We start from the raw sequence: 72,089 nt of genomic DNA, 5'->3' as shown, positions 1-72,089 counted from the left end.
AGACTCATATAAATAGATACAATTAATTCACATAGTAGTTAAATATTGTTAATATGCTAATTATCCCCTAATATATACATGTAATAAAACCTCCATCAAAATACTAACAGGCATATTTGTAGAAATTCATAAGCTGATTATCAATGTAAATCAAAATGCAAAATATCTAGTGAATAGCTGGACAATTTGAAAAATTAGAGATTTAGGGGCTTTCACTTTATTTTAAACCTTATTATAAAGTGGAGTAATGAAGAGAGCAGCTTACTTGCATGAAACCATTCAGATAGGTCAAATAATGTAAATAATTTAGAAATGAATTCTTACTTGCTTGTGCAGCCAATTTATCTTGAAAAGTAGACAAGATGTTTGAGTGAAAAAAAAATGTTGTTTCAAAAAATGGTGCTGGAAAAATTGGATATCCATATAAAAATAATTTATCCCTTACTTAGTTTATTGTTTACAAAAATAAACTCAGCATAGATTATAGATCTAAAAACATATAAAGGAAAACATAGGAGAAACTTTTAGTGACGTTCAGGTAGGTACAGTTTTCTTTAATATGGTGTGGAAAGCACAATCAATAAATTTAAAAAAGTATTGACTTTCATTAAATTCAAAATATTTGCTCTTAAACGCACTGCAAAGAAAATGGTAAAAATATATTCAAAGTATATATCTGATAAACACTTTCATCCGTAATATAGAAAACACTTTGTTACTTAATAAGAAATTGATAAACATCCCTATTAGAATAAAATTAGCAAAATATTTGAACAGGTGCTCCACTAAAGGAGATACACAAATGTCTCAGCCTCATTAGTCATCATAGAAAAGCATATTAATGCTATCAAGAGGTATCATTGTTGTTGGTGTATAGGAATGCTAGTGATATTTGTACATTCATTGTGTGTGCTGAGACTTCACTGAAGTTTATCAGCTGAAGGAACTTTTTGGGCCAAGACTACGGGGCTATGGAATCATGTTGTTTGCAAACAGGGATAGTTTTGACTTCCTCTTTTTCTATTGGGATGGCCTTTATTTCTTTCCATTGCTTGATTGCTGTGGCCAGGACTTCTAATACTATGTTGAATAGGAATGGTGAGGGAGGGCATCCTTGTCTTGTGCTGGTTTTCAAGGGAAGTGTGTCCAGCTTTTGCTTATTCAGTATGATGTTGACTGTTGGTGTGTCACAGATGGCTCTTATTATTTTGAGTTATGTTCCTTCAATATCCAGTTTATTGAAAGTTTTTTTTTAACATGAATGGATATTGAATTTCATCAAAAGTATTGTCTGTATCTATTAATATAATCATGTATCTTTTGTCTTTAGTTCTATTTATGTAATAAATCATGTTTATTGATTTGGGTATGTTGAACCAACCTTGCATCCAAGGGAAAAAGCCTATCTGACCCTCTTGGATAAGTTTTTGATGGGCTGCTGGGTTTGGTTTGCCACTATTTTGTGAAGGATTTTTGCATTTATCAATCCAAGAGCCAAATCAGCAACACAATCCCATTCACAATTGCTACAAAAAGAATAAAATGCCTAGGAATACACCTAGCCAGGGAGGTGAAAGAAGTCTACAATGAGAACTACAAAACACTGCTCAAAGAAATCAGGGATGACACAAGCAATTGGAAAAACATTCCATGCTCATGGGTTGAAAGAATTAATACAATTAAATGGTCATATTGCCAAGAGCAATTTATGGATTCAAGCTATTCCTATCACACTACCAATGACATTCTTTACAGAGCTAGAAAAAAACTATTTAGAAATTCATATGGAAACAAAACAAGAGCCCAAATCGCCAAGATAATCCTAAGTAAAAAGCACAAAGTAGAAGGTATCACATTATCTAACTTCAAACCGTACTACAGGGCTGCAGCAACCAAAACAGCATGGTAGTGGTGCCAAAACAGACATATAAACCAATGGAGCAGAATAGAGAGCCCAGAAATAAGGCCACACACCTGCAACCCCCTGATCTGTGACAAGGCTGACACAAACAAGCAACTGGGAAAGGACTTCCTATTAAATAAATGAATTAATAAGGATAGATCTTGTACAAAACATGTTAAAATGAAAGAAGGTAATCAGAAAAAAAAAACAAACAAAAAAACCCTATATATATAACATGGTATGTTATGTGAAATTTCTAAAAAAGGCGTAGTTATAGAGACAGAAATTAGATAAATGATCACTTGGAGTCAGGTATGAATGAGGAATTTAACCACAAAAAAGCATATGGAAATCTTTAGTGTAATGGAAAATTCTAAGATTAGATTGTGTTGATGCTTGCACAACTGCATAAAATTACTAATAATTTTCATATTGTGCACCTAAAATTTGTGAATGTATAATATGCATATATTGATATCTACTTATGTTGGATAACAACAGGGGAGCTTGAAAATCTATATACCTAGCCTTAAATATCAAACTAAAGAATTAACAATGTATTCTATTGATTATGCATAACAATTGAAAAATTTTTGTGTTAAAACATTTTTTTGTGAAGAAATAAGATATGAGAATTTACCATTCCAGTGCAGTAGGGGTTGACGCTGACACACAAATTAGGTTAATTATTTAGGAAGACATTACAAAATAATTTTATTGAAAGCAAAAATTCTATTTGAATTTTCAAATTTTTGTACAGTTGTTTTAGCTCAATAAAACTAATTGTTACTAAACCTAATTTATAGACATATTTGTTTAGCTATATTTTTAACTCTTTACTGAAACTGTCTTCTTTCTGTTATATAAAATTGGAATGTAAATTTACCAAAATTAATATATAAATCATATAAAAAGGAACTCATTTTTAGCTACTTTAAATACATCTAAATTTTTGTGAGGTATCAAATTATATGGCAAAATATTACATAAGCCTATTTCATTAGTCTATATACTTTCTGTGTGCATTTTCAAAAAACCTACTAGGATGGCCTCTATCTGCTTTATAAATAAAAGAAAACAAGGAGAATAATAAAAATTTAATGTCCTTCTTAGGAAAATATCAAGGAAATCCATGAGATACAATCAAAAACAGATAGAAGGCAGTAAACAATTGAAACTACAGGTACATTGTGCAGTGTGCATAGACCTGCCAAGTAAACTCATTCAGGTGTGAGTATGGGTGATAAGTCAAAAAAGCTATGTTGCTTCATGGTTAAAAGCAAATAAATGAATAACTCTGTAAAATAACTGAATCAAAGGGTCAAAAACAAAGTTAACTATTTTTAAACTATGATGATTGAATAGTAATCACCAGTATTTTTATCAGTATTTTCAGTATATGTAAAACCATGATCAGTCTCCTAACTTCAGTATTCACATTACTGGGAGTATATGGCAAAAAACAAAGACAACTTCTAAAGAAAAAATTGTGAGCAAAATTAGAAATATGCACTGGTTTGACTCTGGAAAAAAGACAAAATGTCATTCTAGAACTCCTAAGATACTATAATAGGTGTCTAAAAGGCTAGTGTTAATTATAATTAGGACATAATAACTTTCTGATTCAAGGTTCATTTGGTTTTCATGTGGTTTTGACTTCAATCATCTCCCATACTAAACATTAACCAACTGATACCTGAAATCATGGCTTATTTGTCACCTCTCCTGGAAGAGCTTCTTGTCTATCTGAAACTAAAATTAAACATATGTAGAAAATAAAGGGATAATTGTTTTCTTACTTGAGCACGTTCTCCCAAAGTGGAGCCTCCCAAAAACTATTTTAAGGCAGTTAGTTTGTTTAAGATCAGTTTGGAAAAATGTTAGGGGAAACAATGTGGAAAAAGAGCTGTGAGATCCATACAACAGGTAGTCAGAAAGAGGTTTCACTTTATGTGATGGTTCTCTATTTGTCCCTTGTCCATCCTTCCCTCAGTCTTATTCTTCTGACCATGCCTTTACAATAGTAAATTTTCTATGGATTTTATACATGAGCTTGGAATAATTTTTTCTTTACGATTTTCCATAGGACTCAAAATATAATCATAAAATGTGGTCAACCCAATTACAATATATATGTAATTCATAGTATGATAATTTAGACATTTAAAAAAAAAATTCCAAGCAAAAAACTGACTATCTCCTACCCTCACAAGCATAGCTCCTCTAGTTTTCCTTTATTATCCACAGATTCCCAAGTCATACTTAAAGACAATTTGATCTTACCACAATAAGAAGACTGTAAAAGCATTTGATATGGTTTGGATCTGTGATCCCACCCAAATATCATGTTTAATTATAATCCCCAGTGTTGGAAGTGGGACCTTGTGTGAGGTGATTTGGTCATAGGTGCAGAGTTCTCAAGAATGGTTTTGTATCATCCTCCCCTTGGTGAGTTCTCATAAGATATGGTTATTTAAAAGTGAGCAGCACCTCCCCCTTTACTCTCTCTCTTCCTCCTATTCTGGCCATGTGAAGTGCATCACTCAGTTTTTGCATTCTGCCATGATTAGAAGTTTCCTAAGGCCTTCTGAGAGGCAGAACAACAATGTTTACTGTAGAGCCTGCAGAACCATGAGCCAATTAAGCCTTTCTTCTTTATAAATTACCCAGTGTCAAGCAGTTTTTTATTGCAGTGAGAGAATGAACTAATACATAATATTGGTACCAGGAGTGGGGTATTGCTAAAAATATACCTGATAATGTGGTAGCCACTTTGGAACTGGGTAATAGGCTGAGGTTGGAAGAGTGTGGAGGGCTCAGAAGAAGACAGGAATATAAGGGAATGTTTGGAAATTTCTAGAGACTTGTTAAATTGTTGTGACTAAAACGCTGATAGTGATATGGAAAATGAAATCCAGGCTGAAGAGTTCTCAGATAGAAATGAGGAAGTCACTGGGAACTGGAATAAAAGTCACTTTTGCTATACTTCAGCAAAGATTGCCCCTACTCTAGGGACCTGTGGAACTTTGAACTAGAGAGTCATGATTTAAGGTATCTGGTGGAAGAAACTTCTAAGCAGTGAAATATTTAAAAAGTGACCTGGGTGCTTCCAATTATCTATGCCTATATGCACGAGTAAAAAAATTATCTGAAACTGGAACTTAATTTAAAAGGGAAGCAGAGCATAAAAGTTTGGAAAATTTGCCACCTGGCCATATGGTAGAAAAGAAAAACACATTTTCTAGGAAGGAATTCAAACAGGCGGCAGAAGTTTGCATAAACAAAGGGAAGCCAAATGTTAATAGCCAAGACAATGGGGACACCTTGAAGGCATTTCAGAGACTTCTGTAGCTGCCCCTCCCATCACAGGTTCAGAGGCCTAAGAGGGAAGAATGGTTTCCTGAGCCACGTATGGGGCCCCACTGCCCTGCACAGCCTTGGGACACTTCTCCCCACATACTAGTTGCTCCAACTCCAGCCATCCTCAGGTCAGGATACTGCTTCATGGCGGGCAAACCATCAGGCTTGTTGGCTTCCACATGTTGTTAGAGTTGAGGCTTGGGAGCCTCTGCCTAGATTTAAGAGGATGTATGGAAAAGCCTGGATGTCCAGGTAAAAACCTGCTGCTGCGGTGGAGTCCTCATGGAGAACCTGTACTAGGTCAGTGGAGAGGGGAAATGTGGAGTTGGAGCCCCCACATAGAGTCCCCACAGGGGTACTGCCTAGTGGAGCTGTGAGAAGAGGGCCACTGTTTTTCAGACCCTCAAATAGTAGATCCACTGACAGCTTGTACCATGCACCTGGAAAAGCTGCAGGCACTTAATACCAGCCCTTGAGAGTAACTGTGGGAGTTGAACCCTGGAAAGGCACTGGGATAGAGCATTCCAAGGCCTTGGGAGCCCACCTCTTGCGCTATTAATCCCTCGATATGAGAGATGGGGTTAAAGGAGTTTATTTTGTAGCTTTGAGATTTAATTGCTGCCCTTCTGGGTTTTGAACTTGTGTAAGGCCTGTAACCTCTTTCTTTTGGCTGATTTCTCCCTTTTGGAACAGGAGTATTTACCCAATGCCTGTACCTCCATTGTATCTTGGAAGTAACTAACTTGTTTTTGAATTTACAGGCCCACAGGCAGAAGATCTTGCCTCGTCACAGATGAGATTTTGGCCTTCGGACTTTTAAGTTAATGCTAGAATGAGTTAAGACTTTGGGGGACTGTTGGGAAGGCATGATTGTATTTTGTAATATTAGAAGGAATTAGATTTTGAAGGGGGTAGGATAATACAGTTTGCATCTGTGTCACCACCAAAATCTCATGTCAAGTTTTAATCCCCATGCATTAGAGGTGGGACCTGGTAGGAGGTGATTGGATCACGGGGGCAGAGTTCTCATGAATGGTTCAGTACCATCCCCTCTTGGAACATTATAGTGAGTGAGCTCTCATGAGATCTGATTGTTTAAAAGTGTGCAGCACCTCCCCTTTCACTCTCTTTCTTCCTCCTGCTCTGACGATATGAAGTGCCTCACGTCCCCTTTGTCTTCCACTATGATTGGAAATTTCCTGAGGCCTCCCTGGAGGAAGAAGCTGCTATGCTTTCTGCACAGCCTGCAGAACCATGAGTCAATTGATCCTCTTTTCTTTATAAATTACCTACTTTCAGGTATTTTTATAGCAGTGTGAGAACAGACTAATCCATATCTAATTCTAGGAGGCTGTACGCTGTAGGAAATATTGCCTGGCTCACAACTATGAAGGTGGAGTTGGAGAAATAGCATGCTGGAAATGGTCAATGGCTTCAGCTGATGGAGATAGAATGCATTAGAAAGATTTCATGTGAAACATGTTTAGTCTTTCTAGTACTTCCAGCTGTGTCACTGAGTTTAGAGGTTTTTGTTTGGTTTTTTGCATGAGGAATTGAACTTAGAAAAAACAAGTTAATGTGAGCTCAGGAAATAACTACATATAAATTTTAGCTTCTTGGGATATTTGTATTTCTTTCATAAAATATTTTAGGTCAGTAGTTCTCAAAGTGTGGTTCCTGGACTGGCAGCATCAACATTACCAGATAATATTTTAGAAATGCAAATGATTAGGATCCATCCAAAATCAACTTCGTCAGAAATTCTGGAGTTGGGAGTCTAGCAATTTTGTGCTCTAATAAGATACACCGTCTTTATCACTCTCTGATAAAGTTTGAGAACCACTGACATACATGGTGGTGGAAGAAGTTCAATACAATCTAGACCGGGGATCAGCAATTTTTTGGTCTGTAAAATACCAGATAGAATGGATGATAAGTATTTTAGACACTGTGTTCCATACAGTCTCTCATAACTATCAATTTATGACATTGTAGCACAAAAGAGCCATGGATAATAAACAGATTAATACGAACACTTGTGTTTTAATAGAACTGTAATTACCAAACAATTGGTGAGCTGAATTTGACTAAAGGTCTTAGTTTGCCAACTAGTGTTCAATCTGGATACCTAGTATTTATCAAGCAAAAGAACATGTAATCATCTTTAGCTTATAGACAAATTGTTATTAATATCATTTTATAGAAGAGGAACTGACACAAAGATGGGCTAATTATGTCCCTAAGGTCTTCCAAATTAGTCATAGGATGTATTTAAAATTAACTTATAAGGTTCCCATTGTACATTAAATGTGCTTTTCCAATGGATACATGAAATAGAATTTAGAAGAGTTCAATACTTTTCAAAGAGATAAAAATCAGTTTCCTGAAAAAATTAATATTTCATAGTTTGTTCAACATTAAAAACAAATAGTTTAGAAATCATCATCTTTATCCTCAGGACAAGAAAAAGGCCAAACTGAAAATCAACAATTCTCCTTTAATCTATCCGAAAATTGAGGTCGCAGGGCAAACTGTACCCTGAAAACTGGAGAAATCGGCAAACACAGAGAATAACTACTTATTCTAGGAGCAGAAGCCCATATCTGGAGCCAGTATAAGTAAAAACAATGAACAGGTGAGTGACCAGTTGCTGGAGATTGAGCATGAGCTAGCTTGGGAGATAAATACTCTTGCATGTCCAGTCTTAGTTGGGCTGCCACACTCTCGTGAGTTTTACTTCTAAGAGTCTCCCCAGGTTTTCATTAAGAAAACTGGAGAAAAATATCCTTATGGCAGGAGGATCAGACATGTACTCATTTTTGCAATGCACCCAGAGATTCTGTTCTCAGTAAAAGTCCATCCTTCAAAAAAAACTATTTTACCAGAGCCTAAGTAATTTGGATTTTACCAGAACACAACTGACCTGTCAGGAAGGGAAATACCAAACACCAGCCCCCTCTAGACTTGATGTTTTGTCTAAGTGAGAAGAAGAAGTGAAAAGCATTTGTAAAGGTCACAGCCCAGGGGTACAGGTGCACTAAAATAATTAGACCTTATTGTAGGATTTTAGAAGGATTCCCTACTTCCTAAATCTTACTGTCACATTAATTGGGATTCTGTATAAGAACAAAGAATTACAGCTGAAAGAACTGCAAGGTTCAGTCCTATTTAATAAGAAGTCTATAGAAAAGCCTAAAAACAACAGCATAGAAAAAATAACATTAGAGGAAATTTAGCTTCTCACTCCTATAGCTAAGGCGAATAGTAAATACAGCCTAACTCCTAGTTAGATTAACAAAACCTTACACTAAAGAATTATTTACCTAACTTCCTTTTTTCTGCTATATCATGTCTAGCTTTCAACAAAAAATTACACAGCATGCTAAAAGACAAAAAACACAGGCTGAAAACAAAGCAAGCATCAGAACTAGACTCACATGTAACAGAGATTTTGGAGTATCCAAATAGGAATTTAAAATAACTATGGCTAATGTGGCAAGTGCTCTAAAGGAGAAAGAGTATCACATGCACATGAATAATGTAAGCAGGGAGATGGAAACTCTGAGAAAGAATCAAAAGAAAGTGCTAGGCACCAAAACAGAAACAAATATAAAATGGTCAATAAATACATAAGATAATTCACTATAACTTGTAATGAAAGAAGTGCAAGCCAAAAGAATATTTTTTTTTCACTTCTCAGAATGGTTAATCACTTGCAAACACCAAACCTTTGTGACAGTGTTGAGAAATAAATGTACATTTTTTATGTATTGTTAGTAGAAGTACAAAATCTTAAAATATAGGGCAATTATCTATCAAAATCAAAATATTTATTGCAGGTATCTTTCTAGCAAGTAATCTCTCTTACCAGAATTTAGTTTTGGATGTACTACAAATGCCATTGATAAAATCAAAGCATATTCACAGTATCCTAGGCTTTTAGGGAAGACAGGGTTACAGGATGATAAAAGGCACTAGCATTGCCATTCTTGACTTGACTCTCAAATCAAAAATATTTGTAAATGTAGACCCCGACCTCACAATTGAACCCTCATAATCATAATAGCTCTCTATAAAGGAAAAGGCTCTGATCTGTATTGATTACCAATATGCCTTATGTAAGTACTTCCATCAGAGGCAATTCCAAGTTACCAAAGTGAAGTCTTTGCACAAAAAGTTTGAAAAAAATGGATGAAGAGTATTCTGTTGTGTGTATATGATATATTTACTTAATCCATTTATCTCTTAATAGACACTTAGGTCGATTTTATACCTTTGCTATTGTGAATAGTGCTGCCATACAGATGGGGGTGCAAATATTCCTTTTATATAATTTCTCTTCCTTTGAATAAATATGCAGTAGTCAGGTTGCTGGATCGCACACATAGTAGTTCTATTTTTAGTTTTTGAGAAATCGCCCTACTGTTTTCCATAGTGCCTATACCAATTTCCATTTCTACCAACTATTTGACCATGAAAAAGGAATGAAAGTTATGTTATTTACAGCAACTTGGATGGAACTGGAGGTCATTATGTTAAGTGAAATAAGCCAGGCACAAAAAGACAAATATTGCATGTGGTGACTCACATGTGGGAGCTAACTCCACATCTCGTGGAGGTAAAGAGTAGAATGAGAGATACCAGAGGCTGGGAAGGGTGTGTCATGGAGGTGGGAGGGACAAAGAGAGATTGGTTAATGGGTGTAAACATACAGTTAGATAGAAGAAATAAGTTTAATAGCAGAGTAGGGTAACTGTAGTCAACAACAATGTATTGTATATTTTAATTTAGCTAGAAGAGAGGACTTGAAATGTTCTAAACATAGAGAAGTGATAAATACTAGAGGTATACCCTGACTTAATCATTCGCCATTCTATGCATGCAACAAGATATCACATATACCCATTAAATATGTATAAATATTATGAGTCAATAAAAATATTAAACAAAATATACACATTTGGCTTTTACAAGTCTAGGTTAGCTGACTCCAGCACATCACTGCCTTTAACAACCTCTTAGTCAAGTAAGACATAAGATCTTGGCTGAGGCCACGCTCCCAAAAACTGGCATTAAAAAAAGGTCAGGTGTGGCTTGAAGTCACGCAAACACACACATGCACACACGCACACACACACGCACACCCGTAACTAAACCTTTACAGTTTTACTATACTGTAAAGTAAATACTGAGCACCAAGAAAAGAGAACACAAATTTAAATACCAAGAGACTGGAGAGAGAGATAGAGAGAGAGAGGAAAAACTTTCCTACACAATGGTTTCCAGATTTTGCTCAGCAAAATAGAATTAAAGTATTGAGGAAAGATATCCAAAATTTCAGTGTCCAATAAAGATAAAAGATATGGTACCTGGAACTTTACCTAATGGCAAGATGGTAGCAACTAAGGGGCTGAACTTGTTTTAGTAGCAATTTACTTCAGCCTTGTTAGCACAGAGGAAATGTCCTGTGTTGAAAGAGCAAAAGTGAAAGTGTATAAACAAGGTCACCCTTCGTACGTCATAATGCATGATAGTGAGCACTATGAATCACTTGGCAGGAATTAGGTAACAGCTATTGGGAGAAAATGCCAACCTACTTGCTAAAGTCAGAAATATTTACTTCCTTTTCATATAACTTAATTATTTCTGAAATAAAGTATGAATATATAAATGACAGGCAAGGCTGGAGAGAAAGGGAAATGCTTATACATGCTTATATACCGTTTGTGGAAATGTAAATTAATTCAGTCACTATGAAAAGCAATATGGAGATTTCCAAAGAACGTAAAACAGAACTCCTATTCAACTCATCAGTCCAATTACTGGGTATACACCCAAAGGAAAATAAATATTCTACCAAAAAGATGGATGCACTTGTATGTTCATTGCACCACCATTCACAATAGTAAAGACATGGAATCAGCCTAGGTGCTCATCGATGGTGGATTGAATAAAGAAAATGTACATATAGACCATGGAATACTATGTAGGTCTTAAAAAAGAACAAAATCATGTCATTTGCAGCAATAGGGATGAAGCTGGAGGCCATTTTCCTAAGCCCATTAACACAGGAACAGAAAACCAAGTATCATATTTTCCCACCTGGAAGAGGGCGCTATATATTGGGTACACATTGGATATAAAGAGGGGAACAATAGACACTGAGGATTACTAGAGTGGGGAGGGAGGTAGGGGGCCAAGGGTTGAATAGTACCTATTGGGTACTGTGCTCAGTACCTGGGTTATGGTATCCATAGAAGCCCAAACCTCAGCATCAGGCAATATACCGGTATAATAAAGCTACCATGGACCCCCGGAATCTAAAAGAACAGTTGAAATTTTTTAAAAAAGAGAAAACTGGATCATGCTGGCATCCTGACCTTGAACTTCCAGTGTAAGTTTTAAAACGTAAATTTTTGCTTTTTAAGCCACCCAGTCTATGGTTATTCTGTTGTATCAGCCAGAACCAACTAATACAGATTATTTTCTAATCTGACAGAAGTAATTTACTCAAAAATACATTACGTACCTGCAATGTTACATACATACTAGACAAAGACTCAGGAAAACATCGTTGCATAGAAGGAATTAATGATTCAGGCACACTATGAATTATAAAAATTATTAAGTTTTCTTAGGTATTGAATGTCATGAGGACTGTAATCATGCCTTTTGGGACAGTACACGAGAGAAGGAAGTTTTTGATTCTTATATCCATGATGTTGTATTTTTAGACTACAATAAGGCACCTAGTTTCAGAGATTTTAGCTAGTTTCTTTCAGACTTGATGATCTTTGTGACAGACTGCTATAGTGGAAATAGCACTAAACTATTCCCTTGAGCTGAATTTATAGATAAAGTACATCTACTTTTTCCTGGAGAATTGGTAGAGAATGTATTATTTCACCTTCCTTTACTCTTGATAGCTATTTTAAAGAAAGATTGCCCCATTTTCATGTTCAACAGTCTGAAGAGATTTCACGGTCAGAGAATCATAATTTTCTCAATAAAATGTAGCATCTCAAAATCTTTTGGCCTTATGCCAACATGTACATCATTCAGATACACTTTATTAGAAATTATTTTAATATATCTTCACAAGCTAGTAAAAGAAAAAAGAATTCCGCTCATGAATAAAAGAGAAAAGCTTAGCACATTTTATAGTTTTTGTAAGACTATTTCTGCCTATCTAATTTACCTAAGAACTTTATAAAGAGTAACTGGAATTATCATCTGATTTATATCAATGAAAATGGAGGGAATTGAAGCAATTTTCAAACAGTGGCATCTGATAATAGAGCTGTAACTACAAATGGTTTCCATGTCCCTTAGACATTCAGTCCAGCCAATAGAGTGAACATAAAGAGGAGGCTCTATGAGGTAGAGCACAATGTGCGGGATGGGTAGCCTGCTTCACCCATTGAAAATAAATGAAATATTTGGACTAAAATTTTTTTAATAACTATATTTCCCTAAGAGTTTTGAATTAGGTAAACATGGCTTTTGAAAAATATAATTTCTTTAGGGTGGTACATTATGATTTGGAGCAGAAACTGCCAAATGGCATCTTACTTAGTTGCATGACTCAGAAATAATATTTTCCCTCAAAAATCAATAAATCAGTAATAAGATAAACCAGAGCAGTCTCGGGCAGAGAAGACACACTCACAGACTTGGCGTTCAGCTGGCACATGTTAGAATGCCTTCTTGGTGTTTATGACCTTTTCTGATCAGCCTGGTGTCTATTCTGATGGGTCAATACTTTTGCTGTATCAACTAATGAATATTTTGAACGCCATACACAGTAAAATGTAAGTGAATTAAATAAATAACAGAGTCAAGTGAATTTGGAGAAAGATAAAGAAAAGCAAACAAAATTTTAAATTCAGTAAACTTAGATGAATTAGCAGCATTCAGCAGAATATGTGGTGTAGCTTTGAACTTAAAACTTTCAAACAAAGGAAAATAGCATCAAGTTAGAGGTAATGGAGTAATAAACTAACAGATGCTTTGGTATTAAAATACTTCATATTCCTTTAGCCTGGTGGTTCTTATATTTTCTGCATTTAAGAATAATTCAGGAAATTAAAAATATATATATCCACACTCAAGTCCCACTGAAGACCACTTGAACAACGATTTCTGAGAGTGGGGCACAATGATATGTAATTTCAAAGGTCCCTCATCTAATTCTAATAATGACTAGTTTTTTGAAACAAGTCTAACTCCTGATTTACTTACATATTTATGTACCTTTTATTGAGACAGAGTCTCACTCTGTCTCCCAGGCTGGAGTGCAGAGGCGTATCTTGGTTCACTGCAACCTACACCTCTCAGATTCAAGCGATTCTCCTGCCTCAGCCTCCTGAGTAGCTGGGATTACAGGTGTGCACCACCACACTCAGCTGATTTTTGTGTTTTTAGTAGAGACGTGGTTTCACCATGTTAGACGGGCTAGTCTCAAACTCCTGACCTCAAGTGATCCACCCGCCTCAGCCTCCCCAAATGCTGGGATTACAGGAGTGAGGCAATGGCTAACTCCTGATTTAAAATGCTCTCTAAAATAGAAGTACTGTCATTAACTACTGTTATGAACAGAATTGCATACCCACAAAATTCTTATTAAGTTCCAACCCACAGTACCTCAAAATTTGACCTAATTTGGAAGTAGAATCATTGCAGATCTAGTTAAGATGCAGTCATACTGAAGTAGGGTGTGCCCCTAATATGATTGATGTCCTTCCAAAAACAAAGAAAAAAAAAGGCAACTTAGACACCGAGACACAGACATGCATAAAGGGAGAACGTCATATTAAGATGAAAGCAAAGATTGGGGTGGTACACCAGAAGCCAAGGAACTTCAGAAATTTCCAGCCAACCAACAGGAGGTAAGAGAGAGGCATGGGACAAATTTCCTTCGAATGTACATCAGAAGGAATCGACCGTGCTGGCAGGTTGATCTGGACGTTGTGTCTTCCAGAACCATGAGACAATAAATTTCTGTTGTTTAAGCCATTCAGTGTGTGGTACTTGGTTATGTCAGCCCTAGAAACTAACACAACTAGGAATGAAATTTCTCCATTATTTTTAACTCTAAGTCTTGTTTTTCTTTTCCCAATGCACAGTGGACGTGTTGGCTCTATGGATTATCGAGATATTCTCCAGCTCTTTCACTGTATAATTCAGATGACCCTCTGATTTCTGTTTTTCCACAGGTAGATGAAATTGCTTGTCATTTTGTTAGCATTCTCTTCAGTTAGGCAACAAATTATTTAGATTCTTCACTAGAATATCATTTGTTTATGCTTAGGCAGCCCAAGAAAACCATGGTTATTAGGATTGATGTTCTTTACACAAGTCTCCTTCTGTTTAATTAACTTTGGCAGAATAAATTTCTTTTTCTTTCTTTTTTTTTTTTTTTTTTGAGATGGAGTCTCACTCTGTTGCCCAATCTGGAGTGCAATGGCGTGATCTTGGCTCACTGCAAGCTCTGCCTCCTGGGTTCATGCCACTCTCCTGCCTCAGCCTCCCGAGTAGCTGGGACTACAAGTGCCTGCACCACGTCCGGCTAATTTTTTTCTTTTCTTTTTCTTTTTCTTTTTTTTTTTTTTTTAAGTAGAGACGGGGTTTCACCATGTTAGCCAGATGGTCTCGATCTCCTGACCTCGTGATCTACCCACCTCGGCCTCCCAAAGTGCTGGGATTATAGGCATGAGCCAACGCGACTGGCCAAGAATAAATTTCTAAACACATTGAATATTTAGTTAGGTGTTACATATGCCTTAGACTTTCTATCAAGACTCATTCAAGACACTTCCAGCTGATGTCCAGGTGTATTTCATGAAGGCAACATTTTCCTTAGTGCACTAACAACCATAAACAATAAAACAGTAAAAGATATTTTCCTTATCCCAACAGCCCAGTAATCTATTTTTTCTTTTTCTTGTCACTTGGCTTCATATGCTATGGGAAGGAACTTCTTCCCATAGCATATAGGAAGGGCTGATATATATGGTGTCAAGATGATTGTTTTATTGTCTGGGAAATAATTCTCATGGTGGCACTTTTAGGAAATTTGCCCTTTCATCGAGAGCAAGTACACAATTATATGTCTTAATGCAAACATCAGAAGCCAAGGCATAGATAAGAACATGAAAATAAAGAAATAGAATAATGGCAGTCACCATCAATAGCAACATGCAGTAGATGGAATATGCAAGATCTTGGTGGGAGGCAAATATTAATAGAATATTTCACAAGAGAATCAGGAGAGAAAGAGAAATATTGCTTATAAGGTCACATGGACATAATAGTGAAATAAAACCTGAAGTAAACAAGTATGGTAAAATGAAAAGTCTGAAAGAAAAGAAGAGAATCCATAAGATGCTTCTGAAAATGACACCAGGGTTTCATTAGGAATGGTATGAAATAGGAATGAAAACAGGTCACTGCTGAGAAATTTGTGACATCCCTGAATAAGAAACAACAAAGAGAGAACACAAAATAAAATGAAATGCTGATTTAGTTATTCATCACTAAGTAAAATTTGGTTTGAATTATGATGTCATATATATTCTTAAGTAAACATCATTTATGAAGCCAAATTTCAGTAACCTGAAAATATATCAGTAACATTGCAAATGTTCAAATCCACACAGCATAAGTGGAATCCTTTGAGCACTGTTCTTTAGGTGTTATTAATTGTCCTATGGAAGAGAAAGAAAAGGATTTCTTAAATGACATTTGAAATTTTATCATTTTCATCTGCTTTCCATGCTCTTCACTAAAATTTCTTTCTTACTAAAATGCAGATGGTTTATTTTTAACTTTTATTTTAAGTTCAGTGGTACCTGTTCAACTTCTTTTTATAGGTAAAGTTATATCAGGAGTTTATTGTACAGTTTGTTTCATCATTCAGATATTGAGCCTAGTATCCATTCATTATTTTTCCTGATTCTCCCTCTCCTCCCACTCTCCACCCTTTGATAGTCCCCAGTGTGCTCTATATGTCCATGAGTTCTCATCATTTAACTCTCACTTACAAGTGAGACCACACAGTATTTGAATTTCTGTTCCCATGTTAGTTTCCTAAAAATAATGGCCTCCAGCTTCATCCATGTTCTTGCAAGGAACATAATCTTCTTCTTTTTTATCACTGCATAGCATTCTATGGTGTATATGTACCACATTTTCTTTATCTAGTTTACCATTGATGGGTATTTAGGTTGATTCCATGTATTTGACATAGTGAATAGTGCTGCAGCATACATGTGTGCATGTGTCTTCATAATAGAAAAATTTATATTCCTTTGGGTGTTTACACAGTAATGAGATTAGAGTCAAATAGTATTTCTGTTTTTAGATCTTTGAGGAATAGCTACACTGTTTTTCACAATGGTTAAACTAATTTACACTCCTACCAAGTGTATAAACATTCCCTTTCCTCCACAACCCCACCAGCACCTATGATTTTTTGACTTTTTAAGACTAGCCATTCTGACTGGTGTGAGATGGTGTCTCATTGTGGTTTTGATTTGCATTTCTCTAATGATCAGTATGTTGAGCTTTTTTCCTATGATTCTTGGCCTCATGTATGTCTTTTGAAAAGTGTCTGTTTATGTCTGTTGCCCATTTTTTATGAGGTGATTTGTTTTTTTTCTGGTAAATTTACTTAAGTTCCTCATAGATGCTGGGTATTAGACCTTTGTCAGATGCATAGTTTACAAAATTTTTCTCCCATTCTGTAGGTTGTCTGTTCACTCTGTTGATAGTTTCTTTTACTATGCAGAAGTTCTTTAGTTTACTTAGATATTATTTGTCAATTTTTGCTTTTGCTGCAATTGTTTTGGAGCCTTTGTCCTAAAATCTTTTCCTGTTCCTATGTCCAGAATGGTATTGCCAAGTTGTCTTCCAGAGTTTATTTTAGTTTTAGAATTTACATTTAAGTCTTTCATCCATCTTGAGTTAATTTTTGTGTATGGTGTAAGGAAGGAGTACAGTTTCAATCTTCTGAATATGGCTAGCCAGCTATCACAACACCATTTGCTGAATAGGAAGTCCTTTCCCAGTTGCTTGTTTTTGTCAGTTTTGTTGAAAATCATTTAGTTGTAGGTGTGTAGCCTTATTTCTGGGTTCTTTATTTTATTCCATTGGTCTGTGTGTTGTTTTTATAAAAGTATCATGCTGTTTTGCTTACTGTAGGCCAATAATATAGTTTGAAGTCAGGTAGTGTAATACCTCCAGCTTTGTTCTTTTTGCATAGGATTGCCTCAGCTATTTGGACCCATTTTCGGTTCCATATAAATTCTAAAATATATTTTTCTAGTTCTGTAAAAAATGCCATAGAGAGTTTAATAGAAATAGCATCAAATCTGTAAATTGCCTTGGGCATTATGGCCATTTTAACTGTATTGATTCTTCCATTCTGTCATGTTTGGGTGGAGAGTTCTGTAGATAGGATGTAAATGGACTCTGTCAGGTCCATTTGATACAGTGCTGAGTTCGGGTCCTGAATATCTTTGTTAATTTATTTGAACAGTGTTTTCTAGTTCTCCATGTAAAGATCTTTTCCCTCCATGGTTAACTGTATTTCTAGGTATTTTATTCTTTTTTTGTGGCAATTGTGAACGGGATTGCATCTCTGTTTTGGCTCTTGGCTTGGCTGTTGTTGGTGTATAAGAATGTTATTAATTTTTGTATGTTGATTCTGTATCCTGAAACTTTGCTGAAGTTGTTTATCAGCTTAAGGAGCTTTTGGGATGAGGCTATAGGATTTTCTAGAAATAGATTCATGTCATCTGCAAACAGAGATAGTTTGACGTTGTCTGTTCTTATTTGGAAGCCTTTTATTCCTTTCTCTTGCCTGATTGCTCTGGCTAGGATTTCCAATACTATGTTGAATAGGAGTAGTGAGAGAGGGCATCCTTGACTTGTGCTACTTTTTAAGGGGAGTACTTTCAGCTTTTACCCATTCAGTATGATGTTGCTTGCAGTTTTTATAGATGGCTCTTAGTATTTTGAAGTATGTTCCTTCAATACCTAGTTTATAGGGAGTTTTTATCATGAATGGGTGTTGAATTTTATCAAAAGCTTTTTTTCTTTATCTATTGAGATAATTAATGTGGGTTTTGTCTGCAGTTCTGTTTATGTGATGAATCACATTTATTGATTTGTGTATGTTCAATCAATCTTGCATTATAGAGATAAAGCCTCCTTGATTTTGGCAGGTTAGCTTTTAGATGTGCTGCTGGATTCGATTGCCTAGTATTTTGTTGAGGGATTTTACATTCATGTTCATCAGGGTATTGGCATGATATTTTCTTTTTTGGTTGTGTTTTTGCCAGATTTTGGTTTGATAATGCTGGCCTCATAGAATAAATTAGAGAGGAGTTCCTCCTACTTAACTTTTTGGAATAGTTTCAGTAGAAATAGTGCCAACTGTTCTCTGTACATCTGGTAGAATTCGGCTGTGAATCCATGTAGTCCGGTTTTTTTCTGGTTGATACGTTTTTTATTACTGCTTCAATTTTGGAAGTCATTATTGGCCTGTTCAGGGATTCAATTTCTTCCTAGTTTAAACTTGGAAGATTGTCATTTTCCAGGAATTTATCCAATTCTAGGTTCTAGCTTGTGTGCATAGAGGTATTCATAGCAGTCTCTGAGAGTTTTTTTTCCCCCATGGGGTTGGTGGTAATGTCCATATTGTCAATTCTGATTGTGTTTATTTATATCTTGTCTTTCTTTCATTATTAGTCTAGCTAGTGGTCTATCTCATTTATTGTTTCGAAAAACCAATTCTTACATTCATTAGTCTTTTGTATGTTTTTTCATGCTTCAATTTTATTCTGTTCAGCTCTGATTTGTGTTACTTTTTGTCTCCTGCTAGCTTTAGAGTTGGTTTGTTCTTGATTCTCTAGTTCTCTTAGTTGTGATGTTAGGTTGTTAAACAGATCTTTCTAACTGTTTGATGTGGGCATTTAATGCCACAAATTTCTCTCTTAAATCTGCCATAGCTGTGTCTCAGAGATTCTAGTATGTTATATGTTCTCATTATTTTCAAAGAACTTCTAGATTTCTGCCTTAATTTCAAAAGTCGGTCAGGAGTAGGTTATTTAATTTCCACATACTTGTATGGTTTTGGGTGATTTTCTTAGTCTTGATTTCTAGTTTATTGTGCTGAGGTCCAAGAAAGTGGTTGTCGTGATTTCTATTCTTTTGTATTTGCTGAAGATTGTTTTATTTTCTCTTGTGTGTTTGATTTTAGAGTATGTGTCATGTGACAATGAGAAGAGTGTATATTCTGTCATGTTTGGGTGGAGAGTTCTGTAGATAGGATGTAAATGGACTCTGTCAGGTCCATTTGATACAGTGCTGAGTTCGGGTCCTGAATATCTTTGTTAATTTTCTGCCTCAATGATCTGTCTAATACTACCATTGGGGTGTTGAAGTCTCCCACTATTATTGCATGGCAGTCTAAATCTCTTTGAAGGTCTCTAAGAACTTGTTTTATGAATCTGAGTGCTCCCGTGTTGGGTTTTGGTTCTTTATCCAGCTTGCCACTCTGTATCACTTTATGGGGTCATTTAGCTCATTTATATTTAAAGTTAGTATCGATATGTGTGAATTTGATACTATTATCATGATGTTAGCTAATTATTATGCACACTTGTTTGTGTGGTTGCTTTATAGTGTCACTGACGTGTGTACTTAATTGATTTTTACAGTGGCTGGTAATGGTCTTTCCTTTCCATGGTTAGTGTTTCCTTCATGAGCTCTGGTAAGGCAAGTCTAGTGGTAATGAATTGCCTTGCTTGTCTGAAAAGGATCTTATTTCTCCTTTGCTTCTGAATCTTAGTTTGACCAGATATAAAATTCTGTGTTAGAATTTCTTTGCTTTAAGAATGTTGAATATTGTCTCTCAACCTCTTCTGGCTTATAGAGCTTACGTTGAAAGGCCCACTTAGACTGATGGGCTTCCCTTTGTAGGTGACCTGACCTTTCTCTACAGCTGCCTTTAACATTTTTTTTTTTTTTCATTTTGACCTTGGACAATCTGATGACTATGTGTCTAGGGGAAGATCTTGTTAAGTATCTTACTGGGGTTCTCTGCATTTCCTGAGTTTGAATATTTCTCTCACTAGCTAGATTGGGGAAGTTCTCATGGTGATATCTTCAAATGTGTTTTCCAAGTTACTTACACTCTCCCTATCTTCTTCAGGGACACTAGTAATTCATAGATTTGGTCTGTTTACATAATCCCATATTTCTCAGAGATTTTGTTTATTCTTTTTCATTCGTTTTTCTGTATTCTTGACTGTTTTGTTTGTTTGTTTGTTTTGTTATTGCTGTTTGTTTATTTTCAGACAGCCAGTCTTCAAGCTCTGAGATTCTTTCCTCAGCTTGGTTTATCCTGCTGTTAATACTTGTGATTGCATTATGAAATGCTTATAGTATGTTTTTCAGTTCTATCAGACAATTATGTTCTTTTCTATAGTGGCTATTTTGGCAGCCCCTGGATCATTTTATTGTAATCTTAGCCACACCTTAGATTAAGTTTCAACTGTTGTATCTCAGTGATCTTTATTCCTATCCATATTCTGAATTCTATTTCTGTTATTTCAGCCTTCTCAGTCTGATCAAGAACCCTTGCTGGAGAGGGGATGTGATTGTTTGTAGGAAAGAAGGCACTCTGGTTTTTAGAATTGTTCAAGTTCTTGTGTTGGTTTCTTGTCATCTTTATGGACTGATGATTCTTCAATCTTTGAAGATGCTGAACTTTAGATTTTTTTTCTTTTATCCTATGTGATAGTCTTGAGGGTTTAACTGTGCTATAAGGTGAATTCAGTCCCCTTACTCTTTTCTCTCTCTCCTGCTGCTATGTTAAAATGTGCCACACTTCACTTTCGCCTTCCTCCCTGATTGTAAATTTCCTGAGGCCTCCCCAGCCATGCGGAACTGTGAGTCAATTAAAACTCTTTTCTTTATAAATTACCCAGTCTTGAATATTTCTTCATAGCAGCATGAGAACTGACTAACACACTGTCCTTATCGGAACTATTATTTCATTAAGTTATTAAATGTTCAATTTGGAGCTTCCTTTAATATTTTGCTACCTGTTACATCAACACAAGTTGTTGGCCAAGTGTTGGTCAAACATAAGAAATGCATTAATACAGTAAGAAAAGCTTTAATGTCCATTAAAGTATAAAAACAAATGTCAATTTTAAACTATATAGATGTATCCAGAAAATGTAACATTAGCTTAGATTATAAGTTGAAATATTTTTAGCTTTTATTTCTAGATGATAAATTGTATTACATTATGTACAGAATGATCCGTTTATTTATATTTAATTTGTGTCTCTTCTATTTCATTATGTTTATTTAACACCTTTCTACCACCAGTATGGATCTTGAGTAAATGGGGAAATTTATTAAGCTTCCACACAGTCCTTCTATTAGTAACAAAACAAGGCTTATATTGTCACCATTATTAGCGTCTTTTTTCCTTCTAGGTCTTATTACTTTAGTTGCTTCCTATGATGCTCAGTTTATATGTTAAAGAGATAGCAGAGGATTTTTAAAACTGTATTTAATTTCTAATAAGTAAGTTTTTGAAAGTAATAACAAAATATTAACAGACAGTTGTATCTCTTAAATTCATGTGAGAGCACTCTTGAGAAATCTAGCATGAACAGTGTAAGTTCAACCATTTAAGATTCCTATCTAGTGAGCAATTGGCATCTATATTTTCTTCTCTTAGGTATTTGGAGAAAAAAACCATATAGTGGCATTTCATATTTCACAAACTAAATGACAGTACAGGAGTAGTTTCCCATAATAAAGGTGCTTTGGGGAGTTGAGAACTATTATATGACTCATCAGCTTCAAATAATTTTGCCACTGGAGATGAAGGGTAATATCTCTTGTTGAAAGCACAAGTTGAAATAAGTATTTTTATGAGAATTTTTTTAGAATCTCTCCGCATAACATATAGTCCAAAATTGTGACAGGTTTATACTATGCAGTTCTGCTTAATGGCTTATGAGAAACCAAATCAACAAGAAATAGCTATAGAAAAAAAGGGATGTGCAGAATGCATGGTAGAGAAATTTAGCGACTGAAGCTAGTAGTCTAGCTCGTAGGTACATAAAAAGCTACTTTGATGACCCCTAGAATCAAATGAAATAGAGTAAATTATACCTTTAATGGAAATCTTATTCCCCTGGTGTGCTAATTATCACTAGATTTGGATAATCACTTTATAGGTATTAATCCTCTCTGGACAGTAGAATGTTATGTACTAAGACTGGTTTAAATAATAACCTAAAAACTAGAATACTTTATTACTAGGGGAAAAGTTAATTTACCATTCTCCAAATTTAATCTCAAATGTGACAAAAGATATTTCAAAATGGCATTTCCTTTTGAACACTTAATGTTCTGCAAACAATATTACTCAGTAAATATGATTGCAATTGTCTAATTTATTTTTGTATTTATAAGCCTGTGATTGGTCCATTGCAAGAAGGCACTGGTAGAAATATCTCCCACTTAGATTTTTCTCTCAGTCGTATAGTGTCCTAATGTGGGCAGATAATAATTTATGGAGTGAAGTGATGCAAAGTGTCAAGGAAAGAATGAGTTTAGAAATAATAACATGTACCTTTGAGTGGGAAAAAATGAGATCATTCTGCTGGCTTTTCTGAGAGAGACTAGAGGAAACCTTAGTAGAATATTCTTAGTAAGATGTTAGACACATAGCTTCATTTTTAAATTATTTTTTATTGAAATTATTTTATTAATTTTATTAATTGTTTTTTATTTAAATTATTTTATAGTTCTCTTTATTTCATATGGACTCGGGAAATTTTATCTTTCTCTTTTTCTCACACTCTTTTTCTCTTCCACTCTTAACAAAGTACAAACAGCCAAACACAAACAATTGTAATCCTATTTGAAAAGAGTCTGAAGTACAAAGGAGTACCTGGCTTACTGCAGTCCAGCAATCTGCAGAATGCATTAAGTGTTTCTATTCCCATATCCAGGTACTACTTAGTGGACCAATGATTTGTGGTTTTGTAGTTTGCTTTTATGAGAATTGAATTGCAAATGCAAATGCCATGAAATGGTTTGAATTGTAACATTGATGAAAATGTGTTTGCTAAGTGATTTCCTAAATTACTTTATGGAGCATAAAATATCTGCATTTAGTTTGATTCTATTTGGCTGAAAAATAAACATTTCTAAACAATACTCTTCATGCTTGATAATGATAATATACTGAAAACTTTAAATTGCATAAGACAACCTAAATGTTTTCTCTTAAAAAGCAGATGATACTGTTAGTTTGTGACATACTACACTGTACTGCTTAAATGGCATATTCTTCCTAAAGATATATAAATGTCATGGTTACGTATTCTCACTTATAACACAAACAATAAAGAACTATCTGGTAAATACTGGGATATAAGAAGAAAACTTTTGGATCTACTTTTCAAAATTGACAATTGTAATAATAAAATACCCTCTTACAAAATGATGAAAGAAACAATAGGGAGATAATATTTCTTGATATCCTCAAATAGAGAAGTCAAAATTCAATAATTCTATATTGCTTGGTAATTTCATATTCCTTGTCTAGCAAACATTAAATTTAGAGTAATGCACAGCAAGAGTCAATACATGATTTATCAAGGTATTTTAGATACAACAAATACTTCTTTTTTTAAAATTTCTTTTTATTTTTTATTTATTTATTTTATTATACTTTAAGTTCTCGGATACATGTGCAGAATGTGCAGGCTTGTTACATAGGTATACATGTGCCATGGTGGTTTGCTGCACCCATCAACCCATCACGTACATTAGGTATTTCTCCTGATGCTAACCCTCCCCTAGCCCCCAACCCCCAACAGGCCCCAGTGTGTGATGTTCCCCTCCCTGTGTCCATGTGTTGTCATTGTTCAACTCCCACTTATGAGTGAGAACATGCGGTGTTTGGTTTTCTGTTCCTGTGTTAGTTTGCTGAGAGTTATGGTTTTCAGCTTCATCTGTGTCCCTGCAAAGGATGTGAACTCATCTTTTCATATTTTTTCATAGTATTCCATGGTATATACGTGCCACATTTTCTTTATCCAGTCTATTGTTGACGGGCATTTGGGTTGGTTCCAAGTCTTTGCTATTGTGAATAGTGGTGCAATAAACATACATGTGCATGTGTCTTTATAGTAGAATGTTTTATAATCCTTTGGGTATATACCCAGTAATGGGATTGTTGGGTCAAATGGTATTTCTGGTTCTAGATCCTTAAGGAATCACCACACTATCTTCCACAATGGTTGAACTAATTTAAACTCCCACCAATAGTGTACAAGTGTTCCTATTTCTCTTCATCCTTGCCAGCAACTGTTGTTTCCTGACGTTTTAATGATCGCCATTCTAACTGGCATGAGATGGTATCTCATTGTGGTTTTGATTTGCATTTCTCTAATTATCAATGATGATGAGCTTTTTTTTCACGTTTGTTGGCTGCATAAATGTCTTCTTTTGAGAAGTGTCTGTCCATATTCTTTGCCCACTTTTTGATGTGGTTGTGTTTTGCTTGTAGATTCTGGATATTAGAGCTTTGTCAGATGGATAGATTCCAAAAATGTTCTCCCATTCCACAGGTTGCGTTGGATACAACACAAATTTCAACCAGAGGTTTTCTGTAAAGAAAAGTAAAGGGACACCACGTGTATTGTGATCTTTGTGTCAGAAGACCCATGGAGCATGCTTCCTGCAGTGTGGTGATGCTGAACAGCCAGTCTGATTTGGTTTCTGTTTCTCATGCATTGAGACAAGAACAGTTGGTCCCATGAGGAAACCTGCAGAGGGGAAGATGTATGCCTGCCTTGATCTCATTTTTTCCATTGTAGAAACCACTAGTCCAGGGTATCTTTTCAGCATGTTTTCTGCCAGTTTGGAAAAGGGTTGTTGTGGTTACAGAGATCTGTTTCACTTACTGTCTGCTTGCAGTTTTTTTCACTTCCCCTTGGCCCCAAGGATCATAACTGTCTATTTTGAGTTCTGGGATATTCCTTGGGATAATGGCACTGAATAGTTGTTTTCAGTTTTCTGAAGGGAAAGGTGGACCAGATGACTTCTACGCTGCCATTTTGGTGATGCCATTTTCTTGACTGATTTTTGTACCCTGATTTAGTATCTTACAACCTTGCCTTTTTTATTAGTTCTTTTTTTCTGATGGAGTCTTTATTTTTTTAAATATATAAGTCATGTCATCAACAAGCAGAAATTGTCTCTTCTTTCAAATTTAGATGTCCTTTATTTCTTTTTCTTGGTAATTTCTTTGGTTAGGACTTCTGGTACTATGGGAAATAGAAGTGTTTGGAGTGGGCACCCTTGTCTGTTCCTGGTCTTGGAGAACAAGCTTTCAATTTTTCACTATTTTGAATGATGTTAGCTGTGGGCTTGTCATACTTGGCTTTCATTATTTTGAGGTAAATTTCTTCTATACCTAGTTTATAGAAAGTTTTATTATGACCAATATGTTAATTTTTTTTCAAATATTTTTCTGCATCTATGGAGGCAATCACATGATTTATTATTTTGCATTATGTTAATGTGGTGTATCATTTTGTTTGGATTGAACATGTTAAAACATCTTGCAGCTCAGAGATAAATCGGTCTTGGTGTTGGTGTATAAGCCTATTAAAATGTTATTATATTTGATTTGCTAGTGTTTTATTGAAGATTTTGCTTCCATATGTATCAGGAAAATTGCTCAGTTATTTTTTGTTTTGTTTTGTTTTTTGTACTGGTCTTATCTGGTTTTAGTATCTGGGTAATACTGTCCTCACAGATGAGTTTGGAAGTGTCACATTCTGTTCAGGCTGCCATGACAAAATGTCATAGACTGAGTGACTTATAAACAACAGAAATGTATTTCGCAAAGATCCTGAACTTGGAGGTCCAAGATCAAGGTCTGAGCAGTTTAGGTGTCTGGTGAGGGCCTTCTTTTTTAATAGATTTCTTCTTGTTTCTTCTGAAAATTTTTGACTTAATGTCTACTTTGTCTAATATAAGGATAACCAACCCTGCTTTCCTGGTTATCATTTTTATGGACTATATGTTTGTATTCTGTCATTATCAGGCTATGTGTGTCCTCATATCTAAAGTGAGTTTTAGTAGACAGCATGTTGTATCTTTTTCTCAAAATCCATTTAGCCAATGTACGCCTTTTCTTTTTTCCTTTTCTTTTCTTTTCTTTTCTTTTTTTTTTTTTTTTTTTTTTTTTGAGTCTTTTGAGTCTTGCTCTGTCATCCAGGCTGGAGTGCAGTGGTGCGATCTTGGCTCACTGCACCCTCTGCCTCCTGGGTTCAAACTATTCTCCTGCCTCAGTCTCCCGAGCAGCTGGGACTATAGGCATGTGCCACCACACCAGCTAATTTTTTGTATTTTTAGTAGAGACGGGTTTTCCACCATGTTAGCCAGGATGGTCTAGATCTCCTGACCTCGTGATCCGCCCTCCTCGGCCTCCCAAAGTGCTGGGATTAAAGGCATGAACCATGGCGCCTGGCCCAATCTATGTCTTCTTATTCAACAAATGTTTAAGAAATTACATTTATAACAATTATTTATATGGAGAAACTTCCTTTTGCCACTTTGTTAATTGTCAGTTTTCTAGTTCCTTTGTCCCTTTTATTTCGCTCTTGTTGACTTCCTTTGTGATACATCGATTTTTTTTTTTTGCAGTGATATGCCTTCAATCATTTTTGTTTTCTCTGTATATTTTTGTAGATATTTTTCACCATGAAGCTTACCTAAAATATATTTTAGCTATAGTAGTCTATTTTAAGCTAATAACAGGTTAACTTCAATCTCATACAAAAATGTTACTCTTATATTTTCCCTTTACACTTTGTTATTACTGTCACAATTTATATTCTTTCATAGTGTATGCATTAACATATACTTGTTATTACAGTTATTACAAATACTTTTGTTTTTTAACTTTGTATCATAATTAAGTGATTTATCCTACCATTTTAGTATTACTGTATTCTGTATTTGTTTATATATGTTCATTTTTACCTGTGAGTTTTGTACTTCATATACATTTGTGTTGCATTCTTTTGTTTCAACTTGAAGGACATCCTTTAAAATTTTTTTGAGACAAGTCTAGTGTTGATACACTTCCTTAGTCTTTGTCTGGGAAAGTGTTTATCTCTCTTTCATTTTGAGAGACAGTTTTCCCTAATGTGGTATTTTTTGTTGTTTGTTTTTCTTTTAGCACTTTGAATATATGAACTACTTTCTTCTGACCTGCAAGATATCTGCTGAGAAATCTACTGAGAGTCTTATGGAGGCTTCCTTATACATGACAAATATTTTTCTCTTGTTGCTTTCAAAATTCTTTTTTATCTTTGACTTTTGACAATTTCAGTTTAGTATTTTTAGTATTTAGAATTATTTGGGTTTAACCTACTTCAGAGTTTTTGGGCTTTATGAGTCTGGATGCCCATTTCAGATTCCTGAGGTGTGGAGTTTTCAAAAATTATTTTTTTAAAAATAGCCATTCTGGGGTGTGTGTGTGTGTGTGTGTGTTTTCAATATGTATTCTCTTTCAAGGACTCCTACGATGTATACATTGTTCCACTTGATAGTGTGCCATAAGTCCTTTAGGTTTTCTTCACTCTTTTCTTTGTTTTTTTTTTTTTTTTTTCCTTTTCTGACTAGATAATTTCTAATAACCTATTTTCCTAGTTAACTGATTCCTTCTCAAGTCAGATTACGTTTTAGTCCATCTTCTGTTGCTTACAACAGAATACCCCAAACTGGGCAATTTACAAAGAAAAGAAATTTCTTTCTTATAGTTACAGAACCTGAGAAGTGCAAGGTTGAGGGGCTGCATTTGGTGAAAGCCTTCTTTGCTGATGGGAACTCCTTGCAGAGTACCAAGGTGGCACATCACATCACATGGTGAGGTAGTTGAGTGAGCTAGTTAAGGTCTCTCTTTCTCTTTTAAAAAAGCACCATTGGACAGATCTTCCAGACAAAAAAAACTCAACAAAGAGACATCAAACTTAATCTGCACTATAGACCAAATAGATATAATAAATACTTACACAACATTTTATTGAATGGCTGCAGAATATACATTATTTTCCTCAGCACATGAATTATTCTCAAGGATAGACCATGTGTTAGATCATAAAACAAGTCTCAAAACATTCAAAACAATTGCAATAATACCAAGTATATTCTCTGACCACAATGAAATACAACTATAAATAAATAAGAGGAATTTAAGAAACTATACTAATACATAGAAATTATATGCAATATGCTTCTGAATGACCTGTGAGTCAATGAATAAATTAAGAAGAAAATTGAAAAATTTCTGGAAACAAAGGATAATGGAAACATAATATATTAAAACCTATAGGATACAGCAAAAAAAGAGTACTGAGTGAAGTTTATAGTTATGTGTCTACATCAAAAAAGAAGAAAATTTTCAAATAAACAATCCAATGCATCTTAGATGACTAGAAATGCAGGAGGAAACCAAACCCAAATTAGTAGAAAAGGAGGAATAATAGAGATAAGAGCAACAATAAATGAGATTGATGAAAACAATACAAAAGATCAATAAAACAAAAAGTTGACTTTTGAAGAGATAAAAAAGACAAACCTTTAGCCAGACTAAGAACAAAGAGGCAAGATCCAAATAAATAAAATCAGAAATGAAAAATGAGACATTACAATTGATACTGCAGGAATTCAAAGGATCATTAGTTGATACCATGAGCAACTATATGCCAATACATTGGAAAATCTAGAAGAAATGGACAAATTCCTAGACACATACAACTTACCAAGATTAAACCATGAAGACAACCAAAACCTGATCAGACCAATAACAAGAAATGAGATTGAAGCTGTAATAAAGTGTCCCAGTAAAGAATAGTCTGGGATCTGATGGTTTCACTACTGAATTCTACCAAATGTTTAAAGAAGAACTCATACCAATTCTACTCAAAATATTCTGAAAATTAGAGGAGGAGGGAATACCTTAAACACATTCTACCAGATGAGTATTACCCTGATACCAAAACCAGACAAAGACACATCAAAAGAAGAAAACTACAGGCCAATATCTGATGAATATTGATGCAAAAATCCTCAACAAGATACTAGCAAACTACATTCAGCAATACATTATAAAGGTCACTCATCATGACTAGGTGGAATTTATCCCTGAGAGGCAAAGATAGTTCAACATATGCAAATTAATCAATGTCATACATCACATCAACAGAATGAAAGATAAAAACCACATGGTCATTTCAATTGATGCTAAAAAAGCATTTGATAAAATTTGACATCCCTTCATTGTAAAAACCCTAAAACAATTAGGGATAGAAGGAACAAATCTCAACATAATAAAAGTCATATACAACAGATCCATGGCTAGTATCATATTGAATGGGGAAAAACTAAAAGTCTTTTCCTAAGATCTGGAACATGACAAGGATGCCCACTGTCACCACTGTTATTCAACATAGTACTGGATGTCCTAGGTAGACTAATCAGACAAAAGAAAGATATAAAAGGCATCCAAATTGGAATGGAAGAAGTCAAGTATCCTTCTTTGCAGATGATATGACCTTATATTTGGAAAAACCTAAAGACTTCACACACAAAAAGAAACTGTTAGAGCTGATAAACAAATTCAGTAAAGTTGCAGGATACAAACTCAACACACAAAAATCAGTAGCGTATCCATATATAAACAGTGAATAATCTGAAACAGAAATTAAAAAATCCCATTTACAATAGCACATGTAAAATTAAATACCTGGAAATTAACCAAAGAAGTGAAAGACATCTATAATGAAAACTCCAAATTTTGGTGAAAGATATTGAACAGAACATCAAAAAATGGCAAAAGATTTCATGTTCATGGAGTGAAAGAATCAATATTGTCAAAATGTCCATACTATACAAAGCAATCTAGAGTCAATGCAATCTCTGTCAAAATACCAATGACATTCTTCACAGAAATAGAAAATAAATCCTAAAATTTAAATGAAACTATAAAAGTCTCATATTGCCAAAGCTATCCTAAGTAAAAGGAGCGATACTAGAGGAATTACATTACATTATTTCAAATTATACTACAGAGATCTATAGTAACCGAAACAGCATCATAGTGGCATAAAAACAGACACAAACTAATGGTACAGAATAGAGAACTCACAAATATCCATACACCTACAGTGAACTCTTGACAAAAGTGCCAAGAACATACACTGGGGCAAAAACAGTCTTTTCAATAAACGTTGCTGATAAAACTGGTTAGCTATATGCAGAAGAGTTAAACTGGATCCCTATTTCTTGCCACATATAAAAATGTAATCAAAACATGTTAACGGCTTAAATCTAAGACCTCAAACTACAAAACCACTACAAGAAAACAGTGAGAAAATCGCCAGGACATTAGTCTAGGCAAAATTTTCTTGAGTAATATCCCATAAGCACAGACAACCAAAGCAAAAATGGACAAATGGGATCACATCAAGTTAAAAAGCTTCTGCACAGCAAAAGAAACAGTCAACAAAGTAAAGAGACTACTCCCAGAATGGGAGAAAATATTTGCAAATTACCCCCTTGACAAGAGATGAATAACCAGAATATATTAGGAGCTCAAACAACTCCAAAGGAAAAAAATCTAAGAAACCGATCAAAAAATGGGCCAAAGATTTGAACAAATATTTCTCAAAAGAAGACATACAGATGACAAGAAGACATGTTAAAAACTGCTCAGCATCACTGATCATCAGAGAAGTGCTAATCAAAACTACAATGAGTTTTTATCTCACCCCAGTTAAAAGGGTTTTTATCCAAAAGACAGGCAATAACAAATTCTGGGGAGGATATGGAGAAAGGAAACACTTGTATGCTGTTGGTGGGAATGCAAAATTAGTACAAGCACAATGCAGAACAGTTTGGAGTTTCCTCAGAAAACTAAAAATAGAGCTACTCTATGATCCAGCAATCCCTCTGCTGGGTGTATATCCAAAAGAAAGACAATCAGTGTATCAAAGAGCTATCTGCACTCTCATGTTTGTTGCAGCGCTGTTCACAATAGCTAAGATTTTGAAGCAACTTATGTATCCATTAACAGATGGATGGATAAAGAAAATATGATACTTATATACTATGGAATACTAGTCAGCTTTCAAATGGAATGTAAGTCTGTTATTTGCAACCACGTGGATAGAACTGGAGATCATTATGTCAAGTGAAGTAAGTAGGGCACAGAAAGACAAACATCACATGCTCTCATTTATCTATGGGATCTAAAAATCAAAACGATTAAACTCATATAGATAGAGAGTAGAAGGATGGTTAACAGAGACTGGGAAGGGTAGTGGGGTGGTAGAAAGGAAGTAGGACAGGTAAAAAATAATAAAAGAATAAGACCTAGTATTTGATAGCACAACGGGGTGACTATGGTCAATCATAATTTAATTGTACGTTTAAAAAAACTAAAAGAATACAATTGGATTGTTTCTAACACAAAAACAATAAATGCTTAAGGAGATGGATACCCCATTCTCCATGATTTCATTTTTTTTGCATTACATGACTGTATCAAAATATCTCATGTATCCTACAGATATATATACCTACTCTATAACCATAAAAATTAAAAATTAAAAAAGGCACCAGAGCCACACTAATCACAGCCATTAATCTATTAACTCATGAATTCTTAATTCATTAAACCATGAGTAGACTAATCCATTCATGAGGGCTCTGCCATTATGATCCAATTACTTCTTAAAGGCCCTACATGTCAAATCTCTTAAGTATGGTAGGCCTAGGTTTCTGGTTGGCAATCAGGTGGGTTTAATTAGATCAATTATTTCCTGGTTGGTACAAAATAATCACCAACAGTAATATTGCATTTGTAATTTTTTAAAAGTTTTATTCTTAATTTCTTGTAAACATTCAGTGCACTGAGGATGTGTAATTCCTCAAGAGACCCCTACATCTTGCATTGGTAATCTCTTAAATAATGTGAAAGGACAAATAAATTATTAAGCTGCAGGCATCTTAGATCATTTATCATACTTTTTGTATTTTCTCATCCTACAAGCAGGCTAACTAAATATAAGTAATAATATGCTGGACAGATAGAAATGCATGTGGGAGAATTTGTATTATGGCAAAATACTGTAATTAATGGTGGGAGGCTCCCTTACACTCTCCAATCATTTTTTCATCATTCGTTTATTATACAAACATTCACTGAGGGCTGCTTTGTGCACAAAGGCAAGCTGAAAATGTCATGAATTTGCTGTAGCTGAGGAGCCTTGGGAGTACAGCTGATCAGGCAGAGGATGCAGTAATGTCCTAAATGGAGTGGAAGTTATGAACAAAATGACCAAAAGAATTCTGGTCAATTGGCTAAGTCTTATGGTTCCCTTGAGCAAGGCTGTTCTGTCTGGAAACCAACAGTGTCCTTCATCTTTGGAGACATCCTCTCATGTCCACTTTTTCAGACAGAGGTGTCTCTATTATTTAGGAGATGAAAATTCATTACACAGTCACTTTATATTAAAATGTTGTCATCTATGTTTGTATGAGTTGGATGTGCAGATTTTTTTGGAGGTAGGGGAAAAATTGTCATCCCTGTAAAATAGTTATCATTAAAAATAGGGGCAATATGTAAAGAGAACAGAACTGGTAGTCGTTAGGGAAAATAGAACAGAGAGGCGCTATGAACAAAGCTCATTTATTTCAAACAAATGTGTTTTAAAAATTAAAAAAAAAATACATATTTCCACGTTAGGGATTATATTTTAACATGATCTTTAGAGTAGATAAAAATTCCAACCATCACATGCAGTGACTCCCTCTAGTAAATTTTTAATTCTGTTTTTATATTCTTCAGCTTCTTTGTTGATATTCTCATTTTCTTCATGCATTGTTTTTGTGATTCCATTTTGCTTTTTCTCTGTGTTCTCTTATAGCTCACTGAGCTTCTTTAAGATGATTATGTTTAAATCCTTTCAGGTAATTCATTTTATTCATTTTTTAATTCGACTTACTTTGTTCTTTTGATAGGCTAACATTTCTCTTATTTTTTATGTTTCTTATCTCTGCATTGGTATCCATTTACTTGAAGAAACAGATAGTCACCCAAGTCGTTACAGACTGACTTCTACAGTGAAGAACTTTCCCGAGTCATCTGGCTAGAGATTCTTGGAGCATCGCAAATCTTTTCTATGGATATGCCTTCTTTAGACAGTGCATGTAGTTCTCCTTCTTTTAAAAAGAAAATAATTAGTACAATTTACTTTTTAAAAAAGCTCTATAGCCTTTTGCTCTCTCTAGTATTTGGCTGCTGTGCCACAGACTATAACTGGAGACACTCCTTTCCCTCACTTACTGGGGTGAAGCCTCAAGTTCTGTTTTTTTCCCCCCAATCTCATCAAGTCATGCAGCCTTCGGCAAGTCACTTGTCCCTTTACTTTGTTCTAACCTACTCCTTGTTGTTCAAACAGCACAGTTTCCATCAGTACTCTGTAAGGAATGAAACTGTTTTTTCAGGCAGCGCTGTGCTTGGACACATGCTCTGCTCTCTCTATTTCCCCAAGTGAGAAGTCGCATGTCTAGGTGATCTTTCTCAGTGCTGAGCTGCACTGGTTTAGGAGAGAGGCTAATGCAGGTACAATAAAATTGCTCCTCTTATCCATTTCAATGTGGCTGTTCTCAGTTTTGTACCTATCTACAGCACTGCAACTTCTTCAATGAATATGCACATCTCATACAGATACCTTGGTTCATTTATCACTGTTAAATCTGTGTTTCTGTGGAGAAACAAGGGTGGGACTTTCTATTTTGCCATCTTTCTGAGATCACTCCATGGGATCAATATAAAGTGTTTTAAAGATAGCTTATTTTGACTCTTTCTGATTAAAATGTAAATCAGATAATTGGATTAATAAAAAACAGAGAGAGAAAAAAATAGAACTGTTGCAGCCAAAATAAACCAGATTTATCAGCCCAAGTACCTAAAATATGCCCTCGGTGTTTCTACTTTCTTGTTAGCCATTACAGTCTGAGGCAACATCATGATGCCAAATAGTGACAGTGAGAAGCCTCAAAATTCTGAAATCTCAGTTTTCTATCTTGGACTTCATGCTCACTTCTCCTAAGTGGAAGGGCTTGTCTTTTCCATGTCCACCCAAACGTCATTAATAACCACAGTCAAGGGTTCCCCTAGCTAATTCTAAATCCAAGTTGTGCTAGTATGCTAAAAGCATTTACACATCCATCCTCCTGGGAAGCACGTGTGGTTATTAATGCCAGTTTTATATAGGTTATGACACTGCATCTGTGTGTTATACTTGTTTATAGTAACGGTGACAAATGCAAGTCAGGTAAATAAAAAGGTAATAAATTTAATGATTGGGAAATCAATGGCTTTACTTAATACATACTGACAATTCTTAAATCTAAATGTAAAATTTGCAAGTCTCTAAGCCAATAAGTTAAATATCTAATTACATAACTGATATCTTCACTTGGATGTCACAAAGGGACTTCAAATTGTGCATCTATACTCATGGTTTCTGTTTTCACCCTCTGATCTTAATATATGATTCTTCTGGCCACTGCTCTACCCTGATCAGAAACTGAAAGTCTTATTTCACTCAGACTCACTGCTAAACAAATTATTCACATTATCAAGGAAATACTCTTAAAAGAAAAAAAAAAAAAAAAAACCTTCCTACAAATACACAGTTCACTTCATTTTCAATGGCATTTTTTTCTTTATTTTTGAACAGGTTTATTGAGGTCACATTTACTTTGGTAAATAAACAAACTTTATTTTTTAGTGGATCATTCTACGGGTTTTAAATTCGCATGCACTTATGTTGCTAAAACCAAAATTAATATGTAAAACAGTTTCATTATCCCTCAGAATGCTGTTATGCTCCTTTATACTGAAATCAACAACAACCTTCAGTTATGTGCACCATTTTGTTTATTTCCTATCCCAATACTTTTGACTTTTCCAGAATGCCATATAAGTAGAATTATTCAAAATGTAAATGATTGAGTGTGACCTCTTTAACTTGGAATAATGCATAGGAGATTCGTCCATGTGACTGTATAAATCAATATCTTGTTCCTTTTTTATTGCTAAGTAGTATTCCATTACTAGGAAATATCACAAAGTTTGTGTCTATTCTATTTTTTTTGTTGTTGTTGTTTTGAGACGGAGTCTCGTTCTGTCGCCCAGGCTGCAGTGCAGTGGTGCGATCGCGGCTCACTGCAAGCTCCGCCCCCCAGGTTCACGCCATTCTCCTGCCTCAGCCTCCGGAGTAGCTGGGACTGCAGGCACCCACCACCAGGCGGGGCTATTTTTTTTTTTTTTTTGTATTTTTAGTAGAGTCGGAGTTTCTCCGTGTTAGCCAGGATGGTCTTGATCTCCTGACCTCATGATCTGCCCGCCTGGGCCTCCGAAAGTGCTGGGATTACAGGCGTGAGTCACCGCGCCCTGCCAAAGTTTGTGTTTATTCTTTTATGAAAAGGCACTTGAATTGTTGCCAGGTGTAGTGGGCTGAATGGTTGTATCTGCTCAGAATTTGTGTTGAAATCCTAACCTCCAATGTGATGGCATTAAGGGATGAAGCCATTGGGAAATGATTAGATCATGAAGGTGGCACTCTCATGAATGGCATTAGTGCCTTATAAGAGGGATCCAAGAAAGATATCTCTCCTTTCTTCTGACATGTTAGATACAGAAAACATGGCTTCACCAGACACAGAATCTTTTGGTGCATTGATGTTGGACTTTCCAGTCTCTAGAACTATGAGAAATAAACCTTTGTTTAAGCTCCCCAGTCTATGAATTTCTGTTATAACAGTCTAAATTTACTATGGCAAAAACTTTGAACATTTAGGAATAAAACCACAATATATGTTTGTGTTTAAATTTTTGAATGAACATGACCTTCCTTCCTTCCTTCCTTCCTTCCTTCCTTCCTTCCTTCCCTCCTTCCCTCCTTCCTTCCTTCCTTCCATCCCTCCCTCCCTCTCTCCTTCCTTCCTTCCTTCCTTCCTTCCTTCCTTCCTTCCTTCCTTCCTTCCTTCCTTCCTTCCTTCCTTCCTTCTTTCCTTCCTTCCCTCCTTCCTTCCTTCCTTCTCTCTCTCTTTCTCTCTCTTTCTCTCTTTCTCTCTTTACTTTCTTCTAACCTACTCCTTCTTTTCTTTCTTTCTTCCTTTCCTTTCCTTTCCTTTCCCTTCGTTCCTTCCCTCCCTCCCTCCCTTCTTCCTTCCTTCCTTCCTTCCTTCCTTCCTTCCTTCCTTCCTTCCTTCCTTTCTTCCTTCCTTCCTTCCTTCCTTCTCTTCCTTTGTTTTCTTTCTGTCTTGCTCTGTCACCCAGGCTGGAGTGCAGTGGCATGATCTTGGCTCACTGCAACCTGCACTTCCTGGGTTCAAGCAATTCTCCTGCTTCAGTCTCCGGAGTAGCCAGGAGGCGCCACCAAGCCCAACTAATTTTTGTACTTTTAGTAGAGATGGGGTTTCACCATGTTGTCCAGGCTGGTCTTGAACTCCTAACTTCAAGTAATCTGTCCGATTCAGCCTCCCAAAGTGCTGGGATTACAGGCATTAGCCACTGTGCCTACCTGAGTTTCATTTCTGATCAATAAATTTCTATAATTGGGAAAACTGGGTCATATTGTAGATGTATGTTTAACTTTGGAAGAATTTTAAAAATTCTTTTAGGAGTTTTCTCTACCATTTTGCATTTTCAACAGCAATGTATAAGTGTTTCAAGTGTTCTACATTCTTGCCAGATATTGGTATTGTCAAATATATTTGCTTTCATCTATTCTAAGTGTGATAGTATTTTCTTATGCTTTGTAATTACGTTTATTTTTCTAATGTAAAATGGGGTGCATATCTTTTTATGTGTGTTTTTGACATCTATAGATATATTCTTTGATAAAATATCTATTTAAATATTTTGCCTATGGTTTTGGTGAGGTTTTTTTTTTTTCTTATGATTGAGTTTTGAGAAGTCGTATATTCTATAGATACAAGTTATTTATCATCTATGTACTTTGAAAATATATTATCCAAGAATTTGGCTTGTCTTTTCATTTTTCCAACAGGATGTTTTGAAAAGCAAAAGATATTAGATTTAATGTGGCATATTTATCTATTTTTTAATAAATCATATTATTGCTGATATCTAAAAAATTACTGAAGGTAAAGTTACAAATATTTTGTCTTTTATTTTCTTCTAGAAGTTTTAAAATACATTTAAAAATACATTTATATAAATGTATAATAGCCTTCTTGAGTTTTAAAAAATTCGTATGAAGTATGGGTCAAAGTTTTTAAAATTTTTTTTATTTTTTGCATATGTGTATTTGATTGTTTTTGAACAGATGATCTTTTCCCCATCCAACTTTCTTTGTGCCTTAGAATAAAATAAAAGGACTATATATTGTCTCTTTCTATCTGTCTCTATGTGTGTATGTTCATCTCTTTCTTCACTGTCTTTTCTTAAACATATCTACATGTCTTTAATTTTGCCATTACTGTATCATCTTAACTGCTGTACACTTTATAATAAGTTTGGAAATCAGGTAGTTGAGTCTTCCAACTGTGTTCTTTGTTTCCTAAATTGTATTGGCTACTCTGGCTCATTCGCCACTTTCATACATTTAGAATTAACTTGTTCATTTTGATAAATAATCTGTCTGAATATTTGGGGAGAAATACACATCTTAAAATTACTAAGTCTTCTGACATACAAACACATTGCATTGTTTCATTTATGTGGATCTTCTTTGACATCTTTCATCAGTATCTTGTATTTTAATGACATAGTAGTTGAACATATTTTGTTGGATATATATGAAAGTATTCTATAATTGTACTATTTTATATATGATATGAGTTTGTTAGTTTCATTTTCAACTGTTTCTCATGAGGTTATATAAACATGATTGACATTTTTGTACTCTAAGGTTTTGTTGGATTCATTGAATAGTGCTATTAGCTTTTTATAGATCCCTTAAAATGTTCATTGTAATAGTCATACCTTCCTTGAATTGAAAACTTTTTATTTCTTTCTCTATATACTGTATGTCTTTTATTTATTTTACTTACCTTACAGCACTGGTAGGAAATCCAGTATCATGTTGAATAGGAATGGTGAGAGTTGGCATCTTGTCTTTTTCCTAAACTTCATGAGAAAGAAGTGAGTTTAATCATTAAATTTAATCATTAAGTATAATGTTAGCTGTAGGTCCAGTGACTTTATCAGTTTGAAGAAGTTTTCTATCAATTCCTATTTTGACTTTTATTTCTCCTGTGCTCTACCACAGAGCACAGAGACCCAGTGCTTATATTTGCTCTCTTTTTGGAGGGACCAATGTTTTTCATATATTTTATGCTACTTGGTTGCCCTGTAACTTCAATTATCTAGTGAATTTATTCAAACCATAACCTGGCATGTTTCTTATTCTTGCATTGTGAGTGGTGTAATTTCCAGCTTTCTATTTTTTGATAAAGGCAGCATATGCTTCTTTTTCTTAGGTTAAAGTCCATATGTGCTTAACAGGCTGCATATTTTCAGTCCCTTTACGTTTCATGATTTCCACACATAGATTCTTTGTTCACATTAAGATTACATAAATTTATTCCAAATGTCATCCTCTTGTGGCCCAAGAGTCTGAGGTTACTGTGATGTATGCCCAAAATGTGATCCCATATTTCTATATAAAATTTACCAGTGTAAATTATCCCTCATATCTAAGCATTTATTTCATTATTTTCTGGGAATCTTCCTTGACATTCAAAATTTGGATGCTGAATCTCTCTCCTGTTATATAGTACTATAATATTATTTCGATACTCTTATAACTTAATAGTTCTCCCCCTCACTGGTTAGCACTGAAAAGTAATAGATTTGTTAATCTTGGTCAATGTTTCAAAGCAGCACTCTTCACAATAGCCAAAAGGTGGAAATAGCCCAAATGTTTATCAGCTGATAAGTGGATAAATAAAATCTGGTCTATTCATACAATAGAATATTTTTCAGACCTAACAAGAAATGAAATACTAATACATCCTAATCACAGATGTACCCTGGAAACATTATGCTAAGTGAGAGACACAAGAGGCCACATATTGTATGATTCAATTTATGTGGAATCAAAAACGGCAAATCATTAAAGACAGAAAGCAGATTAGTGGTTGCCAGAGAATGGAATAGGAGAAAATAGGAAGTAATTTCTTATTGCGTAAAGGAAATCTTTTAGGGGTAATAAAAGAATTATTAAATTAGATAGTGGTGATGATTGCAAAACTGTGAATGTAATTAATGCTAATAAACATGATTTAAAATAGTTAAATGGTAAACTTTATATTACGTATATTTTATAACAATTAAATGTTATGATTCATATTATAGATATAAATATATATGACTCTTTATATATGGCTTCACATATATATGTGAAGACACAACTTTTTCATTGGAACTCACATGCCTGATCTTTTTGAAATCTTGTTTGGATGGCACATGCTATAAAAGAAATTGACTGATTTTTAGTTTCTACCACAACTCTTAAAAACAGAGCATAAAGTACAGAAATGAAACTCTAGTAAGCATAATAACTCAAACAATTTTATTAAAAGTAAAGAACTATCTCTTTAAAATATGCATTTTGACTTAAATTTTATTTCATCGTTTGGAATAAAAGTGCAATATGATCTTTCTATCCATATTTACGACACATGTACACACTGAAACAATGCTACAACATTTTATATAATTGGAGATAAGCAGCAGTTGATGTCAGTTTTATATTGCTTCTATTCCCAGAAGAATAGAACAATCATAAATACTGGCTAATAGTCCCTACTTACACAAAATTATTCACATATTATATGAACAAACCAAAGACAGGTTGTGGTAATAAATATCTTTCTTTGTCTTAGAATTTATATAATCATTTCATTAACATTTTCTTAAGGACATTTTGCTATTACTATCTCCTGCAAACTAATATACCTCAATTTCTTTTTTCTAAAAGTTTTTTATGTTCCTGATACAAGTTCAGGAAAAATTATTTAATAGTTTTGCTTATCTAAAAGACTTGACCTTTCTTCTCTGAGTTAAATTTCTACTTGATTGTGGCATTTTCATTTCATGTCAGATACTTAATTGATTTGATGAAGGCTCAAATATATTTTGATATAATGGGGCACTTAGAAAAATGTTATTCCCTTCTTAGATATTTAGTATTTCTTTTCAAAATGCAGATAGAAATATATGTTAGTATTACCGAATGTTATATATTTTTATAGGTGTTATTAAGATAATATACTCAGATGTTAATTTTCTCTTTTCACATTCATAAACTAATAACAAAAAATGACCATTTACCTTGTATTAGATGAAGTGGAGTTCAAGGTCTATGTTTTAGATAGAAGAAGATTATACATGGGTAAGGATACACCAATGAGTTCTAGAAAATGATAAAAAAAAAAAAGGTCAAATATGAGAATCAGTGCTTTAAGATAATGACCAGCAAAGAGAAGTGAAATAAAGTATATATCACTTATTTTTATAGCTTAATAGGGTATATACATAAAATGAAACAAATTAATACTTAGTCATGGAAACATGGGTTAAAGAAAGAAAAATAGCAACCCTTAGTTTAGCAGTTAATATCAGAAGCATGTTGGGGTGTGTGTGTGTGTGTGTGTGTGTGTGTGTGTGTGCAGAGGATAGGGAGGGTCAGATACGCAATCAAAATATTTTGGAGCTTTGCCCTGATCTGAAGTATTTTGGATTTGGATTAATTCATAAACATGCAGGCTAGAATTTCTTCTTTCTTTTCCTGGTCTTGAGCCTCTCTGCATTATCTTTCTTGTTTTTGCACATGTGTTTGCATTAAAGAAACTGACACAGATTTGGCATTTGTGGCTTTAAGTACTACCGAATTCTGAAATGAGGCCAAGAATACTTAGAAACTCTGAGCTAATCAATGTACTTAGAGCTGAAAGAATGTGGAGGAATTCGCTTCTCTATACTTCAAGATGGAGAACAAAAATAAACACAAAATCTTGTAAATTTGAAATTTCCTTCTCATTATACCCTATAACACAAAGTAGCAATCCATTTTAAACATCATTTTCAGGCAGATGCACTATTGCTGAAAAGTATATTTGAGTGAATATTTCTTTACTATATATTTAGAACATGATTCAAATTTATATTCTGTGCAATACAGTCAGGGATTTTTTAAAAATGTAAGCCAGGGTAATCTTCATTAAATGTTATTTGTCTACAATAGAGAATAAAGTTACATGTTTCTGAATTTCATATCCTGACAAACTAAGCTTCATAAATGAAGGAGAAATAAAGTGTTTCCCAGACAAGCAATTGCTAAGGGAATTCATCATCACCACACCAGCCCTATACTAGATACTAACAGGGTTACTAAATATAGAAATGAAATAACAATACTTATAACCACAAAAGCACACACAAACGTATAACCCACAGACTGTATCAGCAACTACACAGTCAAGATGACAAAGCTTCTAGCTAACAAGATTATGATAGGAATGAAACCTCACATATCAATATTAACCTTAAACATACATGGCCTACCTGCTCCACTTAAAAGATATAGAGCAAATTGGGTAAGAAAACAAGACCCATCCTTCTGCTGTCTTCAAGAAACCCATCTCACATGTAATGACACCCATAGACTCAAAGTAAAGAGATGGATAAAGATCTATGATGCAAATAGAAAACAAAAAAGAAAAGGGTTCACTATTCTTAAATTAAGTAAAATAGGCTTTAAACCTACAGCAGTAAAAAAGAATAAAGATTGGCATTACATAATGATAAAGGATTTAATCAACAAGACTTGCTTATCTTAAATATATATGTACCTAAAAATGCAGCACCCAAACTTTTAAAAAACTTACTTCTAGATCTCAGAAAGGACTTTAATAGTCATATAACAATAGTCAAGGACTTCAACACCCCACTGGGAGCATTAGACAGTTTATTGAGGCAGAAAACTAGCAAAGGAATTCTGGACATAAATTTGACACTTGCCAACTTGGGTCTAATAGATATCCACAGACTACTCCACCCAACAAACACAGAATATACATCTTTCTCATCTGCACATGGAACATACTCTAAGACTGACCACATGATCAATCAACACAAGTCACAATAAATTTTTAAAAACCTGAAAACATCAAGAATCTTCTCAGGCCAGAGTGGAATAAAAATAGAAACCAATGCCAAGAGGAATTCTCAAAGCCACACAAATACATGGAAACTAAACAACTTGCTCCTGAATTACTTTTGGGTAAAGAAGAAAATGAAAGCAGAAATAAAAAAATTCTTTGAAACAAATGAAAATACAGACACAACATATCAAAACCTCTGCAATGCAGCAAAAGCAGTTTTAAGTGGGAAGGTTTGTAGTCCTAAGAGTCTACATTAAAAGGGTAGAAATATCTCAGATTAACAACCTTACCCCACACCTAAAGAAACTAGAAAAACAAGTACAAATTGAATCCAAAGTTAGCAGAAGAAAAGAAATAATTAAAATCAGAGCAGAACTAAGTGAAATTGAGATAACTCAACAATAAAAAACAAAAGTCTGACAAAAAATAAACTTTTTTTTTTGAAAGGATAAATAAGAGTAATAGACTGCTTGCTAGATTAACAAAGAAAAAAAGAGAAAAGATCAAATAAGTACAGTGAGAAATGACAAAGGTGACATCACCACTGCTCTCACAGAAATACAAAAGATTCGTAGGTATTACTATGGGCATCTCTAGGCACACAGACTAGAAAATCTAGAGGATATTAATGAATTCCTGGAAACACAACCTCCTAAGATTGAATCAGGAAGAAATAGAAATAATGAACAGACCAAGAGTGAGTAGTGAAATTCAGTAATAAAAATACCTACCAACCAAGAAAAGCCCTGGAGGAGAGTGACTCATAGCTGAATTCTATAATATATATATAAAACAGCTAGTGGCAATCCCATTGAAACTATGTCAAAAAATTGAGAAAAAGAGACTCTTTTAATGAAACTCATTTTATGAAACCAGTGTCATCCTGACACCAAAATCTGGCAAAGTCTCAAGATTCAATATTAATGTACAAAAATTGGTAGCATTTCTACACACCAATAATAATCAGAGAACAAAATTAAAATAATCTCATTAAAATAAATTAAAATACCTAAGGATACATCTAACCAAGCATATAAAAATCTCTAAAAGGAGAACTACAAAACACTGCTGAAAAAAAAATCATAGATGACATAAATAAATGGAAAACATCCCATGTTCATTGAGTAGAAGAGACAACATCATTAAAATGTCAAAATTGCCTAAAGAAATCTACAGTTTCAGTGCTATGTCTATCAAATAACTAGTATAAATTTTCACATAATTAGAAAAATCTATTCTAAAATTTATGTGGAAAGACAAAAGAGCTCAAATAGCCAATGCAATCCTAAGCAAAAAGAAAAAAGCTGGAGGTATCACATTATCCAACTTCAAACTATACTGTAAGAGTACATCAACCAAAACAGCATGGTACAAAAATAGACATGTATACCAATGGATCAAAATAGAGACCCCTGAAATAAAGCCACACACCTACAGCCACTTGATATTTGACAGAGTGGACAAAAATGAGAAATGTGGAAAGATACCCTGTACAATAAATGGTGCTGAGAAAACTGGCTAATCTTATGAATAAGAATGAAACTGGACCCCCTACATTTCACCATACATAAAAATTAATTCAAGATGGATTGACAACTTAAATACAATATCTAAAACTATAAAAATTCTAGTAGAAAATCTAGAAAATATTCTTCCAACATTGGCTTAGGAAGAAAATTTATGACTAAATTCTCAAAAGTAAGTGCAACAAAGAAAATTGGCAGTCGGACCTAATTAAACTGAAGAGCTTCTACATAGCAAAGTAAACTATCAACAGGGTAAGCAGACGACTCAGAGAATGGGAGAAAATATTTGCAAACTACCGATCTGACAGAAATCTAATATCCAGAATCTATAACTAACTTAAACAAATCCAAAAATAAAAATAAAAATAAATAACCCCATTAAAGAGTGTGCAAAGGAAATGATCAGAAACTTCTCTTTTTTTTTTTTTTTTTGACGTAGTTTCACTCTTGTCGCCCAGGCTGGACTGCAATGGCCCCATCTCAGCTCACTGCAACCTCCTCCTCCCGGGTTCAAGCGATTCTCCTACCTCAGCCTCCCAAAGTATCTGGAATTACAAGCGCCCACCACCACACCCAGCTAATTTTTTTGTATTTTTAGTTGAGATGGAATTTCACCATATTGACTAGTTTGGTCTTGAACTCCAGACCTCAGGAGATCCACTTGCCTCGGCCACCCAAAGTTCTGGGATTACAGGCATGAGCCACCTCACCCAGTTGATCAGACACTTCTTGAAAAAAAAAAGACATACAAACAGCCAAGAACATATAAAAAATGTTCCACATAACTGACCATTAGCAGAATGAAATAAAAACCACAATGAGATACCATCTCACAATGCTCAGAGTGGCTATTACTAAAAAGTCAAAAAGTAACAGATGTTGGCAAGGTTGTGAGGCAAAGAGAATGCTTATACACTGCTATTCGTAATGCAAATTAGTTCATTCACTTTGGAAAGCAATTCAAAGATTTCTCAAAGAATTAAAAATAGAATTACCATTTAACCCAACAATCCCATTACTGGGTATATATACCAAAGAAAAAAAGCATTCTACCACAAAGGCACATACACTTGTGTATTTACTGCAGCACTATTCACAAGAAACAAAGACACTGAATCAACCCAAATGACCATCAACAGTGACTGGATAATGAAAATGTGGTATATATACAACATGGAATACTATTTAGCCATAAGAAAAAAATGAGATCATGTTATTTGCAGCTATATAGATGAAGCTGGAGGCCAATATTTTAAGTAAATTAATACAGAGACAGAAAACCAAATATTGCGTGTTCAGTTATAAGTGGGAGCTCAACATTGTGTACATATGGACACAAAGAAGGGAACAATAGACACCAGGGTCTACTTGCATTTGGGGGATGGGATGACAGTGAGGATTATTTGGAATCTTATTTTCTGGGTGATTAAATAATCTGTACACCAGACCACCACGACATTCAATTTAATCATATAAAAAACCTGCACATGTACCCCTACACATAAAATAAAAGTTGGGAGGAAAAAGAAAGCTGTGTTTACACTTTAAAATAGTCTATTAATTGTGCAGTAGCACTACATTAAAAAAAGCATGTCTCTAATTTAAAATATAGCTTAAAAATGTTAACAATTATCCCAGCTTCTGCAAATAATAATCTTATTGCTTGTAGAGGGTCTTGTCTTGATGTCGATGGTTGCTGACTGGTTAGGATAGTGTTTACTGAAGATTGAAATGGCTGTGGCAATTAAAAAAAATAAGACAGCAATGAAGTTTGTTGGATGAATTCACTTTTATTTTCATGCATAATGTCTCTTTATCATGCAATACTATTTCATACCATTTTACTCACAGTACAACTTTTTTTAAAATTGGAGTAAACCCTCTCAAACCTGACACTGCTTTATCACCTAAGTTTATGTAACATTTTAAATCGTTTGTTGTCATTTTAACCATGTTCACAGCACCTTCCCCTAAGGTTGCACCTCAAAGAACTGGAAGAACAAGAACAAACTAAACCCAAAGTTAGCAGGGGTAATAAATTAATAAAGATCAGAGCAGAAATAAGTAAAATAGAGACTAGAAAAGCAAGAGAAAAAATTTAAAAAACAAAGAGCTGACTTGGTGAAAAAAAATTGAGAAGCCTGTACTTGGACTAAGAACAGAAAAAGAAGACTCAAAAAAGAAAAAAGGAGACTTACAACTAAAGCAACAGAAATACCAAGGATCATGAGACCATTATGAAAAAATATATGCACGAACAAATTGGACAAACTAGAAGTAATAGGAAAATTTCTTTTTCCTAGATGCATGTACTCTACCAAGACTCAATTATGGAGAAATAGAAAACCTTAACACCAATAATAGGAAAATTGAGTGAATAATAAAGTCTCCCACCAAAGAAAAGCCCAGGATCTGATGGCTTCCTTGCTGAACTCTATCAAATATTTAGATAATGAAGGCCAATTCTCAGATTCTTCCAAAATATGGAAGAGGATCGAACTCTTTCAACCTCATTTTACAAAGCCAGCATCATCGCAATACCAAATTTGCCAATATCAAAGCCAGATAAAGACACACAGAAAAAAAATACAATACAATATGCCTGATGAACGAACACTGGTGCAAAAATTCTCAATAAAATACTAGCAAACTAAATCCAAAAGCACGTTAAAATGATCATTCTCCATGATCAAATGGGTTTCATTCCAAGAATGCAAGAATGGATCAACAAATGTAAATCAATAAACATAATATATCACACTAGCAGAAAGAAGAACAAGACCACATGATCACTTCAATAAGTGCAGAAAATTGTTCAACACAATTTAACATCATTTTATAATAAAAAAACCTCTTCATAATTAGGCATGGAATGTATTTTAACACAATAAATGCTATATATGACAAGCCCACAACTAACATCTTAGTCAACTGTTAAAAGGTGAAAGCTTTTTTTCTAAAATTCAGAAAAGGACACAACATGGTACTGTAAGTCTTAACCAGAGCAATTAGTCAAGACAAAGAAATAAAAAGTATCCAAATTGAAAAGAAAGAAACTAAATTGTTCCTCTTTGCAGACAACATGATCTTACACACAGAAAACTCTAAAGGATCCACCAAAAAAACTGTTAAAAATAATAAATGAATTCAGTACATTTGCAAAATACAAAATACACATGAAAAAATTAAGTTTTTCTATACACTAAAAACAAGCTACCTGAAAAAAATGTAAAAAAAAACTTTATTTATAATAGCTACAAAAATAAAATAGGAATAAATTTAACTTGAGGTAAAAGACATCTACACTAAAAATAGAAAACATTGATGAAAGAAATTACTAGTCATTAGAGAAATTCAAATCAAAACCACAATGAGATACCATCTCACGCCAGTTAGAATGGTGATCATTAAAAAGTCAGGAAACAACAGATGCCGACAAGGATGTGGACAAATAGAAACACTTTTACACTGTTGGTGGGAGTGTAAATTAGTTCAACCATTGTGGAAGACAGTGTGGTGATTCCTCAAGGATCTAGAATCAGAAATACCATTTGACCCAACAATCCTATTACTGAGTATATATCCAAAGGATTATAATTCATTCTACTATAAAGACACGTGCACATGTACATTTATTGCAGGACTATTTACAATAGCAAAGTCTTGGAACCAACCCAAATGCTCATCAATGATAGACTGGGTAAAGAAAATGTGGCACATATACACCATGGAATACAATGCAGTCATAAAAAGGATGAATTCATGTCCTTTGTAGGGACACGGAAGAAACTGGAAGCCATCATTTTCAGCAAACTAACACAGGAGCAGAAAGCCAAACACCGCATATTCTCACTCATAAGTGGGAGTTGAACAATGAGAAAACATGGACACAGGAAGGGGAATATTTCACACCAGGGCCTTTTAGATGGTGGGAGGCAGGAGGAGGGAGTGCATTAGAACAAATACCTAATGCATATGGGGCTTAAAACCTAGATGACCAGTTGGTAGGTGCAGCAAACCACCGTGGCACATGTATAACTATGTAACAAACCTACATGTTCTACACATGTATCCCAGAACTCGAAGTTAAAATAGAAAAAAAAAAAAGCAAACTAAAAAAAAAAAAAAAAAGGAATTAAAGGAGACACAAATACATTTTTAAAAATTTATGCTGATGGATTAGAAGAATTACAATGTTCATATTAGCCAAAGTGACCTATAGCTTTAACACAATCCCTATCCAAATAACAATAACATTCTTCACAGAAATAGAAGAAGCAATCTTAAAATTCACACAGAATCACAAAAGATCCTAAAGCCAAAGCAATCTGGAGCAAAAAGGAAAAACTGGAGGCATCACATTACCTGACTTTAAAACATACTACAAAGTTACAGTAATCAAAGCAGCGTGGTACTGCCATAAAAACAGACATATACACCAATGGAAGAGAGTAGAGCTCAGAAATGAACCCAAACATATACAGTCAACTGATCTTTGGCTAAAACGCCAAAAACACACTTTCATGTTTATTGTAGAATTATTCACAATAGCTAAGATATGAAATAAACCTAATTGTCCACCCACAGGCGAGTGGATAAGAAAAATGTAGTGTACATACAAAATAAAATACTATTCAGTCATAAAAAAGAATCAAACCCTGTTATTTGTGACAGCATGAATGAACCTGCAAGACATAATGTTAAGTGACATAGGCAGGCACAAAAAGACAAATCCCTCATAATCTCAAATATATGGAATCTATAAAGTTTGATTTCTTAGAAGTGGATAATAGAATGATGGTTACTAGGAGGTGGCATTGTGGGGGTGGTAGTCGAGCAAATGTTTGTTACAGGATACAAAATTGTAGTTAGATGGAAGGAATAAGTATATCTATTGTACTAAATGGTGACTATAGTTAATATATTGCATTCTTGAAAAATGCTAACAGAACAGATCTAAAGTATTCTCACCACAAAGATGAAAATTATGTGAGGTAATGCATATGTTAATTAGCTGGATTTAATCATTTCACAACATATATACTTCAAAACATCACATATAATCTTATCCATCAATTTAAAATGAAATACCAAAAAGAGAAATTATTTTTATTTAAAATAGCATCAAAACAATAGCATACTTAGAAATTATTTAGCAAGAAAAGTAAAAGACTTACATGCTGAAAACTGTAATTTATTGTGTTGAACAAAGAAGGAATAAGTAAATAAATGAAGATTTACATAAAATAAGAGACAATGCACATACTTGAATTAGAAGACTCAATGTTGTCAAGATTTTTCTCATTCCCAAATTGATCAGTAGAGTCACACAATTCCTTTTAAATAACTAGCAGTCTTTTTATTTTCTAGAAATTGATATCCTAACATAAAATGAATATGGAAATTTAAATGACTTGGAATAGCCAAAACAATTTTGAACAAAGGGAATGAAATTGACGGACTTAATCCAATTTCAAAACTTACAATAAAGCTATATCAATCAATCAAAGAGAGTGTTTTTGGCAGAAAAACAGGCTTATAGATCAATATAACATTTTAACATTGGTGCCAAAATAATTTAAGGACAAAATGACTTTTTTTTCAGCAAAAAAATTGAATAGTCACATTAAAAAATCTGAGATCCATACTGAAAAATTACCCAAAAATGAATCATAGACCTAAATTTAATGGTTAACACTATAAATCTTCTAGATTGCAACATAACAAATAAATCGTTATGATGTAGGATTGGAAAAGAGATAAATACAACATTAAAAGCCCAATTCATTGATAAGGTGTAATAAAAATCTAAAACTTTTGCACTTTAACAAAACAAATTTAAGAAAATAAAGCAGTTGCAGATAGGAACAAATATTTGTAAATCATATATCTGATCAAAAACTTTTATTAAGGATATCTCAACTTTTTATCCAGTTAAAACTCAATAATAAGGCAAACAACCCAATTAAAATTTGAGTAAAAGATTTGAATAGATATTTCACTAATGAAATATGAATTACTAACAAGCATATAAAATGATGCTCAACTTAATTAGATAGACATCAGGGAGAAGCAATTAAAATCACAGATACCACTACACGAACACTGGAATAGCTAGCAGAAAAAGCCATATTTGCTAGAATATAGAAAACTATATCCCTCAATATTGCTTGTGAGAACATAAAATAGTAAAGCTATTTTGGAAATAATTTAACAGTTTCTTAAAAATTAAACATAAACTGACCATAGGACCCACAAATTCAACTCCTACATATTCTCTAAGAAAAATTTTAAAAATCCATGTGAAGATATATGTGAGAATGTTTTCAGTAACATTACGCATAACAACCAAAAAACAAAGCAATCCAGATGATCACCAACTGTATTTCACTATAAAAAGGAATAAAATTCTAATACATATTACATACTAACCATAATATGTGCTGCAACATAGATTAACCTCCAAAAATGCTCAGTGGAAGAAGAAAGATATAAAAGATGGCCCATTGTATGTTTCAACTTATATACAATATCCTGAAGAAGTCTATTTATAGAGACAAAAAGCATAACGTTGGCCCTTTGGGCCTGGTGGTGGGATAAGGGAGTGAATGTAAATGGGTATAAGCTTTCATTTTGTGTCATAAAATGTTCTAAAACTAAACTGGAAGTGGTTACACGACTCCAAAAGTTTACAAAAAATCATCGAATTGTGTACTTGTAATGGGTGAAATATCAAGTATGTACATTGTACTTCAGGGTGGCTAGGGGAGGGATAGCATTAAGATAAATACCTATTGTAGGTGACAGGTTGATGAGTGCAGCAAACCACCAGGGCACGTGTATACCTATGTAATGAAACTGCACATTCTGCACATCTACCCCAGAACTTAAAGTATAATAAAAAAAGAAAACAAAATTGTTTTAAAAGAGGATTAAATATAATGAACTGTCTTTTAGCAGACAGAATTAGGTAAAGCCATTAATTTAATAGGAGACTTTCATTCCCAATCTCTTCGTTGTCTTTATATCTAAAAAAGAAAGATTTTCTCATTTTAAGCATAGAACAGTCAAAATTTGAATCTTAAAATTTATATCTATTAGTATATAGTATGATTTATTTTTAAATTTTGTTGACATAGAAAATATCAGGTTGATCATTCTATAATTTCAAGTACCTTATCCAAAGATAAGTGATCTTTAATAAAGGAATTTTTGTTTGAATGATTTTCAATAACTAAAGAGATAAAAGCTTTCCATGTGAAATGCCAATGAATTTGGGTAATTCTGACCATTTATGTTACTGCCTGTAGTCTACTACATTACCCTGTCCTCTCTTATTGAATCATAGTGAGAAAAAAATTGTAAGATATGTGATGGATAAAATATAGAGAAATGTAATTATTAGAATTCTTCATTCTCCTTTCTCAGTTCACTGTTACAAAAAGGTTTGATATGTATTAAATAAAAGGGAAATTCCTATAGGTATATAATTGTAATAGTTTAGTTAGATGTCTACCAAATAACATAAAATGATATAATTTCTTTCAAGAAAATTAAAAATACTGCAGCACTTTCATAGTTTAGGACAATGTTAGTAGTTTTTAACTTTTTAGGACATATTCTTACTATATCTTTTCCAGTAGTATTGTTTGCTTTCTTCTGAGACTTCTAACCTTCTTTGATTGTTTGCCAGGTTTATGATTTGATTAGAATTTTATTTATAAAAATAGGTGGTAGGTAAAATTTAACCTGTGAGTTGTAGTTTGTAGAAACTTGCATAAAATCAGAAGCATAGTCAATGAGTAAAAATACATTGACTAAAATAAGTGTTGTTCCTTTATCCCAAACCATGGCAAAGTAGTTTCTTGTCTTTATTATTATATATTTACAAAATAAATACAGGCTATATTAAACATACATACATATAGAATTTACATTATATACAATGTAAATTATTTGGCTGCTTTGGATTATTTGAGAAGCACATTCCAGCTCTGAAAGGAAGAGAAGGGAGAACAAAATGCTCTCTCTTTTGCAGAAATGCTAAAGGAAGGACGTCTTTAATGCTGTTTCATGGGGCTGAATGGAGTTAAGATCATCAGCCCTAGGAAATTCTGTAGTTGTTTTTGCAAATTTTCCTATTGCTAAATGATTAGAAAATTCAAGTATTGAAAAGAACTAGTAACTATAACTTGGCCATCAACAGACCTTGTAGTGTGCTATAGTGTAATAGAAGAGCTTCCATATTTCTCTATTTCAAGGCCGTTAAATAGAAGCAACTATCACAAGTTGGGCTTTGATTAGTAACTCCTGCATTTGACTGAAACAATGATATGGAGACACATTCCATAAATATTAATTCCAAAGAAAGAATATAAAAATACTGTTTTTACTCTTTCTCACTTTTTACATTCAATTGTTTTCTTTCCACTACCCTCTGCAGATATAGATAGATTTCAATATAAATAAAAATACAGAAACATGAGTTTGGCAAATACTTATTTGATATTATACAAGGCATTAGCGAGGTTTTGGGAGAAGTACATTAGCAAGGTTTGGAAAACTAACTAACACTAGTGGATAGAATCATTTCAGTTTATTTTGTTATCAAATTATACCTTCTTTGCTTTGGCAATTACCCTACAATGGCTTAAGATATGACTTGCAAAATTTCATGTGCTGGGGTAAGGACTGCTGCAATTTTTGCACTCCTTTGAGGATGGCTCACATTACAGAAGGAGATGTATAAGTAGTCATCATTAAATGAGCCAAAACTTTCAAATATTCCTAAATTGTATTTTCCAGATTTTGCTGAATTTCCTCTTTATTTAAAATATTTTTTTTTCATCTAGTGGCTTTAAATGTACTCCGAAATCACCTTAAATATCTATCTATTTATCTTTTACCTGCTGTTCCAAAACTTAAATGCACACAAAATTACCTATAGGGCTTGTTAAAAAATGTCTGCTTTCCAGATCACAACACTAGAGACACTGATCCAGTGAATCTGGGGCTGAGCCTCAAAAGGCAGCATTTTATGAAGCTCCCTAAGAAGTTCCTATGCAAATAGATCAAGACTATATAGATCAAAAAACCATAGTTTAGATTGATTGCAAAGATTTTCTCCCACTCTGTGGGTTGTCTGATTAGTCTGCTGATTATTTCTTTTGTTGTGCAGAAGCTTTTTTAATTTAATTGAGTCCTATCTATTTACCTTTGTTTTTGTTGTAATTGCTTTTGGCTTCTTGGTTATGAAGTCTTTGCCTAAGTTAACATCTGGAAAGGTTTTTCCAATTTATTGTCTAGAGTTTTCAGGGTTTCAGATTTTAGATTTGAGTCCCTTATCCATCTTGAGATGGTTTTGTATAGAATGAGAAATGAGGATCCAGTTTTATTCTTCTACATGTGGCTTGCCGATTATCCCAGCACCGTTTGTTGAATAGGGTGTCCTTTCTCCACATTGTTTTGTGTGCTTTGTCAGAGATCAGTTGACTCTAAGTATTTGGATTTATTTCTGAGTTCCCTATTCTCTTCCATTGGTCTAAATGCCTATTTTATACAAAGACCATACTGTTTTGGTGATTATGGCCTTATGGTATAGTTTGAAGTAGAGTAATGTAATACTTCCAGGTATGTTCTTTTTGCTTAGTCTTGCTTCGGTCATGCAGGCTCTTTCATGGTTCCATATGAATTATAGGACTTTTTTTTCTAATTCTGTGAAGAAAGATGGTGGGATTATGATGGGAATTGCATTGAATTTATAGATTGCTTTTGGCAGTATAGTCATTCTCACAATATTGATTCTACCCATTCATGAACATGAGTTGTGTTTCCATTTGTTTGTGTCATCTATGATTTTTTTCAGCAGTGTTTTGTAGTTTTATGACAAAGTGCTAATATCCAGAATCTCCAAGGAAGTCAAACAAATCAGCAATAACAAAACAAACAATCCCATCAAAAAGTGGGCAAAGGACAGGAATGGGCAAAGGACAGGAATGGGCAATTCTCATTTTTGTTTTGTTTTGTTTTGTTTTTTTGAGATGGAGTCTCGCTCTGTCACCCAGGCTGGAGTGCAATGGCGCGATCTCTGCTCACTGCAACCTCCACCTCCTGGGTTCAAGCAATTCTCCTGCCCCAGCCTCCCAAGTGGCTGGAATTGCAGGTGCCCACCACCACGTTGGGCTGTTTTTTTTGTATTTTTAGTAGAGACAGGGTTTCACTGTGTTGGCCAGGCTGGTCTTGAACTCCTGACCTTGTGATTTGCCCACCTCGGCCTCCCAAAGTGCTGGGATTACAGGCATGAGCCACCGTGCCCAGCAGGAATGGGCAATTCTCAAAAGAAGATACACAAATGGACAACCAATATATGAAAAAATGCCCAACATCATTAATTATCGGGGAAATTCCAAAACCTACAGTGCAATACGACTTCACTCCTGCAGGAATTATCATAATAAAAAAATAAAAATAAATAGATTTTGGCTTGGATGTGGTGAAAAGGGAACACTTATACACTGTTGGTGAGAATGTAAACTAGTACAATCACTATGGAAAACAGTGTGGAAATTGCTTAAAGGATTAAAAGCACATGTACCATTTGATCCAGCAATCCCACTCCTGGGTATCTACCCAGAGGAAAAAATGTGGTATATGGGTACACACACACACACACACACACACACACACACACACACCTTGGAATACTACTCGGCCATAAAAAGGAACAAAATAATGGCATTTGTAGCAACCTGGAAGGAATTGGAGACCATTATTCTAAATGAAGTAACTCAGGAATGAAAAATCAAACATTGTATGTTCTCAGTCATAAGTGGAAACTAAGCTATGAGAATGCAAAAGCATAAAAATGATACTATGGACTCTGGGGACTCAAGGTAAAGTATAGGAGCCAGGGTGAGGGATCAAAGACTATACATTGAGTACAGTGTGCATTGCTCAAGTGATGAGTGCACCAAAATCTCAGAAATCACCTCTAAAGAAGTTATTCATGTAACCAAACCCCACCTGTTCCCCCAAAACATATTGAAATTAAAAAATTAAATTTTGAGAAACAAAAATAAAAATAAATAAAATAAAATATTCGTAATAGTTTACCATTTAATCCTTGAAACAATCCCGGGACGTAGAATTTTTTTCAGGAGCATTACACCTTTATCTTTCTTTATGGTTACAAGCAAGTTTGATTTTTTCCATCAAATAAAGATGAGTGGCAAAAAAGAGAGAAGGAAACAGTACTTTATTCCAAACTAATATTTATATGTTCTCTAATTCTAGATTTTACTGAACAACTCTTTCTAAATTAGTCCACAGCTGCCACTTAGCTCAAGAAATATTAAAAGAAGTGTGTAATACATGGTTACAAGGTTTTGGTGAATAAAATGTCTTCATCTCAAGTGAAAATTAAATGAGATAGTCACTTATCATAGGTCAATTATCCATGGGTGTCACATTTCTACACACCTTGCAAGCAGAGGCACTGACAGCTTTCATTCTGAGCTCTGTTTTCAAGGATTACAAATAATTAAAGATACAGAAAGTACATTCATTAGGGCGGAGGGCAAATTTGTTTACTGTATAGTGTAATGCAGATAATTGCTCCAGTGTAACAAAGATAATGAATCTGACCCAGTTGTCCTAGCAAGCTGATGTTTACAGTTTCTTTGAATAAATGTAGATATTGATCCTCCCAGTCTTAAAATTTTAGAAAGTTACATTCATTTTATCTGAATTCCTTTCTCAGGAAACCAACCACTAGGCTTCAGAGATGGCAAGGAGCGAAACTCACCAGTTCACTGCATTTGGACAATGAGATGTCAGACCCCTCACCCATCATGATAGCCTAAATGACCAACTGCTCTCTGTTGACCAACTCCTCTCTTATCCTTCCCCAATTCCTGTTTCCTTATGCATGGTTACGTTTTTTCCCTGGCATATAAACTCCTAATTTTAATTGGTCAGGAAGATGGATTTGAGACTGATATCTCATCTCTTCAGCTGCAGAACCCGATTAAAGCCTTCTTACTTGGCAATACTCATTTTTTCAGTGATTGACTTTCTGTGCAACAAACTGTGCAGCAAGCACCAGCACCTAGCCCAAACACCCGGTGTTTCAGCAACAATAATTTGTCTAGTTTCAGGAAAAAGAGGAATTTCATTTACAGATCCATATAAAAGACTCAAGTTTTCTAAACTTAAGTTTCCTCTTCTGCAACACAATTCATTGCAGGTGCAGGCTTCACCTGATGATTTCAGGATGATCATATCTTCCTGTGGGAACTGAGGCTCAGGCAATAAGTGTAGGAAAATGATGGTACTCAACATTACTGCTATTTCTATGAAGAATTACTCTCCTTTGTCTCTGATCCAGAAATATTTTGTATTCTTTTAGTATTCATGACATTGTGACACTCTAACTTGTTAGTTTGCAAGTATTATAAAATCTCAGGTGTTTGTAGTTCTTGATATAACCTATACTTTATAGATTTATAATGAAGTACAACCCGCAATTTTCTACTATTGTGGACATCCTTAAACTACATTCCTAAAATAACAGTAAATGGATACTTAAATATACTTTCTAAAAATGATGAAAACATTAATTTGGATTTTATAATGGTCTCATGGAATACATGATTGAGGAAGTATGTAATGTATAATTTTTATGCCACATTTGATGAACATATTTAAACATCTCAAATAAAATAGATTTAGAAAACCTAAAGGAAATTTTCTCTGAAACCTAAGTTGAACATATTAGAAAATCAACATAGTTGTCTTATATTTGGATTAAATATACACCTTTTCTCTCCTACTTGGAAAGTAATTATGATAAAGCTTTCAGAAAACATTTCTCCATGTGTGAAATATTAGCTACTTTTTTCTGTGGAGATCCCTATCTACTGTGTCTCTGACAATGTCCCTTTAATTTGATGAATGTGTTTGTGTTCAATGCAAAATAGTTGAAATAACCTAAAATGCCTTATCCTCCTGATGTGATATGAATTTACAGAAGGTTCTAAAGAAAATATTGGTTGGGGCTGAGAACATTATGAATATTTTAGTGAAACTGAAACTGTCAAAATATAGAAGTAAATACCTGTTCGATATGTAGAATAAATGAGTGGAAAGATGACAATTGAAAATTATAATGCATCCTTCCAGACAAATTTGTTCTGTACTGGAGGCCTTACTGGGAAATTGAAATGGAAGAACTATAATAAGTTTGAGAAATAAGAGTGATTTAAAGTTATATAATAAATTCATTAAACTATGATGAAGGGAGATATTATTAAACTTGAAAAGATAACTACTAGTATCCATTATGATACTGTAAATAATTGTCTGGTAGAAAAAAAGGTCCATTTTAAATTTCTTGTTGCATAGAAAGGGATTTTAAATTATTGTAATATAGAAATAAGAGAAAATTGATATTGTATAAAATGAAAGTTCTAATTAACTATCCATTCATTTTGTATTCAACATTTATTTGGCATTTACTTTTTGTCAGCCATTGAAGGATTAGGGATAGTAATTAGAGATAGTAATTACCATTAAAGTTACAAAGAAGAATAGAATTTAAGAATATAAGGATATATGTGGGGTCTAAAGGGTAGATAAGTTAACATTTAAGTATCTTTTCTGTAATAAGTACTAGATAATATCAATCTTATATGGCATAAAAGACACACTGAGAAAGGCTTCTATGGTTTGAATATGTCCCACAAAGTTTGTGTTGCAAACTTAACCCCCAATCTAACAATATTGGTAAGTAGAATTTTGAGATAATTAGGGTTATGAGGCTTTGCTCTCATGAATTGATTAATGTAGTTATTGTAGGAATGGGTTCCTTATGAAAGTGAATTTAATATAGTGGTACATGCCTGTAGTCTCAGCTACTCAAGAGGCTGAGGCAGGAGGGTTTATTATTCCCAAGAGTTTGAGGCCAGCCTTGAAAATTTAGGAAGAACCTATCCCTAAAAATAATAAAAGTAGAAATAGGGTGAGCTGGGTCCTCTTTTGCTGTCTTGAATGTATTGCCTCACCACTTGATGCTTTCTACTGTCTCCTGATGCAGCAAGAAGGCCCTCCAGATCCAGACCCTTGATCTTGGACTTCCAAGCCTTCAGAACTATGAGGATCAATCTCTGTTCTTTGTAAATTACCCAATCTGTAATTTATACTGTATTCTGTGCTAGTAGCACAAAATGGACTAAGACTGAGGTCCTAACCCAGAATAAGTTAATAGAGATATCCTGAAGCAAGCCTTATAGGGCAAGTAGGGCCCATGTGAACTCAATGTATAGGCAAAGAAAAGAAAAAAAAACATGAAAGACAAAATCCAAATTTGAGAACTGCAAGTAGTTCATTGTAGTGACATTATAGAGTACAGATGGCCATAAAATCAACCCTGGTCCAAACCCTGTCTCTTACTTTTAACAAGTTACCTGCTTTACCTACTGTCCTCTTATCCTTATCTAAAAAATAATGTAGGTAAACAAGTTCTTTACATTTTTTCAAATTATAATTATTTATGATCATGGATTTCAAAACATTTGCTTGAAATTCTACTATGGACTAAAAACTTTTTCTAAAATACTATTAATATCATGTTATCTGTGAAATTGATCAACTTACACAAAATTTTAAGATAAGTAGAGATAATTTTATCAACTTTCTCATACCTTTACTCAATTTAATTCCTGAAACCTAAAACTGTGCTATCCAAAAAACATTTTATGAAACTTTATTTGGCAAATCAATTAAAAACAGGAAATCCAAATCCTGCATCCATTATTGTGTTATTTCTTGTCTACCAAAGTTACTTGTTCAATAAACTATATTTATAGATTTTTACTAAGCAATATAACAAGTTAATTCATAATGAACATATCAATCAATCAATCGATCATCTTAACTAGAATTTTTTTTTTTTTTTTTTTTTGAGATGGAGTCTGGCTCTGTTGCCCAGGCTGGAGTGCAGTGGCCGGATCTCAGCTCACTGCAAGCTCTGCCTCCCAGGTTCATGCCATTCTCCTGCCTCGGCCTCCTGAGTAGCTGGGACTACAGGCGCCCGCCACCTCGCCCGGCTAGTTTTTTGTATTTTTTAGTAGAGACGGGGTTTCATCGTGTTAGCCAGGATGGTCTCGATCTCCTGACCTCGTGATCCACCCATCTCGGCCTCCCAAAGTGCTGGGATTACAGGCTTGAGCCACCGCGCCCGGCCATAACTAGAATTTCTTTTCCAATTTTATTTTGCAGATTATTCCTGGAATGAACTTTGGTTTAATCCAGATACGTATGTTGCAGAATGGTAGAGTGAGGTCACAGTAATAAGTAGTGAAAAAAAATTGGTGGTTAGAGCCTTTTACTAGCTTCCATGAAAACATTCTTCTACCTACCTAGGTGTAAGGAAAATCCTTATGTCCTTAACATGAGCCAGGTGCAGACATAACTCTGTGGGTTTTGGGTTTAAGGATAAGAAAGGCAGAAGAAAATAGGCCAGAGAATTAGAAGACTTGGTTGGTGCTGTTTTTCTTCTACTTAGCAGCAGTGTCCCTAAGTAATCCATTTTACCTTCCATAACTTTAGTTCTCTCTTCTTTTAGCATATAGAACATAACTACCTTTTGTTCTGTTGTAATAATCAAATGAAGAAACACATTTGAAAGCTGTTTATAAAGTCTATAGATAAGGAAAGTGAATGAGGTGGAATAGATAAGGAAGTTGATGAGGTGGAGGTCATAACTTTGAGGAACAGAGAGAAAACTTTGAGGGTCATGTGGGGCAGTCAGAAGAGTTTATTTGAAGGAAAAGGTGACTGGTTATTTAAAGGGTTCTATGAATTGATGAATTGTGTATTTTTTCACTTGCTAGATATTAAAACTTATATTATGGTAAATAATACAATTTTATGAATATGTTTTAATTGCACCCAACTTTTGCTAAGAGCACAGGTGTGACATCACCTTGATGATACCTTCCACCTCCAAGATTTATTTTCCATACTCATTGAGGACATGAAAGTGGTCAGAAAAGAGCTAGCCAAGAGGATATAGACATAGCCCCACACATAACCACAAAGCTACACCTCTTCCATTCATTCCTGAAAATTATTTGGTTACCTGAGGACCACTCCATCCCTGACACTGTCAAGACATTTATTTTCCCTCTCAGAAAAAAACACAATATTAAAATAAGCCTAGCATATGTTCTGCCTTTTTGTGTTCTAGTTGCAACTAATTCTTTATTTAAATTTTACCTAAGCCCATTTATGGGGTTACTCGCAACTTGGACTACCTTGAATAAAACTCTTACTAGAAAGGCCTTGGAATCCAAATTGCAATATGGTGGGCACTCTTTTTAATACTCGTAAGAATCCCCTTTATTGTAAAGAACTTAACAATATTCTGTTATTCCTCCTGTAGTCTCTGGGTTACCCATGATGACCACACATGGTCCATTGGTTCTGAGCAAGAAATTACCTTCCTCAACTTCACATTATATGCCATTAGAGTGACAATTGGTGATCATATTTTGGTCACCTGGAAATAGATTCTCTCACAGGCCCTTAGCCTGTAACCCTCCATTTCCAGATGTCCATTATGCCTTGATTTATAGAAGCTGTATTCTGTGGCTAGGCACAGCCAAAAGCCTTGTGGTTGAAAAGAAAATTGTGCCTATAAGATAGAACCAGGACTGGACCATTTGGTGATCACACCTGCAGAAAGATGTGGTCTTTCCTGTCTTCAGTCCATTGCCAGATGTCATGGTGCTGGAGAAGGCCACTCATCTCTTAGATCTCTTGACTACTTGGGAAATTTCCTGTGAATATCAAAGGGAAATTGTACATTTATGGATGACAATGCCACCATTACATGTGATGAAGCTTGCTGGGGAGCTACTGCTTTTCGTCCCTTAACTGAAATACCTGATAAATGATGAGGCCCAACGGTTGGCACAATTACCTGAACTTCAAGCAGTTATCTTAACAGTGAATTTTCTTGAAAATAATAAACCCTATCAGAACACTTTTTACAGACTCTTGGGCCATGGCCATTTATTTGACTGTCTGATATAGCCAATGGAAACCACAATTTCTTATTCAAGTATCTTCCTTTAGAGTAAAGAATTCTGGAGTCTCATATTGAAGATTTTGCACATGTGTACTATAAATCAAAGACATACATATCTCTACACATACTAAAGCCACAGTGTTAAGTCCCCACAAAGGTGCTCCTTTCCTCTTCAGAGCTGGTCATTCTTATTTTGAATATTATTCAAATTACACATTTCCTCTTTAGGCATCATTACAATGAGTGGTCGCAGCATTCAGTTTATTACTTAAAATACATAATGCTGGGCTTTTGAACAAGATGTTCAATGGAACTTCTGGCTTCTTTACCAACCTGAGGCTACAGGCCTCATAGAACATCAAAATCACTTATCTAAACAATTTCAAATGCAAATAAATGAAGCAAGATATTTCAATCATCATTTAAACATCAAAAGTAAATTATAATGAAACATTTGACTCTAATTTTGATGACAGACTTCTGATATCTTTCAAGCCCCATTTCCCTCTTCTTCCCCACAGCTGGGGATGCTGATAAGAAAGCCTGGATGCTCTCTTATTTGGTGCTGGTAGGAAGCTGAAACCCGGCTCTTGTGAGGGACCCTTTAGCATAGCTTTATCCCTTCCCTGCCATAAAACCCCAAGCCAGTCACTCCTCTCTGATATTTTGGCTCCATCTGCACTTATTTGGAATTATGTGAGAGTCTTTTCCACATTCTTTCCTCAAAACCTTCTTATATGAGTAAGAAATCTGTTTATGCCCTCTTGGTGCATGTGTGGTATCACCAGTCTGTATATCTAAATCAAATTTGGGGTCAGGTGGTCCCTCTCCCCACTGTTAAATGACAGCAATAACTTACCTGTAATTTCAGCGTACCTTTCAAAAAGAGAATGCCGTGTGGCTATTTCTGAAATGAAGTGAATGTGTAACTTTGAGATCCAAGCATGCAGTAGCTGGTGTGTCTCCTTCACACCTCACTTTCCCTCCTACGTATCCATGGGACCATGTTTTGCAGTTGATTTAACTAGGTCTTGGGACTAAAATGCCTGATCTTCATCAGGCTATAAAGAGTGACAAATATACTTTTATAGTTAAGTCGCTGAAATTTTTTTCACCTATTGGGACAGCTAGAGAAAATTACCTTAATACACAAGATGATGTTTTTGGCTTCACACATTTTCTCTCTATTTCATGCTTGGACCTGCCTGAATATTATTCCAGCCCTCTGTGTAGTCTGAGCAGATAGGCATTTTGCTACTGTGTCAGGAAAAACTTCTTAAAAGTTGTCTGCTAACAGCCACTGAGTGTGAATTTCCTTGTTTTTGGTAGTTTTGTGTGATGAAAAACTCTATCTGGTAGCTAAGATCCAGAACTTAGTTGTAGAATGACTTAGACAAAGGTGATAATACAGGGTTTATACATATATGAAATACTAAAGGTGGTATCACAGCTTTTGGGAGGACTTCAAAGAGGATGAAAAATGACCATCTAAAGGTGATACTGTAAAGTGATAATGAGGTGAGGTACCAGTTGGCTATTCATTGAATGTTGCTTTTGCCTCCTTCCCCAGCAGACATGCCAGCTACATGGAATCAGAACACCTTAACAGAATTTTCAGAATTCCTCATTTTGGGCCTCTCAGGAGATCCAGAACTGCAGCCCCTTCTTGGGCTGTTTATTTCCATGCACCTGGTCACGGTGCTTGGAAACCTGCTCATATTATTCTGGCCATCAGTTCTGACTCCCACCTCCACAACCCCATGTACTTCTTCCTCTCCAACTTGTCCATGGCTGCCATTTGTTTTGTCTTCACCATGGTCCAAAGATGATGGTAAACATCAAGGCACAGAGCAAAGACATCTTTACTCAGCCAAGTGGTAGTCCAATTCCTTTTTAAATGTGTAATCTTACTCAGATTTCTTCTAATTTAGCAGAAATCTGTCCTTTTAATCTTCTACTCACTGGTTCTAATTCTCCTATTTGAATCTAAAGATGTAAACTATTCTTTTGTATGAGTCTTTCAAAATAATTGAAGACAGTTATGTCCTTTTCTTGATAATCACCATATTTTCTTTATGCTAATTGTACACAATTGTTATTAAGTCATGGATTTTCTACTCAGCCAAGCTTTATTCTATGATCTTATGCTTCTGATTATGTAACAGTTGACTCTCAATGCTTTATTTTTTAAACATGATGATTACTATTAACCTCCTTGTAAGATTTAAAAATATCTTTATGCACAGTAGTATCTCAATAAGTTATAGCTATTATTATTTTAAAAAATAAAATAAAGCTGGTATCTATAAGATATATAAGATTATGTTCGTAAATAAAGTCAGTTTATATGTACATGGTTTTATATGTGATAAATTTACATGTAAAAGGCTGCTGTCCATTTCAAGAACCCTGATATTTTATTTATTTTCATTATCACAGTTATCATTGTTATTTTTGTGTGTTAAATCAGTTCCTAATCCAGAAACAACTTAGCAATAAATGTTTATTTGGTAAGTTCCTAGGATAACCTTCATTGAGTGGGGTATAGCTTTATTTTGCTATTATGGAGAGTGAATTGAAAAAGAAGAACCTCTTGATTTGGATTTTTTTTCTTGTAGACAAAACCACAGTCAACATGAATTCCAAATGATAACACTTAGTGTCCTGTGGAGTGCTGAGAGAAATCCAGATGATTCAGGTGAGAAAACATTAAGATGACTGTAATTTGTAGTATATATAACTTAGATTGGCATTTGTAGCCTTTGTCTGTATATCTACTTTTGTTTCCTATAATTCTGTAAAGTGTTCTATTATTATATTATTATTTTTTATAGAAAAGCCAAATGAAGCTCAGGCAGGTTATATGACTTAGATAAAATTTGTTGGTTCATGAATAATGAAGCTGAGTCTTCGATTCCAGAAGCTGTACATTTCTTCTTGGTCACTGTTCTTTTGAAGAATAAAAGTTTTGCTCATATGTTTTGTGTGGTGTATATATGAGATGCATCAATTTTACTTAGAAAAATACAAATTTCCTACACTTTAGTTCCTCCTATTGTTCCTTTGTCTGAAACAGAATGGTAAGTAGTTAGAAAAGTCAGCGTGCAAGCCTGAAATTGGAAATGGCAGGTTAACACTTTTAAATTTTATTAGAGGATGAAAAAAAGTAAAATAACCCAAAACCTCTTACACAAAATGTTTGATGTATGTGGCCTACTCTCCACTTTTTAAATATTGGGTATTTCTATTTCATTTTTCAAAAATATGACTGCAGTACAGAACAAATTCTGCATTAAGGTAATAAGAGATGAAAGTGCTGGTCTGTGGATGGTATGTGGAACTATATACGGTGTCATGCACTATTCTATCAGACATGAAGTGCCTGGGTACAATGATCATGGGGGCTAACAAGTCTTTGGTTTTTATTTACAAGTACAATTAATACAATGGGTTATCTTCTAGGCTGTTTTGTTCATGAATTAATCAATTCCTCCTCTGCCACTGTCACACCAAGTCAGCCAACATGATATGCTAAATTTTGGAGCTGTTCTACTCGACTAGTGTCACTTTTCCATTTCTGCATTTTAATGTCTTAATGATCAGTGAAATTACATCTTCATTTTAAGCTCCTTTGTTATTGAAAACACAAGGCTTTCTATTAATTGAAGCAAAATAAGTGCTAACTAACCTATTTAGCATTTTCAGACTAACCGTGTTACTCTGAAACCTCTGTATCAACTCCTCCATAACTGAAGTTGTCAGTGATAAGAATGAGAGAATAGAGGAAAGTAATTCAGTACAAATAGTTTTTAAATTATGAATTTTAAATTCGTTAGTGTTGGCAATGTATCCAAATATATCATTATGCAAATGTTCTTTATCTTCTGAAGCATTAGGAGACAATGGTAGTTTTATCTTTTATAGACTAATGATACCTATGGTGAGAGTAAAGGAGTTGGGACACAAAAAATGAATTTATATGAGACTGTTACATATAGTGGGCCATGAATCAGAGGATAGGCCTTAGAGGTAAAGTTGAATCTACAATAATAATATGGGTAAAGTTTGTCACTATTCTCAAAACCTTATAGGACAGCCAGGTCATTTCAAGGACTGTCTTTAGTCAGTTGTAATAGAATAAAATGAGGATTAGAGTTAATGGAAGAAAAATGTTTGCCTTTAAAGAAAATTACTTAGTGCTAGCCATGCAGGAACATACTCATATTGCCAAATATCTTGATATCACTAAATGCATTATAAATATAGAATTTTATGTGAAATTTCCTAACTAAAAACATTGATGACAGAGTAATGACAGTATTTTTAAAAAGAAAACAATAGAAATTAATTTTTTTAAAAAAATTATCTAGCTTTAAAGCCTAAGATTCCATTTTTGCCACCTCAGCTCAGGTTAGTGCATTGGATTTTTATAATTCCAAACAAAAGACATAACTTTTCATCAATAATATACAGTCAGTGAGTCCTGAGAGGTAGTAAAGTAAGATTTTTTGAGAAATAAACTTGACACTCAAATGCTGAAAATCTGTATAAAGCTTTAAATTGCTCAGTTGACAGTTACCATGTATACTGCAATGAGCTACTACTTGTTGGAACGTAGAAAACTCCCTTGAGGAAATTTAACTTTTATTCTGTATATAAAAGGCTCTGAAAATAAATTTAACTACCAATGATGGCTGCTAGCTGTCACATAGGATTTATACATAAAAGTATAAAATAGAATAAAAATAGTAAATGTTTATATTTGTGAATAGCTTTGAAGAAACATATCATGAATGCCACTAATCTAATATTATTAGATCTTGAAAATGGTCAGTAAGATAATAAATGTTTATGGTGATTAGCTATGTAAAAAGAGCAATGTAAGGATTACCAGAAATCCTTATCAATTAAAAATGAATTCTACGTAACATATAGCATGTGAAACATATATGCAGCTGACAATCTTAATGAAATTTCAACACATTCTTGGGCTACTGTTTAGTGTGCGGTCTAAGTTCATCCATTGTTCTGTCTCTATAAATATACCATACTCTATTTTGGGTTTTCAGTGTCAGTTGAATAGAGCATTATTGCTTTGGGACAGCAAATCAGATATTCTCATAAAGGGTTCCTTTTCTGGTAAAACAGTCTTATTCCAGGTTATTACAAGTCAAATTGACAAACCAACAGGTACTTTCTGAGAACTTGTTTAGTGGATCATCTGCTAAAATCCATTATGGATATTAGCGAGATGTGGTTTAGGAACTCAGAATCTGATGTAGAATAAAGATACGCAGTCATAAATAATTAGAGGACAAGATAAAACGTGTAGAATAAGTGCTCTGTTATTTCAAGAGGGAGAAAAGTCCATGTTACTTGGATAATCAGGAGGACTTTCATGGAGTACATGTGGCTAAGCCAGATCGTGAAAGAGAAGTAGAATTTCAGCAAGTGGGAAGAGCATAAAGAGCCATCAATAAATGTAACCTATTCTCTATCTCATGGGATGAACATCAGACTATTACATTAGAATTTGTTCTTGGAACATAACATGCATTAATTTACCTCAGCATACCAGGTTTCTTTGATAATGAACTACTCTGTGACAAGGACAGATTCTTTTTTAAGCATTTAGTAGCTGGCATATGCCAGTAAAGTCACATTTTTGTTAATGAAGAGAAACATTATATATCTTGGCATTTTATAGCATGGTATGTGTATCAGTCAGAGTTCTCGAAAGAAAACCAATAAAATACATATGTATGTGTTAAGAGATTTAACTTAAGGAATTGGTTCATGTGACTGGGAGCTGGTAAGTTTGAAATCTATAATGCAGGCAAGTCCTAAAGTTTTAGTACATGGTGGCATGCTGGAAACTCAGGCAGGAAGGCAGGAGTTGATTCTTCAATCTTGAGGAAGAATTTCTTCTCCTGGAATATTGTTTTCATTCTTAAGTCCTTTCAACAATTGGATGAGGATCATCACATTATCAGAGGTATCTCTTTAACTTGAAGTCAACTGATTGTAGATGTTAAGCACATCTACAAAATACTCTCCCAACAACACCTAGGCTAGTGTCTTTTTACATAACTGAATGGCCTATTCAAGTGGATCCACAAAACTAAGCACAACAGTATGTATTCAGGTTGTGGATTCTGGAGTCAGACATCTTGGAAATGGACCTAGATACCACCAGCATGTGAAGTTAGGTGTCTCAGACAATCTCCTTCTCAATTATTTCTTGAAAATAAGGATGATTATAAGATAAGCTATATCATGAGGAGGGTTTGAGTGTAAATATGCTAATATATGGTAAGCGCTTGTAAAAGTCCTTGGTACAGAGTTAAGCCTTGAGTAAGCATTAGCTCTTACTGGCATTGGGGCATATAATCCTGTATGTGAATAACTTGACAGCAACAGAATTTGAGATGTGGTATCTTGCTTGTATTAGCTCATAATCTTAGTGGAAAATACTAGTGGTATAAGAAAAAACAGCAACAACAAAAACTAAGGACACAAATAGATGGAGTACTAGTGTAGTTTTTTAAAATCGCAAAATCCTTCTCTCTGTTCAAAAACAAAACAAAACAAAACAAAAAAAACATTATATCAAGTTGTCTTTTGTTTGTTTGTTTAGTTATTTCTCTATTTTAGCTGTGCAGCATTTGGTTGTAACCATGGTTTATGATTCACAGGGGAACATAGCCAAATATCTGAAAACATCTGCACTTGGTCCATATGTTTATGTCTAACTACCAGATGCTATACATGTCAGAAATTTATATTTATTTTCATTGCCTCAATACTTTTGTGAATTAGCCAATTCACAAAACTGCAGTTAACTAAAAGAACAAACCAGAAAATAACTAGAAATAAATTTTTAATAAAACTGAAAATATTCAAAAGTCATGAGCATTCCAAAATATACTTTAGGATTTTGAGCATAATCTGCTACTAGAATATAAGATATGAAATAAAATTCATCTTACACAAAAGCTTTGTTGTTTATTTTGCTTCAAGGAAAAACCGTTTAACATATTGTTAAACATAGCGCCAACCAGAAACTTATAATTTGAAATATGTTGATAAACATTCTGTTAAAAAATAGGATTCTGAATTCTACACCTCTAAAGTTTTAAAAGGCATATCATCCCAACAAAGTCCATGAAAATTCCTATAGTAAGAAAGAAAGCAGTTTTAAATTCCATGTTCGTAAAACACAGTTGATCATAGGGTTTGTGACCTATCTGCATAGGATGCTAGTTCATTGATTCTGAATTATTGGTTGAGGGTAACGACCCATTTAAGATCTACCATTTCTGTTTTAAACACACTTCCCAGTTAAGTGTTCTGCCCGTTGACGTTTATGAAACATCCATCAGGCCGGGTGTGGTCGCGTATGCTTGTAATCCCAGCACTTTGGGACGCTGAGGCGGGCAGATCACCTGAGGTCGGGAGTTCTAGACCAGCCTGACCAACATGGAGAAACTCATCTCTACTAAAAATACAAAATTAGCCAGGTGTAGTGGCACATGCCTGTAATCCCAGCTACTCAGGAGGCTGAGGCAGGAGAATGAGTTGAACCCGGGAGGCAGAGTTTGTGGTGAGCCAAGATTGAGCCATTGCACTTCAGCCTGGGCAACAAGAGTGAAACTCCGTCTCAAAACAAAACAAAACAAAAAACATCCACCTAAGCCATGACACAGGAAGTAGGAAAGCTGGAACTATGGAAGGGAAATATTAGGTAATATCTGTTGGGTTGGCCTCATAGAAGAAAACAAAACAAAACTAACTCTCCACACCAAACAATTTTGTAGACTCCCAAGAGAACCACTGTAAAAATATACTATCCATTTGTGATAGTTGCTTGAATTTAATGATTCGTTTCTTGAGGTAGGGAGATAATCTCTAATCTATAAATTTGCTAAAATAACTATCAAGTATCACTCTACCATGACTCTCTGAAAGGGTTACAGTCTTTGTAATATAATGCAGTTATAGTCCACCTGTTATTAGTTCTCCTTTTGCATTTCTGACACCTATATATTTAAATTGCATTAGTCTTCAGATTCCAGTCTGGTTTCTCCAAACCATGTTCAGATGAGATATCTAAATGATACTTTCCTTCACTTTATTCTCTGTGCTTGTGAATGCAGACAGGTATGTATGCATGCGAACAAACCTTTTTTCCATACATATTCCAGGTTCAAAAACTTTGATTAATTAGAATAGAGACTGAGCCAAAACCCTCCAAAACAAAAAGAAATTTTAAGATAGTATAAAGAGGCAAATTTAAAAATTGTTTCTTTTGAAACATGGTCTAAAAGTTTATGAACAATATAGGAATATGCTAATACTTGTTCATCGAATACTGTCTTCATAAAAGTGCAGAATAATTCATTGTTCTAATAAATTTTACCTGAACATGCCACCTTTTATTGACATGTTTTCTGCTCCTTGAGTTTGTTACTAGGTGGGAAGCAAGCAAGCAAACACATGTTCAGGAAAATTATCTTTTCATGGTTTCTTTAGCAGCATGGGTGAGTTAAAAAGTAGTTTAAATTATTGTTTCTGAAGCCTTAACAGAGGTAAAAGAAAGACTTCTGGAGAGAAAAATATTTTAAAAATAATTTCAGATTTTTAGATACTTAAATGTTTTAAAAACAAAGTAAATGAAAATGTGGATGTGTATTTCTAAATTTATTGTTCTTTCTTTTTTGAGCAATTTATGATCCTACAATTTCTGGTGCATAGTTCACTTACTTATAATCATTACTGAGGAAACTGGAAATCCTAGCTGTACCTTTCCATTATTTATACTGCCACAGTGATGGCAGTAGAACTTAACATGCCATTTGTTTATGACATGCCCATATAATATGTGGCTGAAACCTTGAATTCCTGTTGTATTAATGTGTTTATATTTATGCAGAACTTAGAATATCATCATTGTTTTAAATATTTAAAGTGTCAGGTTTAAATACTGGTAAGTTAACTAAAATAAAAATATTTCAATATGTGTAGTAGGAAATACACAATAGAACATACATACACAATATAATAAAATATATATATATATATATTTATTATACTTTAAGTTCTGGGATACATGTGCAGAATGTGCAGGTTTGTTACGTAGGTATACATGTGTCATGGTGGTTTGCTGCACCCATCAACCCATGATTTAGGTTTTTTAAGCCCCACATGCATTAGGTACTTGCCCTAGTGTTCTCCCTCCCCTTCCCCCTCACCCACCGACAGACCCCAGTGTGTGATGTTGCCCTCCCTTTGTCCATGTGTTCTCATTGTTCAACTCCAACTTATGAGTGAGAACATGTGGTGTTTGGTTTTCTGTTCCTGTGTTAGTTTGCTGAGAATGATGGTTTCCAGCTTCATCCATTTCCCTGCAAAGGACATGAACTCATTCTTTTTTATGGCTGAATAACATTCCATGGTCTATATGTGCCACATTTTCTTTGGCCAGTCTATCATTGATAGGCATTTGGATTGGTTCCAAGTCTTTGCTATTGTGAATAGTGCTGCAATAAACATATGTGTGCACATGTCTTTATGGTAGAATGGTTTATAATCCTTTGTGTGTATACCCAGTAATGAGATGGCTGGGTCAAATGGTATTTCTGGTTCTAGATCCTTGAGGATTCGCCACACTGTCTTCCACAAGGGTGGAACTAATTTACATTCCCACCAATAGTGTAAAAGCGTTCCTGTTTCTCCACATTCTCTCCAGCATCTGTTGTTTCCTGACTTTTTAATGATTGCCATTCTAACTGGCGTGAGATGGTATCTCATCGTGGTTTTGATTTGCATTTCTGTAATGACCAGTAACGATGAGCTTTTATTCATATGTTTGTTGGCTGCATAAAATGTCTTCTTGAAGTGTCTCTTCATATCCTTCACCCACTTTTTGATGGGGTTGTTTGTTGTTTGCTTGTAAATTTGTTTAAGTTCCCTTGTAGGTTCTGGATATGAGCCCTTTCTCAGATGAGTGGTTTGCAAAAATTTTCTCCCATTCTGTAGGTTGTCTGTTCACTCTGATAACATTTTCTTTTGCTGTGCAGAAGCTCTTTAGTTTAATTAGATCCCGTTTGTCAATTTTGGCTTTTGTTGCAGTTGCTTTTGGTGTTTTATTCATGAAGTCTTTGTCCATGCCTATGTCCTAAATAGTATTACCTAGGTTTTCTTCTAGGGTTTTTATGGCATTTGGTTTTACATTTAAGTCTTTAATCTATCTTGAGTTAATTTTTGTATGAGGTACAAGGAAGGGGTCTAGTTTCACTTTTCTGCATATGGATAGCCAGACATAATTATCAGCTTCTCCAAGGTTTAAACGAAGGAAAAAATGTTAAGGACAGCCATAGAGAAAGGTCAGGTTACCTATAGAAGGAAGTCCATCAGACTAATAGCAGATCTCTCTGCAGAAACCCTACAAGCCAGAAGAGAGTGGGGGTCAATATTCAACATTCTTATTTTTAAATAAGATGTCTGGTACGTGGCTGTTATGTCACAGGATCCTTGGGGTGTTGCTTTTCTGGCTAGAAACCTCTGTGGCCAGTGACACCTTTGCCGAAGTTTTCTTGGGTCCACTGGGCTTGTTACATCTGGCCTGGCAGGCAGTGCTTAGCTCAGACGACCAGCCTGGATTCATGCCTGCCAAGGGTGAGCCTAGCACTGACCAGTGAGGGATGTGTGAGCAAGCAAGCATGCAGTCCAGCCACTGTGCACAGCCAGGCATGTTGGCTTCTGCGGGGTAGGCAGCTACAGGTGCTGGCATAGGTACTGACTCCTTGCAAAACTGTGACTGGACCAGATATACCACAAGCAGCTTTCTTGACTGGCACTGCGGAATGTGGTGGCACCTGAA

Source organism: Macaca mulatta, chromosome 6, assembly GCF_049350105.2.
Source record: "Macaca mulatta isolate MMU2019108-1 chromosome 6, T2T-MMU8v2.0, whole genome shotgun sequence".
Taxonomy (NCBI): domain Eukaryota; kingdom Metazoa; phylum Chordata; class Mammalia; order Primates; family Cercopithecidae; genus Macaca; species Macaca mulatta.
Note: the sequence above shows the minus strand (reverse complement) of the source record.